We start from the raw sequence: 69,067 nt of genomic DNA on the forward strand, positions 1-69,067 counted from the left end.
TCGCGTGTCTGTGGTCCAGTATAGCAGAGAATCAGAGGCCCACTTCTATCTGAACACTTACACAACAAAGGAAGACGTTGTGGACACCGTAAGAGGCCTGAGGCACAAAGGAGGGAGACCCCTCAACACTGGGGCAGCTCTCCAGTATGTCAGGGACAATGTCTTTACTGCCTCCTCCGGAAGTCGGCGCACTGAAGGTGTTCCACAGATTCTGATACTGCTGAATGGTGGAAGGTCCTTTGACAATGTAGATACACCAGCGTCTGCACTCAAGGAGCTTGGTGTCTTGGTGTTTGGAATTGGAACAAGGAGCTCTGATAGCAGAGAATTACAAAAAATATCCCATGACCCCAGTTATGCTCTTTCCGTGTCTGAATTTACTGACCTCCCCAACGTCCAACAGCAGCTTCTTTCTGCTATGAGCACTGTCATTGTACAGGTCACAACCATGACACCAACAGTAAAACCAACAATTCTAGGTAAGATAAATATGGTTTTGATCAGTTCCATTTTCACTCTTACATCAGGATTTGAGTATTTGATAGCTTTGACATTTTAGGTAGATGCCTCCCGAGGCCTTTCATGTTGGATTTATTTTGTACCTCTGTAGGAATGTTCTCTATGATAGCACTCAGTCCAATGCACACATTGACACTTTCTTTGAATGGTTGTTTGAGATTAGGGAAAGGGATGACTGTCATGTGAAGGAAGCAGCTTTGATCTGTTTTTCCCTTACCTATGCATCATTTAATAAAACTCTTTTTTTTCTGAACATTCACATTCTCTAGTTGAGAGTCAGGCTCCCAGGAGGGATGTCGTGTTCTTGCTGGATGGATCTGATGGCACTAGGAGTGGATTCCCAGCAATGCGGGACTTTGTTCAAAGAGTAGTGGAGACACTCGGTGTGGATGAGAACAAAGATCGCGTGGCTGTGGTCCAGTACAGTAGAGATCCAGCCGCCCAATTCTATCTGAACACATACACAACAAAAGGAGAGATTCTCAACACTGTAAGAGGTCTGAGGCACAAAGGTGGGAGACCTCTCAACACTGGAGCAGCTCTCCAGTACGTGAGAGACAATGTCTTGACTGCCTCCTCCGGAAGTCGACGCACTGAAGGTGTTCCACAGTTACTGATCCTGCTGAGTGGTGGAAGGTCCTTTGACAATGTTGACACTCCAGCTTCTGCTCTGAAGGAGCTTGGGGTCTTGATCTTTGGAATTGGAACAAGGAGCTCTGATAGCAGAGAATTGCAGAGGATATCACATGATCCCAGTTACGCTCTGTCTGTCTCTGACTTCACTGACCTTCCAAACATCCAGCAGCAACTTCTGTCCTCCGTGGAGTCAGTTGTTATTGACGTTACGCCAGAATCGACAACAGATTTAGGTATGTGTCATCACTGTTAATTGAGAGTCACGAAGTGTTAGTAAAATGTCAGCTGAGTCTTAGAAACAACGGTATAATTTGACCACAAGCCCCACATTTCAACTGTCTGACTGACATAATCTATTTATTTTCTCAGTTGATCATGACACCTCCAGAAAGGATGTGGTATTCCTTGTGGATGGTTCTGATGGCACAAGGAATGGATTCCCAGCAATGCGTGATTTTGTTCAGAGAGTAGTGGGGAAACTCAATGTGGGAGGAGACAAAGACCGTGTTTCTGTTGTCCAGTACGGTAGAGATCAAGAAGTTCATTTCTATCTGAACACATACACCACAAAGGAGGACATTCTTAACACTGTGAGAAGTCTGAGGCACAGAGGAGGTAGACCCCTTAACACTGGGGCAGCCCTCCAATACGTAAGGGACAACGTCCTTACTGCCTCCTCTGGAAGCAGAAGCCAAGAGGGCGTCCCTCAGATGCTGATACTGCTGAGTGGGGGAAGGTCCAGTGATAACGTTGACATACCAGCTTCTGCCCTGAAAGACAGTGGGGTCTTGATCTTTGGCATTGGAACCAGAAATTCCAGCAGAGAGGTTCAAGGGATTGCCACTGATCCTAGTTTTTCCCAGTCTGTTTCTGAATTCACTGACCTCCCCAGCGTCCAGGAGCAGTTTTTCTCCACACTCATAACTGTACAAGTTGAGGCCACACCCAAAACCCCAACAGTCATAGGTAAGAACGGATGCGTTATCTAGGACAACTAAAACAACACACATATTTCAGTCTCAGGTTCATTGAAGCAATGTTAACATATTTTCTGTTTTGTTTCTGAAACTCTTAGTGGACCAAAGCATTGCCAGAAAGGATGTAGTATTCCTGCTGGATGGTTCTGATGGCACTAGGAATGGCTTTCCAGCAATGCGTGACTTTGTTCAAAGAGTGGTAGAGAAACTCACTGTGGAGGAGAACAGAGATCGCGTGTCTGTGGTCCAGTATAGCAGAGAATCAGAGGCCCACTTCTATCTGAACACTTACACAACAAAGGAAGACGTTGTGGACACCGTAAGAGGCCTGAGGCACAAAGGAGGGAGACCCCTCAACACTGGGGCAGCTCTCCAGTATGTCAGGGACAATGTCTTTACTGCCTCCTCCGGAAGTCGGCGCACTGAAGGTGTTCCACAGATTCTGATACTGCTGAATGGTGGAAGGTCCTTTGACAATGTAGATACACCAGCGTCTGCACTCAAGGAGCTTGGTGTCTTGGTGTTTGGAATTGGAACAAGGAGCTCTGATAGCAGAGAATTACAAAAAATATCCCATGACCCCAGTTATGCTCTTTCCGTGTCTGAATTTACTGACCTCCCCAACGTCCAACAGCAGCTTCTTTCTGCTATGAGCACTGTCATTGTACAGGTCACAACCATGACACCAACAGTAAAAACAACAATTCTAGGTAAGATAAATATGGTTTTGATCAGTTCCATTTTCACTCTTACATCAGGATTTGAGTATTTGATAGCTTTGACATTTTAGGTAGATGCCTCCCGAGGCCTTTCATGTTGGATTTATTTTGTACCTCTGTAGGAATGTTCTCTATGATAGCACTCAGTCCAATGCACACATTGACACTTTCTTTGAATGGTTGTTTGAGATTAGGGAAAGGGATGACTGTCATGTGAAGGAAGCAGCTTTGATCTGTTTTTCCCTTACCTATGCATCATTTAATAAAACTCTTTTTTCTGAACATTCACATTCTCTAGTTGAGAGTCAGGCTCCCAGGAGGGATGTCGTGTTCTTGCTGGATGGATCTGATGGCACTAGGAGTGGATTCCCAGCAATGCGGGACTTTGTTCAAAGAGTAGTGGAGACACTCGGTGTGGATGAGAACAAAGATCGCGTGGCTGTGGTCCAGTACAGTAGAGATCCAGCCGCCCAATTCTATCTGAACACATACACAACAAAAGGAGAGATTCTCAACACTGTAAGAGGTCTGAGGCACAAAGGTGGGAGACCTCTCAACACTGGAGCAGCTCTCCAGTACGTGAGAGACAATGTCTTGACTGCCTCCTCCGGAAGTCGACGCACTGAAGGTGTTCCACAGTTACTGATCCTGCTGAGTGGTGGAAGGTCCTTTGACAATGTTGACACTCCAGCTTCTGCTCTGAAGGAGCTTGGGGTCTTGATCTTTGGAATTGGAACAAGGAGCTCTGATAGCAGAGAATTGCAGAGGATATCACATGATCCCAGTTACGCTCTGTCTGTCTCTGACTTCACTGACCTTCCAAACATCCAGCAGCAACTTCTGTCCTCCGTGGAGTCAGTTGTTATTGACGTTACGCCAGAATCGACAACAGATTTAGGTATGTGTCATCACTGTTAATTGAGAGTCACGAAGTGTTAGTAAAATGTCAGCTGAGTCTTAGAAACAACGGTATAATTTGACCACAAGCCCCACATTTCAACTGTCTGACTGACATAATCTATTTATTTTCTCAGTTGATCATGACACCTCCAGAAAGGATGTGGTATTCCTTGTGGATGGTTCTGATGGCACAAGGAATGGATTCCCAGCAATGCGTGATTTTGTTCAGAGAGTAGTGGGGAAACTCAATGTGGGAGGAGACAAAGACCGTGTTTCTGTTGTCCAGTACGGTAGAGATCAAGAAGTTCATTTCTATCTGAACACATACACCACAAAGGAGGACATTCTTAACACTGTGAGAAGTCTGAGGCACAGAGGAGGTAGACCCCTTAACACTGGGGCAGCCCTCCAATACGTAAGGGACAACGTCCTTACTGCCTCCTCTGGAAGCAGAAGCCAAGAGGGCGTCCCTCAGATGCTGATACTGCTGAGTGGGGGAAGGTCCAGTGATAACGTTGACATACCAGCTTCTGCCCTGAAAGACAGTGGGGTCTTGATCTTTGGCATTGGAACCAGAAATTCCAGCAGAGAGGTTCAAGGGATTGCCACTGATCCTAGTTTTTCCCAGTCTGTTTCTGAATTCACTGACCTCCCCAGCGTCCAGGAGCAGTTTTTCTCCACACTCATAACTGTACAAGTTGAGGCCACACCCAAAACCCCAACAGTCATAGGTAAGAACGGATGCGTTATCTAGGACAACTAAAACAACACACATATTTCAGTCTCAGGTTCATTGAAGCAATGTTAACATATTTTCTGTTTTGTTTCTGAAACTCTTAGTGGACCAAAGCATTGCCAGAAAGGATGTAGTATTCCTGCTGGATGGTTCTGATGGCACTAGGAATGGCTTTCCAGCAATGCGTGACTTTGTTCAAAGAGTGGTAGAGAAACTCACTGTGGAGGAGAACAGAGATCGCGTGTCTGTGGTCCAGTATAGCAGAGAATCAGAGGCCCACTTCTATCTGAACACTTACACAACAAAGGAAGACGTTGTGGACACCGTAAGAGGCCTGAGGCACAAAGGAGGGAGACCCCTCAACACTGGGGCAGCTCTCCAGTATGTCAGGGACAATGTCTTTACTGCCTCCTCCGGAAGTCGGCGCACTGAAGGTGTTCCACAGATTCTGATACTGCTGAATGGTGGAAGGTCCTTTGACAATGTAGATACACCAGCGTCTGCACTCAAGGAGCTTGGTGTCTTGGTGTTTGGAATTGGAACAAGGAGCTCTGATAGCAGAGAATTACAAAAAATATCCCATGACCCCAGTTATGCTCTTTCCGTGTCTGAATTTACTGACCTCCCCAACGTCCAACAGCAGCTTCTTTCTGCTATGAGCACTGTCATTGTACAGGTCACAACCATGACACCAACAGTAAAACCAACAATTCTAGGTAAGATAAATATGGTTTTGATCAGTTCCATTTTCACTCTTACATCAGGATTTGAGTATTTGATAGCTTTGACATTTTAGGTAGATGCCTCCCGAGGCCTTTCATGTTGGATTTATTTTGTACCTCTGTAGGAATGTTCTCTATGATAGCACTCAGTCCAATGCACACATTGACACTTTCTTTGAATGGTTGTTTGAGATTAGGGAAAGGGATGACTGTCATGTGAAGGAAGCAGCTTTGATCTGTTTTTCCCTTACCTATGCATCATTTAATAAAACTCTTTTTTCTGAACATTCACATTCTCTAGTTGAGAGTCAGGCTCCCAGGAGGGATGTCGTGTTCTTGCTGGATGGATCTGATGGCACTAGGAGTGGATTCCCAGCAATGCGGGACTTTGTTCAAAGAGTAGTGGAGACACTCGGTGTGGATGAGAACAAAGATCGCGTGGCTGTGGTCCAGTACAGTAGAGATCCAGCCGCCCAATTCTATCTGAACACATACACAACAAAAGGAGAGATTCTCAACACTGTAAGAGGTCTGAGGCACAAAGGTGGGAGACCTCTCAACACTGGAGCAGCTCTCCAGTACGTGAGAGACAATGTCTTGACTGCCTCCTCCGGAAGTCGACGCACTGAAGGTGTTCCACAGTTACTGATCCTGCTGAGTGGTGGAAGGTCCTTTGACAATGTTGACACTCCAGCTTCTGCTCTGAAGGAGCTTGGGGTCTTGATCTTTGGAATTGGAACAAGGAGCTCTGATAGCAGAGAATTGCAGAGGATATCACATGATCCCAGTTACGCTCTGTCTGTCTCTGACTTCACTGACCTTCCAAACATCCAGCAGCAACTTCTGTCCTCCGTGGAGTCAGTTGTTATTGACGTTACGCCAGAATCGACAACAGATTTAGGTATGTGTCATCACTGTTAATTGAGAGTCACAAAGTGTTAGTAAAATGTCAGCTGAGTCTTAGAAACAACGGTATAATTTGACCACAAGCCCCACATTTCAACTGTCTGACTGACATAATCTATTTATTTTCTCAGTTGATCATGACACCTCCAGAAAGGATGTGGTATTCCTTGTGGATGGTTCTGATGGCACAAGGAATGGATTCCCAGCAATGCGTGATTTTGTTCAGAGAGTAGTGGGGAAACTCAATGTGGGAGGAGACAAAGACCGTGTTTCTGTTGTCCAGTACGGTAGAGATCAAGAAGTTCATTTCTATCTGAACACATACACCACAAAGGAGGACATTCTTAACACTGTGAGAAGTCTGAGGCACAGAGGAGGTAGACCCCTTAACACTGGGGCAGCCCTCCAATACGTAAGGGACAACGTCCTTACTGCCTCCTCTGGAAGCAGAAGCCAAGAGGGCGTCCCTCAGATGCTGATACTGCTGAGTGGGGGAAGGTCCAGTGATAACGTTGACATACCAGCTTCTGCCCTGAAAGACAGTGGGGTCTTGATCTTTGGCATTGGAACCAGAAATTCCAGCAGAGAGGTTCAAGGGATTGCCACTGATCCTAGTTTTTCCCAGTCTGTTTCTGAATTCACTGACCTCCCCAGCGTCCAGGAGCAGTTTTTCTCCACACTCATAACTGTACAAGTTGAGGCCACACCCAAAACCCCAACAGTCATAGGTAAGAACGGATGCGTTATCTAGGACAACTAAAACAACACACATATTTCAGTCTCAGGTTCATTGAAGCAATGTTAACATATTTTCTGTTTTGTTTCTGAAACTCTTAGTGGACCAAAGCATTGCCAGAAAGGATGTAGTATTCCTGCTGGATGGTTCTGATGGCACTAGGAATGGCTTTCCAGCAATGCGTGACTTTGTTCAAAGAGTGGTAGAGAAACTCACTGTGGAGGAGAACAGAGATCGCGTGTCTGTGGTCCAGTATAGCAGAGAATCAGAGGCCCACTTCTATCTGAACACTTACACAACAAAGGAAGACGTTGTGGACACCGTAAGAGGCCTGAGGCACAAAGGAGGGAGACCCCTCAACACTGGGGCAGCTCTCCAGTATGTCAGGGACAATGTCTTTACTGCCTCCTCCGGAAGTCGGCGCACTGAAGGTGTTCCACAGATTCTGATACTGCTGAATGGTGGAAGGTCCTTTGACAATGTAGATACACCAGCGTCTGCACTCAAGGAGCTTGGTGTCTTGGTGTTTGGAATTGGAACAAGGAGCTCTGATAGCAGAGAATTACAAAAAATATCCTATGACCCCAGTTATGCTCTTTCCGTGTCTGAATTTACTGACCTCCCCAACGTCCAACAGCAGCTTCTTTCTGCTATGAGCACTGTCATTGTACAGGTCACAACCATGACACCAACAGTAAAACCAACAATTCTAGGTAAGATAAATATGGTTTTGATCAGTTCCATTTTCACTCTTACATCAGGATTTGAGTATTTGATAGCTTTGACATTTTAGGTAGATGCCTCCCGAGGCCTTTCATGTTGGATTTATTTTGTACCTCTGTAGGAATGTTCTCTATGATAGCACTCAGTCCAATGCACACATTGACACTTTCTTTGAATGGTTGTTTGAGATTAGGGAAAGGGATGACTGTCATGTGAAGGAAGCAGCTTTGATCTGTTTTTCCCTTACCTATGCATCATTTAATAAAACTCTTTTTTCTGAACATTCACATTCTCTAGTTGAGAGTCAGGCTCCCAGGAGGGATGTCGTGTTCTTGCTGGATGGATCTGATGGCACTAGGAGTGGATTCCCAGCAATGCGGGACTTTGTTCAAAGAGTAGTGGAGACACTCGGTGTGGATGAGAACAAAGATCGCGTGGCTGTGGTCCAGTACAGTAGAGATCCAGCCGCCCAATTCTATCTGAACACATACACAACAAAAGGAGAGATTCTCAACACTGTAAGAGGTCTGAGGCACAAAGGTGGGAGACCTCTCAACACTGGAGCAGCTCTCCAGTACGTGAGAGACAATGTCTTGACTGCCTCCTCCGGAAGTCGACGCACTGAAGGTGTTCCACAGTTACTGATCCTGCTGAGTGGTGGAAGGTCCTTTGACAATGTTGACACTCCAGCTTCTGCTCTGAAGGAGCTTGGGGTCTTGATCTTTGGAATTGGAACAAGGAGCTCTGATAGCAGAGAATTGCAGAGGATATCACATGATCCCAGTTACGCTCTGTCTGTCTCTGACTTCACTGACCTTCCAAACATCCAGCAGCAACTTCTGTCCTCCGTGGAGTCAGTTGTTATTGACGTTACGCCAGAATCGACAACAGATTTAGGTATGTGTCATCACTGTTAATTGAGAGTCACGAAGTGTTAGTAAAATGTCAGCTGAGTCTTAGAAACAACGGTATAATTTGACCACAAGCCCCACATTTCAACTGTCTGACTGACATAATCTATTTATTTTCTCAGTTGATCATGACACCTCCAGAAAGGATGTGGTATTCCTTGTGGATGGTTCTGATGGCACAAGGAATGGATTCCCAGCAATGCGTGATTTTGTTCAGAGAGTAGTGGGGAAACTCAATGTGGGAGGAGACAAAGACCGTGTTTCTGTTGTCCAGTACGGTAGAGATCAAGAAGTTCATTTCTATCTGAACACATACACCACAAAGGAGGACATTCTTAACACTGTGAGAAGTCTGAGGCACAGAGGAGGTAGACCCCTTAACACTGGGGCAGCCCTCCAATACGTAAGGGACAACGTCCTTACTGCCTCCTCTGGAAGCAGAAGCCAAGAGGGCGTCCCTCAGATGCTGATACTGCTGAGTGGGGGAAGGTCCAGTGATAACGTTGACATACCAGCTTCTGCCCTGAAAGACAGTGGGGTCTTGATCTTTGGCATTGGAACCAGAAATTCCAGCAGAGAGGTTCAAGGGATTGCCACTGATCCTAGTTTTTCCCAGTCTGTTTCTGAATTCACTGACCTCCCCAGCGTCCAGGAGCAGTTTTTCTCCACACTCATAACTGTACAAGTTGAGGCCACACCCAAAACCCCAACAGTCATAGGTAAGAACGGATGCGTTATCTAGGACAACTAAAACAACACACATATTTCAGTCTCAGGTTCATTGAAGCAATGTTAACATATTTTCTGTTTTGTTTCTGAAACTCTTAGTGGACCAAAGCATTGCCAGAAAGGATGTAGTATTCCTGCTGGATGGTTCTGATGGCACTAGGAATGGCTTTCCAGCAATGCGTGACTTTGTTCAAAGAGTGGTAGAGAAACTCACTGTGGAGGAGAACAGAGATCGCGTGTCTGTGGTCCAGTATAGCAGAGAATCAGAGGCCCACTTCTATCTGAACACTTACACAACAAAGGAAGACGTTGTGGACACCGTAAGAGGCCTGAGGCACAAAGGAGGGAGACCCCTCAACACTGGGGCAGCTCTCCAGTATGTCAGGGACAATGTCTTTACTGCCTCCTCCGGAAGTCGGCGCACTGAAGGTGTTCCACAGATTCTGATACTGCTGAATGGTGGAAGGTCCTTTGACAATGTAGATACACCAGCGTCTGCACTCAAGGAGCTTGGTGTCTTGGTGTTTGGAATTGGAACAAGGAGCTCTGATAGCAGAGAATTACAAAAATATCCCATGACCCCAGTTATGCTCTTTCCGTGTCTGAATTTACTGACCTCCCCAACGTCCAACAGCAGCTTCTTTCTGCTATGAGCACTGTCATTGTACAGGTCACAACCATGACACCAACAGTAAAACCAACAATTCTAGGTAAGATAAATATGGTTTTGATCAGTTCCATTTTCACTCTTACATCAGGATTTGAGTATTTGATAGCTTTGACATTTTAGGTAGATGCCTCCCGAGGCCTTTCATGTTGGATTTATTTCGTACCTCTGTAGGAATGTTCTCTATGATAGCACTCAGTCCAATGCACACATTGACACTTTCTTTGAATGGTTGTTTGAGATTAGGGAAAGGGATGACTGTCATGTGAAGGAAGCAGCTTTGATCTGTTTTTCCCTTACCTATGCATCATTTAATAAAACTCTTTTTTCTGAACATTCACATTCTCTAGTTGAGAGTCAGGCTCCCAGGAGGGATGTCGTGTTCTTGCTGGATGGATCTGATGGCACTAGGAGTGGATTCCCAGCAATGCGGGACTTTGTTCAAAGAGTAGTGGAGACACTCGGTGTGGATGAGAACAAAGATCGCGTGGCTGTGGTCCAGTACAGTAGAGATCCAGCCGCCCAATTCTATCTGAACACATACACAACAAAAGGAGAGATTCTCAACACTGTAAGAGGTCTGAGGCACAAAGGTGGGAGACCTCTCAACACTGGAGCAGCTCTCCAGTACGTGAGAGACAATGTCTTGACTGCCTCCTCCGGAAGTCGACGCACTGAAGGTGTTCCACAGTTACTGATCCTGCTGAGTGGTGGAAGGTCCTTTGACAATGTTGACACTCCAGCTTCTGCTCTGAAGGAGCTTGGGGTCTTGATCTTTGGAATTGGAACAAGGAGCTCTGATAGCAGAGAATTGCAGAGGATATCACATGATCCCAGTTACGCTCTGTCTGTCTCTGACTTCACTGACCTTCCAAACATCCAGCAGCAACTTCTGTCCTCCGTGGAGTCAGTTGTTATTGACGTTACGCCAGAATCGACAACAGATTTAGGTATGTGTCATCACTGTTAATTGAGAGTCACGAAGTGTTAGTAAAATGTCAGCTGAGTCTTAGAAACAACGGTATAATTTGACCACAAGCCCCACATTTCAACTGTCTGACTGACATAATCTATTTATTTTCTCAGTTGATCATGACACCTCCAGAAAGGATGTGGTATTCCTTGTGGATGGTTCTGATGGCACAAGGAATGGATTCCCAGCAATGCGTGATTTTGTTCAGAGAGTAGTGGGGAAACTCAATGTGGGAGGAGACAAAGACCGTGTTTCTGTTGTCCAGTACGGTAGAGATCAAGAAGTTCATTTCTATCTGAACACATACACCACAAAGGAGGACATTCTTAACACTGTGAGAAGTCTGAGGCACAGAGGAGGTAGACCCCTTAACACTGGGGCAGCCCTCCAATACGTAAGGGACAACGTCCTTACTGCCTCCTCTGGAAGCAGAAGCCAAGAGGGCGTCCCTCAGATGCTGATACTGCTGAGTGGGGAAGGTCCAGTGATAACGTTGACATACCAGCTTCTGCCCTGAAAGACAGTGGGGTCTTGATCTTTGGCATTGGAACCAGAAATTCCAGCAGAGAGGTTCAAGGGATTGCCACTGATCCTAGTTTTTCCCAGTCTGTTTCTGAATTCACTGACCTCCCCAGCGTCCAGGAGCAGTTTTTCTCCACACTCATAACTGTACAAGTTGAGGCCACACCCAAAACCCCAACAGTCATAGGTAAGAACGGATGCGTTATCTAGGACAACTAAAACAACACACATATTTCAGTCTCAGGTTCATTGAAGCAATGTTAACATATTTTCTGTTTTGTTTCTGAAACTCTTAGTGGACCAAAGCATTGCCAGAAAGGATGTAGTATTCCTGCTGGATGGTTCTGATGGCACTAGGAATGGCTTTCCAGCAATGCGTGACTTTGTTCAAAGAGTGGTAGAGAAACTCACTGTGGAGGAGAACAGAGATCGCGTGTCTGTGGTCCAGTATAGCAGAGAATCAGAGGCCCACTTCTATCTGAACACTTACACAACAAAGGAAGACGTTGTGGACACCGTAAGAGGCCTGAGGCACAAAGGAGGGAGACCCCTCAACACTGGGGCAGCTCTCCAGTATGTCAGGGACAATGTCTTTACTGCCTCCTCCGGAAGTCGGCGCACTGAAGGTGTTCCACAGATTCTGATACTGCTGAATGGTGGAAGGTCCTTTGACAATGTAGATACACCAGCGTCTGCACTCAAGGAGCTTGGTGTCTTGGTGTTTGGAATTGGAACAAGGAGCTCTGATAGCAGAGAATTACAAAAAATATCCTATGACCCCAGTTATGCTCTTTCCGTGTCTGAATTTACTGACCTCCCCAACGTCCAACAGCAGCTTCTTTCTGCTATGAGCACTGTCATTGTACAGGTCACAACCATGACACCAACAGTAAAACCAACAATTCTAGGTAAGATAAATATGGTTTTGATCAGTTCCATTTTCACTCTTACATCAGAATTTGAGTATTTGATAGCTTTGACATTTTAGGTAGATGCCTCCCGAGGCCTTTCATGTTGGATTTATTTTGTACCTCTGTAGGAATGTTCTCTATGATAGCACTCAGTCCAATGCACACATTGACACTTTCTTTGAATGGTTGTTTGAGATTAGGGAAAGGGATGACTGTCATGTGAAGGAAGCAGCTTTGATCTGTTTTTCCCTTACCTATGCATCATTTAATAAAACTCTTTTTTCTGAACATTCACATTCTCTAGTTGAGAGTCAGGCTCCCAGGAGGGATGTCGTGTTCTTGCTGGATGGATCTGATGGCACTAGGAGTGGATTCCCAGCAATGCGGGACTTTGTTCAAAGAGTAGTGGAGACACTCGGTGTGGATGAGAACAAAGATCGCGTGGCTGTGGTCCAGTACAGTAGAGATCCAGCCGCCCAATTCTATCTGAACACATACACAACAAAAGGAGAGATTCTCAACACTGTAAGAGGTCTGAGGCACAAAGGTGGGAGACCTCTCAACACTGGAGCAGCTCTCCAGTACGTGAGAGACAATGTCTTGACTGCCTCCTCCGGAAGTCGACGCACTGAAGGTGTTCCACAGTTACTGATCCTGCTGAGTGGTGGAAGGTCCTTTGACAATGTTGACACTCCAGCTTCTGCTCTGAAGGAGCTTGGGGTCTTGATCTTTGGAATTGGAACAAGGAGCTCTGATAGCAGAGAATTGCAGAGGATATCACATGATCCCAGTTACGCTCTGTCTGTCTCTGACTTCACTGACCTTCCAAACATCCAGCAGCAACTTCTGTCCTCCGTGGAGTCAGTTGTTATTGACGTTACGCCAGAATCGACAACAGATTTAGGTATGTGTCATCACTGTTAATTGAGAGTCACGAAGTGTTAGTAAAATGTCAGCTGAGTCTTAGAAACAACGGTATAATTTGACCACAAGCCCCACATTTCAACTGTCTGACTGACATAATCTATTTATTTTCTCAGTTGATCATGACACCTCCAGAAAGGATGTGGTATTCCTTGTGGATGGTTCTGATGGCACAAGGAATGGATTCCCAGCAATGCGTGATTTTGTTCAGAGAGTAGTGGGGAAACTCAATGTGGGAGGAGACAAAGACCGTGTTTCTGTTGTCCAGTACGGTAGAGATCAAGAAGTTCATTTCTATCTGAACACATACACCACAAAGGAGGACATTCTTAACACTGTGAGAAGTCTGAGGCACAGAGGAGGTAGACCCCTTAACACTGGGGCAGCCCTCCAATACGTAAGGGACAACGTCCTTACTGCCTCCTCTGGAAGCAGAAGCCAAGAGGGCGTCCCTCAGATGCTGATACTGCTGAGTGGGGGAAGGTCCAGTGATAACGTTGACATACCAGCTTCTGCCCTGAAAGACAGTGGGGTCTTGATCTTTGGCATTGGAACCAGAAATTCCAGCAGAGAGGTTCAAGGGATTGCCACTGATCCTAGTTTTTCCCAGTCTGTTTCTGAATTCACTGACCTCCCCAGCGTCCAGGAGCAGTTTTTCTCCACACTCATAACTGTACAAGTTGAGGCCACACCCAAAACCCCAACAGTCATAGGTAAGAACGGATGCGTTATCTAGGACAACTAAAACAACACACATATTTCAGTCTCAGGTTCATTGAAGCAATGTTAACATATTTTCTGTTTTGTTTCTGAAACTCTTAGTGGACCAAAGCATTGCCAGAAAGGATGTAGTATTCCTGCTGGATGGTTCTGATGGCACTAGGAATGGCTTTCCAGCAATGCGTGACTTTGTTCAAAGAGTGGTAGAGAAACTCACTGTGGAGGAGAACAGAGATCGCGTGTCTGTGGTCCAGTATAGCAGAGAATCAGAGGCCCACTTCTATCTGAACACTTACACAACAAAGGAAGACGTTGTGGACACCGTAAGAGGCCTGAGGCACAAAGGAGGGAGACCCCTCAACACTGGGGCAGCTCTCCAGTATGTCAGGGACAATGTCTTTACTGCCTCCTCCGGAAGTCGGCGCACTGAAGGTGTTCCACAGATTCTGATACTGCTGAATGGTGGAAGGTCCTTTGACAATGTAGATACACCAGCGTCTGCACTCAAGGAGCTTGGTGTCTTGGTGTTTGGAATTGGAACAAGGAGCTCTGATAGCAGAGAATTACAAAAAATATCCTATGACCCCAGTTATGCTCTTTCCGTGTCTGAATTTACTGACCTCCCCAACGTCCAACAGCAGCTTCTTTCTGCTATGAGCACTGTCATTGTACAGGTCACAACCATGACACCAACAGTAAAACCAACAATTCTAGGTAAGATAAATATGGTTTTGATCAGTTCCATTTTCACTCTTACATCAGAATTTGAGTATTTGATAGCTTTGACATTTTAGGTAGATGCCTCCCGAGGCCTTTCATGTTGGATTTATTTCGTACCTCTGTAGGAATGTTCTCTATGATAGCACTCAGTCCAATGCACACATTGACACTTTCTTTGAATGGTTGTTTGAGATTAGGGAAAGGGATGACTGTCATGTGAAGGAAGCAGCTTTGATCTGTTTTTCCCTTACCTATGCATCATTTAATAAAACTCTTTTTTCTGAACATTCACATTCTCTAGTTGAGAGTCAGGCTCCCAGGAGGGATGTCGTGTTCTTGCTGGATGGATCTGATGGCACTAGGAGTGGATTCCCAGCAATGCGGGACTTTGTTCAAAGAGTAGTGGAGACACTCGGTGTGGATGAGAACAAAGATCGCGTGGCTGTGGTCCAGTACAGTAGAGATCCAGCCGCCCAATTCTATCTGAACACATACACAACAAAAGGAGAGATTCTCAACACTGTAAGAGGTCTGAGGCACAAAGGTGGGAGACCTCTCAACACTGGAGCAGCTCTCCAGTACGTGAGAGACAATGTCTTGACTGCCTCCTCCGGAAGTCGACGCACTGAAGGTGTTCCACAGTTACTGATCCTGCTGAGTGGTGGAAGGTCCTTTGACAATGTTGACACTCCAGCTTCTGCTCTGAAGGAGCTTGGGGTCTTGATCTTTGGAATTGGAACAAGGAGCTCTGATAGCAGAGAATTGCAGAGGATATCACATGATCCCAGTTACGCTCTGTCTGTCTCTGACTTCACTGACCTTCCAAACATCCAGCAGCAACTTCTGTCCTCCGTGGAGTCAGTTGTTATTGACGTTACGCCAGAATCGACAACAGATTTAGGTATGTGTCATCACTGTTAATTGAGAGTCACAAAGTGTTAGTAAAATGTCAGCTGAGTCTTAGAAACAACGGTATAATTTGACCACAAGCCCCACATTTCAACTGTCTGACTGACATAATCTATTTATTTTCTCAGTTGATCATGACACCTCCAGAAAGGATGTGGTATTCCTTGTGGATGGTTCTGATGGCACAAGGAATGGATTCCCAGCAATGCGTGATTTTGTTCAGAGAGTAGTGGGGAAACTCAATGTGGGAGGAGACAAAGACCGTGTTTCTGTTGTCCAGTACGGTAGAGATCAAGAAGTTCATTTCTATCTGAACACATACACCACAAAGGAGGACATTCTTAACACTGTGAGAAGTCTGAGGCACAGAGGAGGTAGACCCCTTAACACTGGGGCAGCCCTCCAATACGTAAGGGACAACGTCCTTACTGCCTCCTCTGGAAGCAGAAGCCAAGAGGGCGTCCCTCAGATGCTGATACTGCTGAGTGGGGAAGGTCCAGTGATAACGTTGACATACCAGCTTCTGCCCTGAAAGACAGTGGGGTCTTGATCTTTGGCATTGGAACCAGAAATTCCAGCAGAGAGGTTCAAGGGATTGCCACTGATCCTAGTTTTTCCCAGTCTGTTTCTGAATTCACTGACCTCCCCAGCGTCCAGGAGCAGTTTTTCTCCACACTCATAACTGTACAAGTTGAGGCCACACCCAAAACCCCAACAGTCATAGGTAAGAACGGATGCGTTATCTAGGACAACTAAAACAACACACATATTTCAGTCTCAGGTTCATTGAAGCAATGTTAACATATTTTCTGTTTTGTTTCTGAAACTCTTAGTGGACCAAAGCATTGCCAGAAAGGATGTAGTATTCCTGCTGGATGGTTCTGATGGCACTAGGAATGGCTTTCCAGCAATGCGTGACTTTGTTCAAAGAGTGGTAGAGAAACTCACTGTGGAGGAGAACAGAGATCGCGTGTCTGTGGTCCAGTATAGCAGAGAATCAGAGGCCCACTTCTATCTGAACACTTACACAACAAAGGAAGACGTTGTGGACACCGTAAGAGGCCTGAGGCACAAAGGAGGGAGACCCCTCAACACTGGGGCAGCTCTCCAGTATGTCAGGGACAATGTCTTTACTGCCTCCTCCGGAAGTCGGCGCACTGAAGGTGTTCCACAGATTCTGATACTGCTGAATGGTGGAAGGTCCTTTGACAATGTAGATACACCAGCGTCTGCACTCAAGGAGCTTGGTGTCTTGGTGTTTGGAATTGGAACAAGGAGCTCTGATAGCAGAGAATTACAAAAAATATCCTATGACCCCAGTTATGCTCTTTCCGTGTCTGAATTTACTGACCTCCCCAACGTCCAACAGCAGCTTCTTTCTGCTATGAGCACTGTCATTGTACAGGTCACAACCATGACACCAACAGTAAAACCAACAATTCTAGGTAAGATAAATATGGTTTTGATCAGTTCCATTTTCACTCTTACATCAGAATTTGAGTATTTGATAGCTTTGACATTTTAGGTAGATGCCTCCCGAGGCCTTTCATGTTGGATTTATTTTGTACCTCTGTAGGAATGTTCTCTATGATAGCACTCAGTCCAATGCACACATTGACACTTTCTTTGAATGGTTGTTTGAGATTAGGGAAAGGGATGACTGTCATGTGAAGGAAGCAGCTTTGATCTGTTTTTCCCTTACCTATGCATCATTTAATAAAACTCTTTTTTCTGAACATTCACATTCTCTAGTTGAGAGTCAGGCTCCCAGGAGGGATGTCGTGTTCTTGCTGGATGGATCTGATGGCACTAGGAGTGGATTCCCAGCAATGCGGGACTTTGTTCAAAGAGTAGTGGAGACACTCGGTGTGGATGAGAACAAAGATCGCGTGGCTGTGGTCCAGTACAGTAGAGATCCAGCCGCCCAATTCTATCTGAACACATACACAACAAAAGGAGAGATTCTCAACACTGTAAGAGGTCTGAGGCACAAAGGTGGGAGACCTCTCAACACTGGAGCAGCTCTCCAGTACGTGAGAGACAATGTCTTGACTGCCTCCTCCGGAAGTCGACGCACTGAAGGTGTTCCACAGTTACTGATCCTGCTGAGTGGTGGAAGGTCCTTTGACAATGTTGACACTCCAGCTTCTGCTCTGAAGGAGCTTGGGGTCTTGATCTTTGGAATTGGAACAAGGAGCTCTGATAGCAGAGAATTGCAGAGGATATCACATGATCCCAGTTACGCTCTGTCTGTCTCTGACTTCACTGACCTTCCAAACATCCAGCAGCAACTTCTGTCCTCCGTGGAGTCAGTTGTTATTGACGTTACGCCAGAATCGACAACAGATTTAGGTATGTGTCATCACTGTTAATTGAGAGTCACAAAGTGTTAGTAAAATGTCAGCTGAGTCTTAGAAACAACGGTATAATTTGACCACAAGCCCCACATTTCAACTGTCTGACTGACATAATCTATTTATTTTCTCAGTTGATCATGACACCTCCAGAAAGGATGTGGTATTCCTTGTGGATGGTTCTGATGGCACAAGGAATGGATTCCCAGCAATGCGTGATTTTGTTCAGAGAGTAGTGGGGAAACTCAATGTGGGAGGAGACAAAGACCGTGTTTCTGTTGTCCAGTACGGTAGAGATCAAGAAGTTCATTTCTATCTGAACACATACACCACAAAGGAGGACATTCTTAACACTGTGAGAAGTCTGAGGCACAGAGGAGGTAGACCCCTTAACACTGGGGCAGCCCTCCAATACGTAAGGGACAACGTCCTTACTGCCTCCTCTGGAAGCAGAAGCCAAGAGGGCGTCCCTCAGATGCTGATACTGCTGAGTGGGGGAAGGTCCAGTGATAACGTTGACATACCAGCTTCTGCCCTGAAAGACAGTGGGGTCTTGATCTTTGGCATTGGAACCAGAAATTCCAGCAGAGAGGTTCAAGGGATTGCCACTGATCCTAGTTTTTCCCAGTCTGTTTCTGAATTCACTGACCTCCCCAGCGTCCAGGAGCAGTTTTTCTCCACACTCATAACTGTACAAGTTGAGGCCACACCCAAAACCCCAACAGTCATAGGTAAGAACGGATGCGTTATCTAGGACAACTAAAACAACACACATATTTCAGTCTCAGGTTCATTGAAGCAATGTTAACATATTTTCTGTTTTGTTTCTGAAACTCTTAGTGGACCAAAGCATTGCCAGAAAGGATGTAGTATTCCTGCTGGATGGTTCTGATGGCACTAGGAATGGCTTTCCAGCAATGCGTGACTTTGTTCAAAGAGTGGTAGAGAAACTCACTGTGGAGGAGAACAGAGATCGCGTGTCTGTGGTCCAGTATAGCAGAGAATCAGAGGCCCACTTCTATCTGAACACTTACACAACAAAGGAAGACGTTGTGGACACCGTAAGAGGCCTGAGGCACAAAGGAGGGAGACCCCTCAACACTGGGGCAGCTCTCCAGTATGTCAGGGACAATGTCTTTACTGCCTCCTCCGGAAGTCGGCGCACTGAAGGTGTTCCACAGATTCTGATACTGCTGAATGGTGGAAGGTCCTTTGACAATGTAGATACACCAGCGTCTGCACTCAAGGAGCTTGGTGTCTTGGTGTTTGGAATTGGAACAAGGAGCTCTGATAGCAGAGAATTACAAAAAATATCCTATGACCCCAGTTATGCTCTTTCCGTGTCTGAATTTACTGACCTCCCCAACGTCCAACAGCAGCTTCTTTCTGCTATGAGCACTGTCATTGTACAGGTCACAACCATGACACCAACAGTAAAACCAACAATTCTAGGTAAGATAAATATGGTTTTGATCAGTTCCATTTTCACTCTTACATCAGAATTTGAGTATTTGATAGCTTTGACATTTTAGGTAGATGCCTCCCGAGGCCTTTCATGTTGGATTTATTTCGTACCTCTGTAGGAATGTTCTCTATGATAGCACTCAGTCCAATGCACACATTGACACTTTCTTTGAATGGTTGTTTGAGATTAGGGAAAGGGATGACTGTCATGTGAAGGAAGCAGCTTTGATCTGTTTTTCCCTTACCTATGCATCATTTAATAAAACTCTTTTTTTCTGAACATTCACATTTTCTAGTTGAGAGTCAGGCTCCCAGGAGGGATGTCGTGTTCTTGCTGGATGGATCTGATGGCACTAGGAGTGGATTCCCAGCAATGCGGGACTTTGTTCAAAGAGTAGTGGAGACACTCGGTGTGGATGAGAACAAAGATCGCGTGGCTGTGGTCCAGTACAGTAGAGATCCAGCCGCCCAATTCTATCTGAACACATACACAACAAAAGGAGAGATTCTCAACACTGTAAGAGGTCTGAGGCACAAAGGTGGGAGACCTCTCAACACTGGAGCAGCTCTCCAGTACGTGAGAGACAATGTCTTGACTGCCTCCTCCGGAAGTCGACGCACTGAAGGTGTTCCACAGTTACTGATCCTGCTGAGTGGTGGAAGGTCCTTTGACAATGTTGACACTCCAGCTTCTGCTCTGAAGGAGCTTGGGGTCTTGATCTTTGGAATTGGAACAAGGAGCTCTGATAGCAGAGAATTGCAGAGGATATCACATGATCCCAGTTACGCTCTGTCTGTCTCTGACTTCACTGACCTTCCAAACATCCAGCAGCAACTTCTGTCCTCCGTGGAGTCAGTTGTTATTGACGTTACGCCAGAATCGACAACAGATTTAGGTATGTGTCATCACTGTTAATTGAGAGTCACAAAGTGTTAGTAAAATGTCAGCTGAGTCTTAGAAACAACGGTATAATTTGACCACAAGCCCCACATTTCAACTGTCTGACTGACATAATCTATTTATTTTCTCAGTTGATCATGACACCTCCAGAAAGGATGTGGTATTCCTTGTGGATGGTTCTGATGGCACAAGGAATGGATTCCCAGCAATGCGTGATTTTGTTCAGAGAGTAGTGGGGAAACTCAATGTGGGAGGAGACAAAGACCGTGTTTCTGTTGTCCAGTACGGTAGAGATCAAGAAGTTCATTTCTATCTGAACACATACACCACAAAGGAGGACATTCTTAACACTGTGAGAAGTCTGAGGCACAGAGGAGGTAGACCCCTTAACACTGGGGCAGCCCTCCAATACGTAAGGGACAACGTCCTTACTGCCTCCTCTGGAAGCAGAAGCCAAGAGGGCGTCCCTCAGATGCTGATACTGCTGAGTGGGGGAAGGTCCAGTGATAACGTTGACATACCAGCTTCTGCCCTGAAAGACAGTGGGGTCTTGATCTTTGGCATTGGAACCAGAAATTCCAGCAGAGAGGTTCAAGGGATTGCCACTGATCCTAGTTTTTCCCAGTCTGTTTCTGAATTCACTGACCTCCCCAGCGTCCAGGAGCAGTTTTTCTCCACACTCATAACTGTACAAGTTGAGGCCACACCCAAAACCCCAACAGTCATAGGTAAGAACGGATGCGTTATCTAGGACAACTAAAACAACACACATATTTCAGTCTCAGGTTCATTGAAGCAATGTTAACATATTTTCTGTTTTGTTTCTGAAACTCTTAGTGGACCAAAGCATTGCCAGAAAGGATGTAGTATTCCTGCTGGATGGTTCTGATGGCACTAGGAATGGCTTTCCAGCAATGCGTGACTTTGTTCAAAGAGTGGTAGAGAAACTCACTGTGGAGGAGAACAGAGATCGCGTGTCTGTGGTCCAGTATAGCAGAGAATCAGAGGCCCACTTCTATCTGAACACTTACACAACAAAGGAAGACGTTGTGGACACCGTAAGAGGCCTGAGGCACAAAGGAGGAGACCCCTCAACACTGGGGCAGCTCTCCAGTATGTCAGGGACAATGTCTTTACTGCCTCCTCCGGAAGTCGGCGCACTGAAGGTGTTCCACAGATTCTGATACTGCTGAATGGTGGAAGGTCCTTTGACAATGTAGATACACCAGCGTCTGCACTCAAGGAGCTTGGTGTCTTGGTGTTTGGAATTGGAACAAGGAGCTCTGATAGCAGAGAATTACAAAAAATATCCTATGACCCCAGTTATGCTCTTTCCGTGTCTGAATTTACTGACCTCCCCAACGTCCAACAGCAGCTTCTTTCTGCTATGAGCACTGTCATTGTACAGGTCACAACCATGACACCAACAGTAAAACCAACAATTCTAGGTAAGATAAATATGGTTTTGATCAGTTCCATTTTCACTCTTACATCAGGATTTGAGTATTTGATAGCTTTGACATTTTAGGTAGATGCCTCCCGAGGCCTTTCATGTTGGATTTATTTCGTACCTCTGTAGGAATGTTCTCTATGATAGCACTCAGTCCAATGCACACATTGACACTTTCTTTGAATGGTTGTTTGAGATTAGGGAAAGGGATGACTGTCATGTGAAGGAAGCAGCTTTGTTCTGTTTTTCCCTTACCTATGCATCATTTAATAAAACTCTTTTTTCGGAACATTCACATTCTCTAGTTGAGAGTCAGGCTCCCAGGAGGGATGTCGTGTTCTTGCTGGATGGATCTGATGGCACTAGGAGTGGATTCCCAGCAATGCGAGACTTTGTTCAAAGAGTAGTGGAGACACTCGGTGTGGATGAGAACAAAGATCGCGTGGCTGTGGTCCAGTACAGTAGAGATCCAGCCGCCCAATTCTATCTGAACACATACACAACAAAAGGAGAGATTCTCAACACTGTAAGAGGTCTGAGACACAAAGGTGGGAGACCTCTCAACACTGGAGCAGCTCTGCAGTACGTGAGAGACAATGTCTTTACTGCCTCCTCCGGAAGTCGACGCACCGAAGGTGTTCCACAGTTACTGATCCTGCTGAGTGGTGGAAGGTCCTTTGACAATGTTGACACTCCAGCTTCTGCTCTGAAGGAGCTTGGGGTCTTGATCTTTGGAATTGGAACAAGGAGCTCTGATAGCAGAGAATTGCAGAGGATATCACATGATCCCAGTTACGCTCTATCTGTCTCTGACTTCACTGACCTTCCAAACATCCAGCAGCAACTTCTGTCCTCGGTGGAGACAGTTGTTATTGAGGTTACGCCAGAAACAACAACAGATTTAGGTATGTGACGTCACTGTTAATTAACTTCTTATGGGCAGGTGGGACGGTAGCGTTCAACCTGGCCAACATCCGGTGAAATTGCGGTGCGCGAAATCGAGAATTATAAATATTTAACTTTCATAAAATCACAAGCGTGATACATCAAAATAATGCTTAATCTCTTGTTAATCCAGCCGCTGTGTCAGATTTCAAACAGTATCTTCGGCGATAGCACACCATGTGGTTATCTGAGGACAACGCCCCGCATACAAAATGCATGAAAAACATATTTCAACCAGGCAGGTGCGCTACATATTTCAGAAATAGCAATATAATTAATGCCTTACTTCTTTTGTTGGAACTCCAAAAGATCCCAGATACATCACAAATGGTCCTTTTGTTTGATAATATCCTTCTTTTTATCCATAAATACTCAGTTTAGCTGGCTCTCCTCAGTCAATAATCCACCCAGTTTTCCTCCATAAAAATGCATACAAAATGAATCCAAAACGTTACTAATAAACTTTTCCAAACAAGTCAAACAATGTTTATAATCAAAACTTAGATACCCTAATCTGTAAATAAATGATACAATTTATGACGGAGAATCGTTATTGTCTTTACCGGGGATAAATACAAAAGAATGTTCGCTCTTCCACTCGCTTGGAAACACTTCAGCCAAAATTGGAGCCATTGCACTGAGAAAATACTAAAGGCTGATCCGGGAGTACCATGTAGAAGGGGCACAAGTAGTGAGCTAAAGGTGCCAGTGTCCGGCAAGAATGTCTTCAGATCAGGTTTATTGTAGATAACGATTCACCACACCACACCCCTCTGTATTGACAGTAGTCACAGTGGAAATAATCATATATAACAAAAGTGGTTCTACAAGGCATTTCTGGAATGGCAGTAAAGAGGCTAGATGGAATGTACATACACATACTGCACACGGACGTATGAAAGCTAGGGATAGCATATACCGGGTAGGATACAGTAATAACATAATATCTATGCATTGCTATAAACACGATAATGACCAGACAGTAATAACACAGTTAAATGACTAAACACAACAATGTAGTATACAGGTAAATAATGCACACAACAGAGAATGACCAATGATAAGCATAGGCCAGACCTACACCAATCTAATGACATAGAAAGTAGCTGGACTAGCAACTGAAATTTGATTGCAATGTCAAACATGGTATAGTTGCTGCACCACGAGGAAGGCACAGCCTGAATCAGGCTATAAATACAGTGCACATAGCATGAGACTAGACAAAAATTGGAAATGTCCATAAACATAACGATATGCATACACAGAAAATAAGGTATGTATGTGGTTCAGCGCATAAATGAGCTAGCATGACTGGCTTGCACCTAGGCTAGCTTGCTAGAATGGCTTGCACCTAGGCTAGCTTGCTAGAAGTAGCATGATGAAAATGGTAAAGGAATAATGAACCTTATAAACCTAGTAAATGACTCAACTACCTTAGCAACACCCAACGAAGCAATGATCTAAAGGAGCAATGACATGTACAGAACTTACACTTAGATGCAAGCACTAAACACAGGTCAAATGCAATACAGATGAACAGTCCAGCGATTCCATTCACTTCTGACCATGATATTACTCTGACAGCAGGAGCAGAGTTCATTGAGGTGTATGGAGAATGCCGTTCCACAGGGATGCTGGCCCATGTTGACTCCAATGCTTCCCACAGTTGTGTCATGTTGGCTGGATGTCCTTTGGGTGTAGGACCATTCTTGATACACAAAGGAAACTGTTGAGTGTAACCCAGTTGCAGTTCTTTACACAAACCGGTGCACCTGGCACCTACTACCATACCATGTTCAAAGGCACTTAAATATTTTGTGTTGCCCATTCACCCTCTGGGTCCTGTGCTTTGAATGAGTGCAACTTTTCTCCAATGATTAGTAGCGGTACTATACCCCAAAATGACGTCATCGTCAATGTTATATTTTCATTGGCTCGTGAGATTTAAACGATCCTACACGGACTTCCTCATTACTTACCCCAGTATATTTGGTACCAATGTTTTCGTCTTAAGAAGCGGAGAACAAATAACACATTTTCTAAAGATGTATGTGATTGTCTGGATTGGATAGAGCATATACCAAACGAACGGGCTGCTCACTACGCGTTGTTTGTTGTGGTGTAGTTCGTCTGTGTTTGACAGAGGGGGCCAACTCCACAGTGGGAGTTGTATAAAAATTGTGCAATTTGGTGATTTTCCTCCTGTTACTTATAACGTCATAATACAGTTGAACAGCATAAGACAAGTAATCCTTCAGAAACTGTCATGCCCCCTCAATTTGAAACAATATTTGAAACTGATTCAGAAGGTGAAAAGGTCAGTCCATTCACGTTTAAAAATATCAATAGATTTTTTATTTGATACTCGAAAGTTTTGTACAAATAATCATATTTTTTTGATGCATTTGAGCATGTGCTCTGCTAATTGACTACGTCTTACACAAATACTTTATATACCGGTCCAATATATTCTACAGTGTTGCAGTTGTCTGTGGAATAAGTGTTTACTACTCTATCCTTCATGGCCCTCTCCATATTGACTTTTAAACGGGCATAGCAAATATAGCCGAATAATCGCTCTAAGGTGGTCAGCTGAAGATGTTTTACATTTTTGCATGGGAAAATATTAAATCACCAATTACTGCACGTAGTGCCACTTTGTATTGAACAGGATAAGCATCATTTGAGAAAGGCCACCCGGCTCATGGGTGCACCTTTGAAGTATTAGCAGGGGCACAAAAATAATGCTTTAATAGCTAACACACAAGCTCAACCAAACGAAGTGCTGGTACAATACCATTTCTATTTCTTCAAATCCAGTGACACAAGAGACTAAAAACAAAGATTATGTGTGTTTACAGTTTTGATTGATTGATGTTAGCTAGCTGTGGGTTAAGAAGGAAAACTACAAGTTCTCTTACATGGGAGTTTTTCAAAGCAGCACTACAGACAGAGCACAATCGCTACCACCTGACACATGCTCAATTGTTGTATCGTTTGTTGAGATGAACACCCCAACAACATCTATTAGAAACAGTCTTTTGCACTTTCGAGAGTGACCGCTGGGGTGTTATTCATACTGTTGAACTTTTAACTGGGTTTCAGTAGTTTCACCACATGTGATTGTGCAATGCTGTAGTCTAGTTGAATATCATTTTTTTTAAATATTCTGCTGAAATGTTCATTACAAAAATGTATTCTCAATAATAATGATATATTATATTTAGTGTCCTCTATTTCCCTAATGGGTGGGCCACATTTGACATTGCAGCTCAACTTGTGTTGTCAACAAACACATTTGATGTGCCTGTCTTCTCTCACAGTCACCACAACCGTAGTATTCACTGGCGGAGAAAAGAGGGACGTGGTTTTCCTCATTGACGGCACAACAGCGGTGCGCAGCGAGTTCCCCGCCATCCGTGATATGATCGGGAGGGTCGTGGAAAAGCTGGACGTGGGTCTTGATCGGGTGAGGGTGTCAGTGGTGCAGTACAGCGACGGTGCCACGGTGGAGTTCCTCTTGAACGAGCACTCCACCAAAGACGAGGTCCGCCAGGCCACGAGGAAGCTTCAGAGCAGTGGTGGGAACCGTCGGAACACTGGCCGTGCCCTTGAATGGATCTCCAAGAACATCTACCAGAAATCAGCAGGTAGCCGCATTGAGGAGGGAGTTCCTCAGTTCGTCATTCTAGTCACAGGGGGAAAGTCCAACGATGACGTCTCTGGACCGGTTAATCAGCTGAAGACCAACCTGGTTGCCCCTTTAGCCATCGGCACAAAGAATGCCGACCCCAATGAACTGAGGCAGATCGCCCTAAAGCCAGAACTTGCCTACTCCATTAACAACTTCGGGCAGCTTCCAACAGTGGAGCAGCAGCTTATTGCTTCAGTCAACACCATGACCACCACTGACATCTCCGGCAGTTTTGTTCCCTCAGTTTTGGATATTGGTAAGACATACTAGATTATTTAACCCAACGTAATTCTAAATAGTGCTTACCAATCAAAAATATTTTTGAATATGATGGCAATTTATGTTATGTTTTGTATGATATTGGCTCAACTGTTATAATCCCCTTGTTGACTTTTTTAAAGATATTTTGCCAACAAGAAAAGTGAAACACCACCTGCTTTACTTTTCTTATGTCTTACTTCTCAGCTAACCTCAACATGGGGCGGAAAGATATCATCTTTCTCATCGATGGCTCGGACACCACAGGCTCCAATGGCATCGCCCACATCCGTGACTTCATCCTCAACATCGTTCAGCAACTAGATGTGCAACTTGACCAGGTCCGGGTCGCTGTCGTCCAATATTCCGACAAGGTCAAGACCGAGTTCTCTCTCAACACCCACAACAAAAAAACAGCTGTGCTCTCAGCCATCAAAGGACTACGCCAGCAGGGTGGAAGATCATCCGATCTTGCAAACGCCATCGAGTATGTGACCAGGAATGAGCTGAAAGCCTCGGCGGGTGTCCGGCTTGCGCAGGCCTCCCAGCATCTAGTGGTCCTTACCGGCGGAAGGTCCCCCACTGACGTGTCCGTGTACGGCCCTCTGCTTAAAGGCTCCCGGGTTAACTGCATCAGCATCGGGGCTGGTGGAGCAGACTCCAGGCAGCTCAACCAGATTGCCACCAGCTCTGCCGATGTTCTCCAGGTACCCGCTTTCCCCGGCTTGCCTGTCATTGAGGAGAGGTTTATTGCCAGGCTGAACGGAACAATGCCTGATGAGGCACCACCAGATTTTGTCGACCCAAGTAAGTGAAACCACGCAGAAATGCATTCTCACCTTATTCTGTATAAGAAATGTATTGATAAATACAAAATAAAATTGAAATAAATACTATAGATATGATTCAACATGGCACCTCTCTCCTTCCCTCTATCCCTCTCTCTCGCTCTCTCACTCACTCTCTCTGTTCTCTCTCTCTGCATCAGGCCTCCCTAAAGCCAAGGTTGCTGATATTGTATTCTTGGTGGACGGCTCCATCAACCTGGGCAAGGACAACTTCAAGGAGGTGATGGGGTTCATCCAGAACCTCATCGACCTCTTCTTCACTGAGCGTGACAACCTGCAGATTGGCTTGGCGAGCTACACCACCGACGTCACCGACGTGTTCTACCTCAACACCTACAAGAACAAGGACGACATAATCAATGCCATCAGCCGCACCGAGTACAAGGGAGGCCGCAGGATCAATACAGGCACCGCCATCCACCACGTACAGGAGAACCACTTCATCAAAGATAAAGGCAGCAGGAAGGATGAGGGAATCGCCCAGATCCTGATGATCATCACCGGCGGAAGTTCGGCCGACGACAGCAAGACCGCAGCTCTGGCGTTAAAGGCCACCGGCGTGCGCATCTACGCTGTCGGCGTGGGTGACATTGAGGATGAGTTGAACAACCTGGCGAGTGAGGCCTCCACAGTGGCCAGGGCAAGCACGTTTGTGGAGCTCTCTGAGCTCAATGAGCAAATCCTTGAGACATTGGATGACGAGGTGAAGGGGATCAAGCTCTGCACTGGCGTGAGCCAGGAGCCCTCAAAAAGTGAGAACCATTTTAATTTTTCTTCCTTAGTGTTGGTATCAGGGGGACATAATATGGCACATCTATTCCACTTCCTGATGATTGTTTTACTTACATTCACTTTCATATAGAACATTGATTTGAAAAGAAGAAATGACAAAAAAACATCTATATTAAAAGTTGTGTTACAGAGAAGCTCCAAACACCAACAACAAGCCAACCTCACCGTATCTCCTCTCTCTCTCTTTCAGCCTGCAGTCTGGAGGTGTTGGTAGGCTTTGATGTGTCCTCACCAAACATCTTCCAGGCCCAGAGGATCCTGGAGTCCAAGATGGGTGCCATCCTTCAAAGGATCACCAAGATGACGGGCATCAGTTGCTCGTCAGGCCAGATCCCATTGATCCAGGTGGGCATCCTGGCTATGGATGCCGCCTCAGAACCCGTCCACCTGGAGTTCACAGACAACTCCGACATGCTGTTCGAGGCATTCCGAGCACTGCGCACCCGCGGACCCTACATCCTCAACGCCAAGACCATTGCCGCATATGGGTCCAGGTTCAAAAGTCGAGCAGCAGATGCGGTCAAGGTGTGTCTGTTTGTCTCTTTTTATTTTTTACTTAATGTAATTATCTTCATAAACATGTAACTGTGTGAGAGCAGATTTGAAGTCTGCCATTTTAAGTTTGACTTGAGAGTAAAGCAAACAAATTTAAACAAATGCCATTCACGATTAATGAAATTAAATGATTGTTCACCCCCCGCACAGGTTGTGATACATCTGACTGATGGTCTGGATGGCCAGTATAATGAAATGAAGAGACAGGTTGAAGAACTTAAAATTTCAGGTGAGGAGAATTATTATGTCTGGATAATAAGCGGTTGAAACTGCATTAACTGAGAAACATCCTGGAGAAAGGGAATAGAATCTGTGTCTTATGTGTGTTGTGCCATGCTAGGTGTGAACAGCTTTATCCTGGTGGGTCTGGAGCGGGTACCCAGGTTTGAGGAGGCCGTGCTCCTGGAGTTTGGCCGCGGCTTCAGGTACACCAGACCCCTCAGAGTTAATGTCATGGACTTGGACTACGAGCTTCTGGAGGAACTGGTGAGTGGTGTCTAGGGTTGCAAAGCTACATGTTACCAGAATCTTCTGTAATTAACAGGTAATCTATGGCAATCTATGACACATTTTGTAATTTATACTTGAATAACTTTTAAAAATGTATTCATATATAATATTACCTGTTTTACATCTGTGTCCAAATAATACATTTGTTTCTGGTGGATAGACCATATGGTTCAAGAGAAAATAGCCTTATTAATGAAAAAAGCATCTAATCCAAAATCGAATGAAAAACTCTTCCAACTATTGTCTTTTTCACACTGCCATCAGTTTTGCCCCAACAAAGACCTATTGACATGGTATTATAAATTAAAGTGATTAAAGAAAAATATAAAGGATATTTCATGCTGATTCCCTCATATTAAACACCATTGGTATTCATTAAGTTGATGGTTTATATTTAGGATAATGTTTTACAGCATTGTCATTCTCTTCTTATTTTAAAATAATGGTAATAATTTTTTTGTTGATTTTTAAAATATATTTTACATGTGATAAGGCCACACTGAGGGCCAAAGATAATGACAGACACTTGTGATAAAATGAAGTAACCAAAAATGCCACTAGATGTATTTGATAAAATTCTATATCCTTGAAAGTGACCAAAAATCTGGTAGTTTACTGGTAAAATTTCAACCCTAGTGTTTGCAACCCTAGTGGTGTTACAGTCACTCACTACTGAAATGTTACCTGTTTTTGTACTTGTACCTATACTGTACCATACAGCCTCAACTGCCATGTAACCCAACTTTGCCACACAAACGCTTTGAGGAAAGAAAGGACAAAGCTATAGTATGACCACATTGAACATCTTAAAGGAAGATAATTTAAGTCCCAGTCAAGTCACAGAGATGCACATTTTGATTGAGTGGATAATCAACCAATTATCTTGGCTGTACACAATTGTTTTTGTTCCCGTCTTCAATTCCAACTTTGTAAACTTTGCAATTTGCAGGACAACATTGCTGAGAGGGAGTGTTGCGCGGTGCCATGCAAATGCACCGGCAGAAGGGGAGACAGAGGAGCAGTCGGACTTGGAGGACTGAAGGTTACTAATGTTCTTTATTATTATTACTTGAACTTAAGTATGCTAATATTAAGTGTATAAATGAAAAAATGGCTAGGAAAATGTTTCTGTAGACGATGAAAGGCCTTGTGCTTTACTATTGTGATGAGTTAGATATACAGTGTAGATTTATGCATAATATACTTCTTATCTTGCAGGGTGGTCCAGGCGGAGCAGGTGGAGCAGGACATCCCGGAGATGAGGGTGGATCCGTAAGTCAGATTTATGTTCATACTTTATCTGAAACCTTATTAATAACCCCACAAATACATGTTCAGCTTTCTTTCTCTCTTCTTTAGTAAGACTGTGCCCTCAGTCCACACTATACACCTGCTCTGAAGTTTAATAGTAATAATTCCAGATGCTCAAAGTGCAATCAAATCAAATTTTATTTGTTGCGTGCACAGGATACAACAGGCGTAAAACAGTACAGTGAAATGCTTCCTTACAAGCTCTTCCGCAACGATGCAGAGAATACTAGGTCACAAATGTGTAGGATGATGCACGGCAACCATCATCAATCTCAATGTTATTCGATACAGCGTACGTACGCTATGTTTTGTTACATGAAATCTCTTACTTCTCGTCCTGTGACAGGGAGACAGAGGTCCTCCTGGTGTCAACGGAACTCAAGGTTTCCAGGGATGTCCTGGACAGAGGGGCATCAAGGTAAGTACCCATTTAGCACCACTGTATCAATCATCAGGTTAATTGATGTGAAACCATAATGGAATGTAGTAGTTTTTCTGCATAAAATATTTAACAATAGATGTCTCTTTTTCTCTCTCTTGATCAGGGTGGTCGTGGGTACTCTGGAGAAAAGGTGAGTTTTTGAAATTGAGAAATTGCCTTCAGGAAGTATTCACACCCCTTGTCTTAAAAATAAATATAACAAATAAAACACTAATATATCTTGATTAAATAAGTATTCAATTACATGTTAGAATCATTTTTGGCAGTGATTACAGTCTTTCTGGGTAAGTCTCTAAGAGTTTTGCCACCTGGATTGTATAATATTTGCACCTTATTCTTTTTTATTATTCTTCAAGCTCTGTCAAGTTGGTTGTTGATCGATGCTATACAGACATTTCATGTCTTGCCATAGATTGGCAAGCCGATTTAAGTCAAATTTGTAACTAGGCCACTCAGGAACTTTCAATGTCATATTGGTAAGCAACTCCAGTGTATATTTGACCTTGTGTGTTTGATCATTGTCCTGCTGAAAGGTGAATTTGTCTCCCCGTGTCTGTTGGAAAGCAGACTGAACCAGGTTTTCCTCTACTGAGGGACCTTGCAGATAATTGTATATGTTGGGTACATAGATGAGGTAGTCAGTTATTGCACACAGAGTTAGTACATGTAACTTATTATGTGACTTGAGCACATAATAAGTTAAGCACATTTTTACTCCCGAACGTATTTATGCTTGCAATAACACATGGGTTGAAAACTAATAAAATGTTAATGTAATCTATTTTAAATTCTTGACGTAAAACAACAAAATGTTGAAGTCAAGGCATGTGAATACTTTCTGAAGGCACTGTATATTCAAATGATAATCGATACAGTATATTGATCACATAATACTGATGATTGTTTGAATGTTAATGATGAGTATCAACCCCCAACAACTCTTGTCTTCTATCAGGGTGAATTTGGAGATATTGGCCTGGATGGCATCAATGGAGAAGAGGTAAGAAAAACATAACTTTAAGATATTTTAAACTATGGCATGGACTGTCCTACCGAACTTCAAGGGAACAGTTACAGCTTTTAAAATCTTGGTCCCATGCCAGAAGGGCTTTTGAAATCCATTCTATAATCCACCATCTTACATAGCACAATGTACTGTAAATCCAACTTTGAGTGCTTTTGCTTGAAGTTGTTCCCACAAATCAGACCCACAGTAGTAGAGACTAATATGATGACTTATGATTAACGTTTAGACCACACTGTAATGTGTGGCTGACTGATTTATTGCCTTCCACTAGGGCAAGAGTGGAGTCGCTGGACCCCCAGGAGACAGAGGAAACCCTGGGAGAAGGGTGAGTCCTCGTATGGTCATTGCAACCTGACAAATATAATGTTTTGATACTTTTCCATGCATTCATTAATTTTCATGATTCTGATATGGTTATCACTCACAGATACTTCTGTGTTCTTTGTGTTCAGGGACCCAAAGGAACTAAAGGACATGCAGGAGACATTGGGGATACCGGAATCCGAGGAGATCCTGTGAGTATCCTCTGACCACTTTATTCCAGATCAGAGCTTGTTTTCTTTATGTAATGATTAAATTCAGGGCCAGGGATGGGTAAATTGATCCTGGTTCGATCATCATTTGGTATTACCTTATAATGATATCATGACAAGTAATGATTGGGATTCTTATGGTAAATATAACAGAGAAACAAACCAAACTAGTCAGCCAAGTATTTCTACCACATCATTAAGAGCCAAACGGATTCTGAATCTGATTCCATTTGCTTTATGTTTCCTAGGGAACCACAGGGCGAGATAACAACGTGGCTGGACCTAAAGGAGACCCAGGCGATGTCGGCCCAGTGGTAATGTCTTCCTGACTCTCTTCCTCTCACCAAGCTATAATGTGAACTGCTTTGGAGATTACAGTGTTTTGTATAGGAAATTAACTATCCAGTATCCAGGTATTCTTGATATTTGGAGTGCTTTTTTGCCATTGCACAGTGAGTACGAGTGAGCATGTTCATCACTCATTTCCTGTTTAAATAGTAACTTAAATAGTTTCTCTCACTGATGGACTTTGTCTTGAATCGTAGGGAGAGCCAGGGGACGATGGTAAGATGGGAGGCCCCGGTGAACCAGGCAGGACGGTAGGACCACTCTCTCTCCTCTTCTCTTTTACTAAAAGCTCTTGTCTGATATTTGGCTTAATGTTTAATAAAACACAATAGTTGGGTCGTTCCACCAATTTGGTGCCTTTTGAGTGTAACTTGGTAAAAAAACAAACATTTGATTTCACCTCATTTTGAATATTTTGTCATAAAGAACACATTTTAATAAAATTGAAGTTCTATCTCAAGAGGTAAAATAAATAAATGGCTATAGTAAGTGCCTATTAAGGGACAAATAAAGTAACAGGGTTGACTGTAACAGGGTTAACCGTCACAGGGTTGACAATTTATTCTTAAATCAGCCATGAATCCCCTTGTGACATTGGGAATGGATGCTTGTTGTGTGCAACAGGGAGTGGCAAACGCAAGCTTCACAAAATAATAACATTATTCAAACATTTCTAGCCCGCCAATATATGTGACCGACCGGCTCGATTCGGTCTTCTGTAGGAGAATTTGATTATTATTCTTTTTTTACGTTGGATAAAAGTAGAGGTGCAGAGCACTTGAATATTTTGGTATACCTACTGGGAGCTTTTCTTTGTCTACACCCATTCAGCATCATTCAGACCCTCTTAAGCCTTAGCCCCACCCATCTCTTTAAGGATTCCCATGTGAGGCCATGTGCTAAAAATAATGAATACGGTAGTGTACTAAACATCCTCAATATTTTAAGACTAAAAGTTGGTTTATACTACGTCTATTAACATCTTTGTTGACATTTGTTACAGGGACATCCAACATCAAACAAGTATGAACAAAAGTATAAACACAAAAACTACAGGCTGCATGACATCAGCAGCCTGGTAGTCCAAAATGACATAACTTGTGTATTTTAAAACCAATAAACCCATTTGTTTAAAAATGTATTTAGTATAGGTCAATCTAGCAAACCAGGCAACTAAAACCAACTTTCTGAACAATGTTTTGGTTAGTTTCTAGCTTGTTAGCTAGCTAGCTAGCTAATGTGAAGTTAGCTGGCTAGCCAGTTCAAATAATGACCATATCATATAGCTGACAAGTCTTAAATTCAGCTAATTTGTATGAATTATTACAGGAAAATAAACTCAGAACAAGATCATTGTTTACAAGTTAATGGCGAGCCAATTACAGAAAATAGCTTACGGTTGTGAGTGTGATGAAATAAAAGCTGAGCATTCTACCAGAGAATGTTTGAACTTGGACACTGTCTCGTTGGCCTAACGTTATATCTTAATTTGACTTTGGAGCAGGTCATATTGTTCTTCACATTACCGTCTCTGGTAAACACACACTATATAAAATAAAATAAAAGTGTATTTGTCAAATGCGCAGGATACAGAATGTGTAAATGGTATAGTGAAATGGTTATAGTGGAGTCTTTTGTTTAGACATGTAACTAACATGTAGCTAGCTAAACAATGAACCATAATCCCAACTACTAACATTACTACACTGCAAAAATCTGCAGGTAGCTAAACAAACTAGGTTCAATGTTAGCTAGCTAACTAACATTAGGCTATAACTAGCAATGCAAATGGCCCTGCGATATGAATAATATTACTACACAGATCATACACGTAACATTAGCTAGCAAGCCAGTCAGATAACATTCGCTAACAGTACGCTTTAAATTTCAATAAAAATGACTTCTGACAAAATTAGAAACGTATCATATCTGAAAATGTAGCTAGCTAGACTCTGTTACCTGTATACATGGATGAACGCTTCTCCCTCTCTGTCATGGATGCCATGGTTGCCCTTACTTTAAAGCTGTAATCTGGAGACAGGTGTTTTATACAACAGCCTTCTATGTGTTCTGTTTTTGACTCACTCCGCATATTTTCAATCAAACGCCTGAATTTTCTCCATCTCCTTAGCTTCCACCTGGCATTCCACTAATTTCAAAACTCGGTTATCCAGAAAGTGGAGAGCCTTAGCAAAATTTGTGCAGTCCCTGTGATATCTTTCAAAAAAGCTGCGATGAAAATGATTACCTACACATACTAAGCAGCTCATATTACAGACAAAAGCGTGCTACATGGCAGACCAATCCGAACTCATCTCTTGGCATATCCAGCCCAGCCATAGCCCAAAATAATAAAACCGGCTCACTTCACCTGCCGTACTGTATGATTTGATGTTCGGTGTTTCTTTCAAATAATTTTAAAAAAGAAACAGTTTCACCATATTAAAACTAGAGTTCAGTTCACATAACAGGGTTGGCCTTAAAACGAGTTACAGAATGAATCACTAATCACATTAAATAAATAATAATCTTCGAAATGACTTTGTCAAAGCAACAAAATAACTAGGGCTTTACAGTGATGGTGAAACTGGAGAGATTTTGTGATTAAGTGGGTTAAAATCTTCCTAGAAGTGACACAGGGTTGACGGAGGGAAATGTCAAAATGCTGAATTTGGCACTTTAGCAAGCCTTTATAAAAAATGGGATATATTGAATAATAAATTGGATATATAAATTGGACATATTTTATAATAAATTGGATATATTGAATAATCCATGAGATCTAAATGAAAGGGAACTTCATTTAATATAACAGGCTTTTAAAATTAAAATGTTCTACTTAAAATGTCAAAATGTACTCATTTTGTGGAACTACCCAGTTTACTTACCTCCACCACATTATGAGGTAACTCAGTAATAACAGTGGCTGTTTAATTTGTTTCTTTCCTGTTTGGATTATACTAGGGTTCTGATGGTAGAAGAGGCCCACCCGGACAAACTGTAAGTGAACCCTGAACCTGACCACTTGATGCGTTGCTTAAGAAAGCCTAATGTTTAACCAAGCTACATTACTGTATCTGCCATCAGGCAAACCAGCACCCTCAATCCCCATTACCCGTTGCTATCTGATGATGATCAAACTTAGCATATCAGGCTAGCAGCTGTCCTTACTTACATTGGGCTGACTTTCCTTAGTGTTAGCTACTCAATTATCTACAATAAACCCACTTCATCTAATTTCAACAAACTGATCATGTTTACTGAGCACCACTCTCTGTGGGGTCATAGGAAAGCGGATGTTTCTGGTTTTCAGGGATACAGTATTTTCAAAGGAATTTCCATTTCCCCTGAAAAACAGAAGTGAGGACCCCGCTTTTTAGGCTTTTTATGCCTGCTAAAAAGATGGTTACCTGAGAGGTCTAATCACACACTGAACTTAATTGAGACGAGACATGGGTTTCTCTTATGTTATAGGGAGACCCTGGCAAACCCGGAGGTAACGGTGTGCAGGGAGAGCCAGGTATCGGAGGATCCAGGGTAAGTGCATCCGTCCACTCTGTGTTTTTTGTTGTTGCTAGAACATTGTGTAGCTTAAGCTGTGCATGTATATCCTCCCATGCTAGATTTGATCAATTACTTTCATCACACTTTTATTGGTATCAGTCATTATGTGGGCTTTCATAGTAGCCATGTCTATACTGGAGCTAGGTAGCTGAACTAAGTCCAACAGGCAATTGTCCTTCAGATTCAAATCACACTCACTTTGTAACTAAACACAATTTTTTATCCATCAAATCCATTGATCACTTTGATTCAACAGGAGACCAGTTTCTGATTTAGATGCATGTGTGTGATGCTTTGTCCTATTTAGGGCCAAGCTGGACCAATTGGTGCACCTGGTACCAGAGGTGAGGACGGGAACCCTGGACCAAGGGTAAGGAAACTACCAAGGGTAAGGAAACTACCAGAGCCATTTTGAATATGACACACCTCTGATATTGGCATGTCAGGTTCTGCAGTATGTTAAGACCTTAGTCTCTACTGTGCATCAAAACATAACACTTCTAAAAGGAATGGTGCCGAAAACGTTGGTTCTAATTAATGTAGATTGTATATCTATCTACCCATTCATCTTTGACCTAATTGTTTCAAAATGTCCTCCCAAGTGGAGCAGCAGTCTAAGGCACTGCATCGCAGTACTTGAGGCATCACTACAGACCCAGGTTCAATCCCGGGTGTGTCGCAGCCGGCAGCGACCGGGAGACCCATGATGCGGCACACAATTGGACAAGTGGCGTCCGGGTTAGGGGAGGGTTTAGCCGGCTGGGATGTCCTTGTCCCATCGTGCTCTAGCGACTCATGTGTGTACAGTGTTTCCTATGACACATCGGTGCGGGTTAAGCGAGCAGTGTGTCAAGAAGCAGTGCAGCTTGGCAAGGTCGTGTTTTGGAGAACACATGGCTCTCGACCTTCGCCTCTCCCGAGTCCGTACGGGAGTTGCAGCGATGGAACAAGACTGAAACTACCAATTGGATACAACGAAATTGGGGAGAAAAAAGGAGTCAAAAAATATGTTTCAATGTGCCACAGAGTGATGAATTACCATAGGGTTTTAGTCCTCTTTGATATAAGAAGTTTGTATGTTGACACATTTTAATTTTGGACTTTGAGCTGTATTGCACATCACAATATGACTTGATGAAAAGGCATCTAATTGTGTATAATAGTAAACACAAACAACTTGCGGTCGGAAAGAAGCAACACATGTTCTCTAGGAAACGCAGACAAAATGAATACCTCCCAGCTGGCACACATTTCACATGTGCAGTGCATTTGGAAAGTATGCAGACCCCTTGATTTTTTTCACATTTTGTTACGTTACGGCCTTGATCTAAAAATGATTCAAACATTCTTTCCCTCATAAATCTACACACAATGCCCGTAATGACAAAGCAAAAACAGGCTGTTATAAATGTTTGCGCATTTATAAAAAAATGTATTCAGATCCTTTACTCAGTACTTTGTTGAAGCACCTTTGGCAGCGATTACAGCCTCAAGTCTTCTTGGGTATGACACTACAAGCTTGGCACACCTGTATTTGTCGAGTTTCTCTCATTCTTCTCTGCAGATCCTCTCAAGCTCTGTCAGGTGGGATGGGGAGCGTTACTGCACAGCTATTTTCAGGTCTCTCCAGAGATGTTAGATCGGATTCAAATCCAGGCTTTGGCTGGGCCCGTAAAGGACACTGAGACTTTTCCTGAAGCCGTTCCTGCATTGTCTTGGCTGTGTGTTTAGGGTCATTGTCCTGTTGACAACCTTCGTCCAAGTCTGAGCAGGTTTTGATCAAGGATCTTTCTATACTTTGCATCTTTGCCTCAATCCTAACTAGTCTCCCAGTTCATGCCACTAAATATCATCCCCACAGCAGGATGCTGCCACCACCATGCTTCACTGTAGGGATGCTGCCAGATTTCCTCCAGACGTGACACTAGGCATTCAGGCCAAAGAGTTCAATCAGAACAGAGAATCTTGTTCCTCATGGTCTGAGATTCTTTAGGTGCATTTTGGCACTCCAAGCGGTCTGTCATGTGCCTTTTACTAAGGAGTGGCTTACGTCTGGCCACTCTACCATGAAGGCCTGATTGGTGGAGTGCTGCAGAGATGGTTGTCCTTCTGGAAGTTTCTCCCATCTCCACAAATGAACTCTAGAGCTCTGTCAGTGACCATCAGGTTCTTGGTCTTGGTGGTTTCAAACTTCTTCCATTTAAGAATGATGGAAGGCCACTGTGTTCTTGGAGACCTTCAATGCTGCATACATTTTTTGGTTCCCTTACCCAGATATGTGTCTCAACACAATCTTGTCTTTGAGCTATATGGACAATTCCTTCAACCGCATAGCTTGGCTTTTGCTCTGGCATGCACTGTCAACTGTGAGACCTTATATAGACAGATGTGTGCCTTTCCAAAACATGTCTATTCAATTGAATTTACCACAGGTGGCCTCCAATCAAGTTGTATAAACATCTCAAGGATGGTCAATGGAAACAGGATGCACTTGAGCTCAATTTCGAGTCTCATAGCGAAGGGTCTGAATATGTGATATTTCATTTTTTTATTTTATTTAATACATTTCCTAAAATGTCTAAAAACCTCTTTTCACTTTGTCATTATGGGGTTTTGTGTGTAGATTGTTGAGACGTTTTTTTCCATTCAACTTTAGAATAACACTGTAACAAAGTCAAAGGGCTTGAATACTTTTTGAGGGCACTGTACGACAACAGGCATTGTTTCAGCATCGATGTAACTTCTTAGATGACTGTGTCATGGGTGTCAATGGTGATAAGATTTCCCTGATTTTTAAATGTTTTATTCCAGGGCCCAGGAGGAGCCCAGGGACCCCCCGGAAACAATGGCAGGAGAGGACCTCTCGGTCGCAAGGTACTGAACTTAACTGATCATCATTGGCATCGCTCTAGTCTAGCTAATGCTTCAGTCATCCCAGGCCTTTTTAAGGTTACAGTATAATCACATTGGCCTAAGCCTCCCACTCTCCTGTTACTGGACACACATACACAGCCTATTAGAGTCAACATAGAATGCTCCCTAACAAAACATCCAGGCCCGTGTGTCACATCTATTTCAAATAAAAGGGGTGAATGCATATAAATCTAGATGAAATCTCTGCACAACTCAGAAGGAATGTGCTCTCTCTCTCTTTCTCTCTCTTTCTCTGCCTCTCTCTTCCCTCTCTCCTCTCTCTTTCTTTTTATATCTCTCCCTGTGTACCATCTCTACTATCTCTCTCTCTCTCTGGCTGTATCTCTGCATCTTTCGTTATAGGGTGAGCCAGGAGAGCCCGGACCCAAAGGCATCGTGGGACCTCTGGGACCTCGTGGTGAACCTGTAAGTCAATACATCACATCCTGTCAGCTCAACACAACTGGAACCTAGGGAAGGTTAACCAACTGACTATTAATCAGATTGTAGATTACATGAGATCAACATACATTGAGATGGATACAATAAAATACACAAGTGTAATAAATCATATTGATGTTATTGCAGTTGGAATTATCTTCTTACACTTCTTATCCTATGAAATTGATACATTTATGAGATTAATTGTTTCATTTGAAGCCCAATGGAATGGTGTTCAAATGAATTTAGGCTTAGAGCAGTGTGACACTTTGATTTCCTCCAAATTCTCTACCTTTCTCCTGAAGTGTGCACTTGCACTCTCCCAACCATAGATTTAAGCATTGGATTGGTGTAAACAATAAGCATTGGCAGGAGGGAGTTTCCACCAATGGCAAAGGGATAGTTCCCCCAAATTCCAAATGTACAGTACTTTCTGAAAGTACTCAGACCCTTTGACTTTTCCCAAATTTTGTTACGATACAGCCTTATTCTGAAATGGATTACATTAGATTTTTTCCTCTTCAATCTACACACAATACCCCATAATGGCAAAGCAAAAACAGGTCTTTAGACATTTTTGCCAATGTAATAAAAATAAAAACTGAAATATCACATTTACATAAGTATTCAGACACTTTACTCAGTACTTTGTTGAAGCAACTTTGGCAGCGGTTACAGCATTGAGTCTTGGGTATGATGCTACAAGGTTGGCATACCTGTATTTGGCGACTTTCATTCTTCTCTGCAGATCCTCTCAAGCTCTGTCAGGTTGGATGCGGAAAACCACTGCACAGCTATTTTCAGGTCTCTCCAGAGATGTTAGATTGGGTTGAAGTCTGGGCTCTGGCTGGGCCACTAAAGGACATTCAGAGACTGGTGCCGAAGCCACCTCATGGCTGGGTTTTTGCTCTGACATGCACTGTCAACTGTGGGACCGTATATAGACAGGTGGATGGCCTTCCAAATCATGTCCAATCAATTGAATTTACCACAGGTGGACTCCAATCAAGTTGTAGAAAGATCTCAAGGATGATCAATGGAAACAGGATGCACCTGAGCTAAATTTCGAGTCTCATAGCAAAGGGTCTGAATACTTATGTAAAAAAGGAATTTCTGTTTTTTATAAATTTGCTTAAAATCTTTTTCGCTTTGTCATTATGGTGTATTTGGTAGATTGATGAGGAAATATTTGTATTTAAACCATTTTAGAATAAGGCTGTGATGTAACAAAATGTGGAAAAAGTCAAGGGGTCTGAATGCTTTCTGAATGCACTGTATATAACGGTTTTCTTACCCTATAAGCAGGTAAGACAGAAATCCATACTTTGGTTTCTTTTACCAGGCCAGATCAATGTTAAATCCATATGAGGATGTGTGTAAGTACACACTTCAGGAGACGGGTAGAGAATCTGGACTCAACCTTAGATGTGCTCCAGGCTCCTAGGCCTCCTGATGGTAATCTGGATTTCACAGTCATGGCCAGTTCAAGGAGCAGCAGGATTTATGTCTCTGAGCTCCTCTCACTCCTCAGAACCTAATACCAAACATTCTATCCCGCTTCATTGGCTTCTTACGTGATCTGTCCCCATTCTGTGAGTTAGTCCCTGGTACAAGTACAGGGCTCTCCAACCCTGTTCCTGGAGCGTTACCCTCCTGTAGGTTTTCTATCCAACCCTAGTTGTAACTAAACTGATTCAGCTTATCAACCAGCTAATTATTAGAATTAGGTACAGAATATTAGGGTTGGAGAGCCCTGTATTTGTTCATACTATCCTTGTGCTCTAATGATCAGTTTAGATAAGTGCATACAGTTTTCTCCTCAACCATTACCTCAGGCTGTATATTAGACCTGGGTTTAAAAAGTATTTGAAACTTGCAAAGTGTTTTCTTGTGCCTGCCTGGAGTGCCATATGGGCAGGGTAGGCACTTTTGGGACCATTTCATTACTTATGTTGCCCCAGGCAGGCTCAATCAAGCACAATGAATGTATTTGATGATTTTGAATACTATTTGAACCCAGGTCAGCTGCACTTACAGCGACATTGTTCGGTGTTAGTTTAACGCACATGGTACTTTTAACTATAAGATTGGGTCAGTAGACAATACTGTGCCATCTGTCAAATTGCAGTAAGCACAGTATCCTCTTCTTACAGGGCGAAGATGGTCGAGATGGATTTGGAATCGCAGGGCCCAAAGGAAGAAAGGTAAATAATCCAACCTTTGACAAAATGCGATTTGCAACTGTTTGTACTGTACGCACAATATATTCATCTGTTCAGTCCAAGCTGTCCAATCTGCACCAAAATAATTCATGTAATCATGTTGTATGTAATGTTGTCTGGAGCAGCCTACTACTTTTAAATATCCAACAAAATCAACCAGTCAATCAATCAATGTTCTATGTTATAATGAACTTGCATGATATCTGTATGCTCAAATGAACAGACAAGTGTCTTCCTTACAGGGTGATGAGGGCTTCCCAGGATTCCCAGGACCAAAGGTAATGTCAAGGACATAATCACTGTCACATTTCATTCAGTTAAACTCAAGAATTGTTCAAATTAAGAATAGAGCTCATTTTCACTCAAATAATCTCAGGTTGTAATATGACCTGTAATATGGGCTCTCTTGAATTAGTCACTTTTGACACAAGGGTTGTGTTCACTAGGGCACACCGTAGCAAAATGTTCTGCACTGGAAAATGATAACAATAATTTCTTATTAGACAGGTTCACATGGTGCCTTCCCGTTTCGAGCCATTTACTTCAGTTTCTTGCCAAATTAACATGACCAAGATTTCTGTCTTATTGTTCCCTGTGACGGTTCCCACACTGATGTTTCTGTCACCATACAGGGAGCGGCAGGTGATGGCGGAACCAATGGCGGACCAGGACCCATAGGAAACCGTGGCCAGAGGGTGAATGTTTTAGCTGGGGTGGGAGACTGGGATAAGGAGTGCTGTGTGCTCTGGGAATTTCTTAACTGCCATTATAGCTAAAACAACCACTGATATGTGTTTGTTTTACCTACCTTAGTTGACTGCACAGACTGTAAATTTCTCTGGATATCAGGGTAGAGTGTACAGTATGGATAAATTATGTGTATGTTTGGAAATTCATCATACACAATGATGTTTTAAATCTAACTTTTTATGCTGTTGTATTGCTCCTCTAGGGTGTTTCAGGAGAAATTGGTACTCCAGGACAGAAGGGAGAGGTTGGATACCCGGGACCTTATGTAAGCACTGACTTAACTGTACATCATGGATCCCTTTCCCCTTCCCAGATTAATCCTGGTCCTGGACTGAAAAGCACGTTCAATCGACATTCTCCATTTAGAATGATTTTTAGTCCAATACTAGGCTTAATCTGGGTCCAGGAAACCAGCCCCATGTGTTTACAACCCGGAGAGACCCTTTATAAATGTATTCTCTCCTTTGCTCTGTACAATAGTCCCTAACTGCATAAAGATGAATTCATAGTAATGACTAATAGTCTAAGACTAGTTAGTAGTCAAAAAAAAAAAAAAATTACATAAGTATTACGACCCTTTACTCAGTACTTTGTTGAATCCCCTTTGGCAGTGATTACAGCCTTGAGTCTTCTTTGGGTATGATGCTACAAGCTTGGCAAACCTGTATTTGGGGAGTTTCTGCCATTCTTCTCTGCAGATCCTTTCAAGCTCTGTCAGGTTGGATGGGGAGCATCGCTGCACAATTATTTTCAGGTCTCTCCAGAGATGTCCAATGGTGTTCAAGTCTGGGCTCTGGCTGGGCCACTCAAGGACATTCAGAGACTTGTCAAAATCAAATCAAATCAAAGTGTATTTGACACATGCACCGAATACAACGGATGTAGACCTTAAAGTGAAATGCTTACTTACAGGCCCTTAATCAACAATGCAGTTTTAAGAAAAGTGTTAAGAAAGTATTTACTAAAATAAACTGAAGCAATGTGCGATGACACAGGTTAGTCGAGCTAATTGAGGTAATATGTACATGTAGGTAGAGGTAAAGTGACTATGCCTATATAATAAACAGAGAGTAGCAACAGCGTAAAAATGGAGTCATTGCAAATAGTCTGGGTAGCCATTTGGTTAGCTGTTCTCAGGAGTCTTATGGCTTGGGGGTAGAAGCTGTTAAGAAGCCTTTTGGACCTAGACTTGGCGCTACGGTAACGCTTGCCGTGCGGTAGCAGAGAGAACAGTCTATGACTACTGTGGCTGGAGTATTTGGCATTTTCATGGCCTTCCTCTGACACCGCCTGGTATAGAGGTCCTGGATGGCAGGAAGCTTGGCCCCAGTTGCCATACCAGGCGGGGATGCAACCAGTCAGGATGCTCTTGATTGTGCAGCTGTAGAACTTTTTGAGGATATAGGGACCCATTCCAAATCTTTTCAGTCTCCTGAGGAGAAATAGGCATTGTCGTGCCCTCTTTGCGACTGTCTTGGTGTGTTTGAACCATGACAATTTGTTGGTGATGTGGACACCTAGGAACTTGAAGCTCTCAACCTGCTCCACTGCAGCCCTGTCGATGAGAATGGGGGGCATGCTCGGCCCAACTTTTCATGTAGTCCACGATCATCTCCTTTGTCTTGATCACATTGAGGGATAGGTTGCCCCTATAGCCTGTCTTATCGTTGTCGGTGATCAAGCCTACCACTGTTGTGTCGTCGGCAAACTTGATGATGGTGTTGAAGTCGTGCTTGGCCATGCAGTCATGGGTGAACAGGAAGTACAGGAGGGGACTCGTAGTCAACGAATAGCATTCTCACGTAGGTGTTCTTATTATCCAGGAAGGAAAGGGCAGTGTTGAGTGCAATATAGAATGTGTTATCTATGGATCTGTTGGGTCGGTATGCAAATTGGAGTGGGTCTATGGTTTCGGGGATAATGGTGTTGATGTGAGCCATGACCAGCCATGACCAGCACTTCATGACTACAGATGTGAGTGATACCGGTCGGTAGTCATTTAGGCAGGTTACCTTGGTGTTCTTGGGCACAGGGACTATGGTGGTCTGCTTGAAAACATGTTGGTATTACAGCCTCAGGAACAGGTTAAAAATATCAGTGAAGACACTTTCCAGTTGGTCAGCGCATGCTCGGAGTACACGTCCTGGTAATCAGTCTGGCCCTCCGGGCTTGTGAATGTTGACCTGTTTAAAGGTCTTACTCACATCAGCTACGGAGGGTGTGATCACACAGTCGTCTGAAACACCTGGTGCTTTCATGTATGCCTCAGTGTTGCTTGCCTTAATGCGAGCACAGAAGTCATTTAGCTTGTCTGGTAGGCTCGTGTCACTGGGCAGCTCATGGCTGTGCTTCCCTTTGTAGTCAGTAATAATATATATCCCTGCCACCTCTGACGAGTATCGGAGCCGGTGCAGTAGGATTCAATCTTAGTCCTGTATTGACACTTTGCTTGTTTGATGGTTCGTCGGAGAGCATAGCGGGATTTCTTATAAGCATCCGGGTTAGAATCCCGCTCCTTGAAAGCTGCAGCTCTACCCTTTAGCTCAGTGCGGATGTTGACTCTAATCAATGGTTTCTGGTTGGGGTATATACGTACAGTCATTGTGGGGACGACGTCATCGATGCACTTATTGATGAAGCCAGTGACTGATGTGGTGTACTCCTCAATGCCATCTGAAGAGTCCTGGAACATATTCCAGTCTGTGCTAGCAAAACAGTAGCTTAGCATCTGCGTCATCTTACCTCTTCCGTATTGACGAGTAACTGGTACTTCCTGCTTTAGTTTTTGCTTCTAAGCAGGAATCAGGAGGATAGAGTTACGGTCAGATTTGCCAAATGGAGGGCGAAGGAGAGCTTTGTACGCATCTCTGTGCGTGGAGTAAAGGTGCTCTAGAGTTTTTTTTCCCTCTGGTTGCACATTTAAAATGCTGGTAGAAATGAGGAAAAATGGAATTAAGTTTCCCTGCATTAAAGTCCCCGGCCACTAGGAGCGCCACCTCTGGATGAGCATTTTCTTGTTTGCTTATGGCCTTATACAGCTTGTTGAGTACGGGCTTAATGCCAACATTGGTTTGTGGTGGTAAATAGAAAGCTACAAAAATATAGATGATACTCTCTTGGTAAATAGTGTGGTCTTCAACTTATCATGAGATACTCACGCAAAACCTCAAGACTTCACTTGTATTAGATTTCGTGCATAGGCTGTTATTGACAAATAGACACAGACCGCCACCCCTTGTTTTACCGGACGCAGCTCTTCCATATTGCAGATCCACGGAAAATCCAGCCATCTTTATGCTGTCTATGTCGTTGTTCAGCCACGACTCAGTGAAACATAAGATATTACAGTTTTTAATTTCCTGTTGGTTGGATAGTCTTGATCGGAGCTCATATAGTTTATTATCCAATGATTGCACGTTGTCTAATAGGACTGATGGTAGAGGCGGGTTACCCGAAGCAACTCCTGTGTTGGGTGCTCTTGGCTGTGCGCTTAGGGTTGTTGTCCTGTTGGAAGGTGAACCTTCACCACAGTTTGAGGTCCTGAGTGCTTTGGAGCAGGTTTTCATCAAGGATCTCTCTGTACTTTGCTCCATTCATCTTTCCCTCAATCCTGACTAGTCTCCCAGTCCCTGCCACTGAAAAACATCCCCACAGCATGATGCTGCCACCACCATGCTTCACCATAGGGATGGTGCCAGGTTTCCTCCAGACGTGACGCTTGGCAATCAGGCCAAAGTGTTCAATCTTGGTTTCATCAGACCAGAGAATCTTGTTTTTCATGTTCTGAGAATCCTTAATGTGTCTAGCGGGCTGTCATGTGCCTTTTTACTGAGGAGTGGCTTCCGTCTGGCCACTCTACCATAAAGTTATGATTGGTGGAGAGCTGCAGAGATTGTTGTCCTTCTGGAAGGTTCTCCCATCTCCACAGAGGAACTCCAGAGCTCTGTCAGAGAGACCATTGGGTACTTAGTCACCTCTCTGACCAAAACCCTTCTCCCTCGATTGCTCAATTTGGCCGGGAGGCCAGCTCTAGGAAGAGTCTTGGTGGTTATAAACTTCTTCCATTTAAGAATGATGGAGGCCACTGTGCTCTTGGGGGCCTTCATTGCTGTAGAAAAGTTTTGTTACCCTTCTCCAGATCTGTGCCTCATACACAGTCCTGTCTCGGAGGTGTTGGACCTTATATGGACAGGTGTGTGCATTTCCAAATCATGTCCAATCAATTTAATTTACCACAGGTGGACTCCAATCAAGTTGTAGAAATATCTCAAGGATGATCAATGGAAACAGGATGCCCCTGAGCTCAATTTAAAGTCTCATAGCATAGGGTCTGAATACTTATGTAAATAAAATATTTCTGTTTTTAATACATTTGCAAGAATTTCTGAAAACCTGTTTTTGCTTTGTCATTATGGGGTATTTTGTTTCGATTGATGAGGATTTTTTTTCTTCATTTAATCCATTTTAGAATAAGGCTGTAATGTAACAAATGTGGAAAAGGGGAAGCAGTCTGAATACTTTCTGAATGCACTGTACAGCATGTCACATTGTACAATTATAGAATATGTATTGATTATAACGGCAACAGAATCCGTTCATTGTTTATGTAATTGACACAAAAAATGGTGTTGTTATCTAGAGTGGTGTCAGTCCTGAGAGTGTGTCCTGTTGCTTTGTTTCCTTCCAGCTGTGTCCGTCTGTTGTTCAACTCTGCTGTTTGTCTTCCCACAGGGCCAGAAAGGACCGAGAGGACCTGGCGTTGTGGTGGGAGTCCATTTATCAGACAGAAAATATTTTGTATAGGAAATTTGACCAAAAAAAGTTTACATGTGTGGAATATGTATAATTGTCTTAACATCAGTTTTAAATGGTTCCTTTTCTCTTCAGCAATGTGACTTGGTGAAGAAAATCAGAGACAACTGTCGTAAGTAAAAAACTGCTTACACTGATTAGTATGTAATATACCTTATTTAACTGATTCATTGGTGCCGAAAAGGGTTGCCAGGACCCCCCCTCCTTAATGTTGTGTAAACCCACCTTAGATGCACACTGCATAAACCACCTCCCTCTCCTGCTCTGGCACTCATATACTTGACATAGGAGTATTAATGCCCCAAAACCTGTTTTCTTTTTCGTTTTATTCTTAGCTTGCTGCTATGGTCAGCAGGAGTGCCCACTCTACCCTACCGAGCTGGCCTTCGCACTGGACACCTCCGAAAACGTGGGTAGGCCTGCCTTCAACAACATGCGTGACACCGTGCTCCGCCTGGTTGGCAACATCACCATTGCCGAGAGCAACTGCCCCCGCGGCGCCCGAGTGGCCCTCACCTTCTACAACAATGAAGTGACCACCGAAATCCGCTTTGCAGACGGGCTGAAGCGGCGTGCACTGGTGCAGCGTGTGGAGGGCCTCCAGGCATTACAGACGCGCAAACAGCGTAGCCTGGAGACGGCCATGAACTTCCTGGCGCAGAACACCTTCAAGAGGGTGCGCAGCGGCTTCCTCATGAGGAAGGTGGCCATCTTCTTTGTTAATGGGCCAGTGAAGGATCAGCGGGCGGTAAGCGCAGCCGCCCTACGTCTCTATGACTCCGGCATCGCCTCAGTGTTCCTGACCAATAAAGAAGATGGCCAGCTCACCAGAGCTCTGAAGGTAACATAAAGCGGGTTTAAGGAGCAGACAAGAGGCAGAAAAATAGGCTCTGTCACCAAAACACAGAGCATGTTTATAATTTTGGCTCTAATGTCTGCACCAGCATACTGTAGAATGAGGCAATGTATTCTGCATGCAATGTGGTAGTATAGATATTGAAATGTAGTTATTGTTCTGGTACCTGAAAGTAGTATACAACACTTAAAAATGAATTTACAGAGATTTGTTTTATTTATTTTACCTTTATTTAACCAGGCAAGTCAGTTAAGAACAAATTCTTATTTTCAATGACGGCCTAGGAACAGTGGGTTAACCTCTTGAAACTCCCCATCCCGGATCCGGGATTGTGACTAAGCCTCAGGCTCATTAGCATAACGCAACGTTAACGATTTCTGAAAATCGCAAATAAAATTAAAATAATGCGTTTGCTCTCAAGCTTAGCCTTTTCTTAACAACACTGTCATCTCAGATTTTCAAAATATGCTTTTGAACCATAGAAATTGACTAATTTGTGTAAGAGTATGCAAAGCTAGCATAGCATTTTGTGTAGCATGTAGCACGCAACATTTTCACAAAAGCCAGATAACCAAATAAATAAAATCATTTACCTTTGAAGAGCTTCTGATGTTTTCAATGAGGAGACTCCCAGCCACATACCAAATGCGCAGTGTTTCCTGAAAGCGTCTGTGTGTAGGAGAAATCGTTCCGTTTTCTACATTGCGCCTGGCTACCGAAACGAACCGAAAATGCAGTCACCTACAACTTGAAACTTTTTCCGGATTAACTACATAATATCGACCGAAACATGGCAAACGTTGTTTGGAATCAATCCTCAAGGTGTTTTTTCACATATCTCTTCATTGACATGCAGTTCGTGGAAGCTTGCTTCTCTCTCTGTGCCCCATGGAAAAATACTGGCAGGTGACTTTTGCGCACCAATTTCGGCGCAGGACACCGGGCGGACACGTGGTAAATGTGGTCTCTTATGGTCAATCTTCCAACGATCTGCCTACAAATACGTCACAATGCTGCAGACACCTTGGGGAAACGACAGAAAGGGCAGACTCATTCCTCTTGCGTTCACAGCCATATAAGGAGATCATGAAAGACAGAGCCTCAAAAATCCTTGTCATTTCCTGGATGCCAAGTCATCTTGGTTTTGCCTGAAGCTCACGTTAAAGGGCACGCACAGAGAAGATATTTGTATTTCTGGACACGTCAGAGTGTTTTCTTTCGAACAGTAGCAATTATATGCATAGTCGAGCATCTTTTTGTGACAAAATATCTTGTTTAAAACGGGAACGTTTTTCTTCCAAAAATGAAATAGCGCCACCATAAGTGTAAGAGGTTAACTGCCTGTTCAGGGGTAGAACATAGAACGACAGATTTGTACCTTGTCAGCTTGGGGGTTTGAACTCGCAACCTTCTGGTTACTAGTCCAACACTCGAACCACTAGGCTACCCTGCCTAGTGTCAGCTGACCTGAACATGTTTTTTTACATGTTGTTACCTCCTCTCTTTGTGTCAGATGAACAGCACTGGGTCAGCACTGGGTCAGGTGATTGTGCTGCCCAATCCCGGAAGTGCACAGTACATTTCAGCCATCCAAAAGGTCATGAACTGCCACATCTGCCTGGGTAAGAGCTTTTCTCATATCCTTAGAGACTAACTTCACACACATTCTGCAATTAACTTTTATTTGAATTTCTATGCAACAACCAATAAGTACATTGTGCATTCTTGTGTTCTACATTTTTTTATTGAACACTATTTATTTTTAATGGTGTTACGGATTTTCCCACACTTTCCTTCTGATCATAGTAGTTCTTTTGTAAGCTAATTGGATGCACATTGCCTGCCATTGACAGTTGTAGAAAAATTGCTTTCTAAACAAATCCAGTGGGACATAATGAAAACCATAACAAGCCAAAATGCCTGAGCCCATTTATGTGTTCCTTTGTTCTCCAGACTCCTGCGCCCCGGACCAAATGTGTGACTATGCCCCCCCTCAGCAGTCAAGAGACAGGAGGGCCTCCACCACTGATGTGGACATTGACATGGCCTTTGTCATGGATAGCTCCGAGACCACCTACCCCACCGTCTTCACTGAGATGAAACGCTACGTTGCACACATCGTAGAGCAGCTGGAAGTCTCGTCGGACCCCATGGCATCCATCCACCAAGCCCGCGTGGCTGTAATCCAGCATGCTCCCTACGAGTTCCTGCGCAACAGCAGCGGCTCACCCATCCTTGTGGATGTGGGCCTGACTGACCACCGCTCGGCCCAGGACATCCGCAACTTCCTACTTGAGAAGACGCCCCAACTGGAGGGTGGGCGGGCGCTGGCAGTGGCCATCGAGCACACGGTGGAGCAGGTGTTTGAGAAAGCACCACACCAGCGAGACCTCAAGGTTCTGATGTTGTTTGTGACAGGCCCTGTGGAGCAGGATGAGGAGCGGCTGGTTGCTGTGGCCACCGAGGCCAAGTGTAAGGGCTATTTCTTGGTCATTCTGGGTGTGGGCGAGAAGCTGGGTGCTGGGGACACGCGCGTGCTGACGCGCATGGCCAGTGAGCCATCCAACGTCTTCTACAAGAGGCTGACCAGCACCACGCACTTCTACGACATGCACATTCAGAACTTTGGCCGACTGCTGCCCAAGTATCTCAGCAGTGAGTGCATTATTTTACACTGTTGCTGTCTATTGAGTATCTGTTTGATTTATGTTAATCTTGTATTCACTGAAAACAGGTTTTTCATAGACAAAGCAATTTCAATAATAAGATTGAAATCACATACTTGTGGACACATTGACTGTCTTACATTGTCTCACATTGATTGTGGTTTTAATTGTGGAAACCACTTAGAAACATCATTAATGGCCTTTTTGTCAGTTTGATACTGTATGTGAATATTGTCCTTTTCCTCCTGTGTCTGCAGTTGAGAACGTTTTCTACATGTCCCCTGAAGTCTCCAAAAACTGTCACTGGTACCAGAGTGACCAGTCATTCCCCAAGTTCCCCTTCCCCAAGTCACACCACAGCCAAGAGTGAGTATTCAGATCATGTATATCACGTGTATAATTACTAAATTGTTTGTCATGTTTGTCATGTAAATCGCTATATAGATATCTTTATGTATTGGTAGAATCCTATATAACGTGTCAATAATCCACTCTGCGTAGGAAACATCAAAAACACAAAAACCACCAGGCAGTCCATCCAAGAAAGCACAACGGTACATTAAATACTAAATAAAATTGTAGGGTTTTCCACCAGTTCAATAAATCAACACCAGTCATGTTTTGTCTCCCGTGGTGGTTCAAAGACTCATCATTTGTGAACGTGTATGTTTTTATCTGTGTATGTTATGTGTGTGTGTTCTATGTCTGCGTGTGTCAATATGTTTTATCCCTAGACCAAGACTCAGACGAGTTGCACGTAGCCAATGTCACTTCCAGCAGCCTGACCCTGCGCTGGGCCAGCCCGGACCCCAAGTACATGGCCTACTTTAAGGTGGTGGTGACGCGCCTGCGTGACAACACACTGGTGTTGAGGAGAAATGTGACGGGCACGGAGCTCACTGTTGGCGGCCTGGAGAGCGCCCAGACCTACCACGCCGTGGTGACCATGCACACCGCCCAGGGCCACATCGCAGCCACCCACAAAGGCATTATTACCACCAGTAAGTCCATGATACACACCACAGCGATTGTCTGGTCTGCTTAGGTTTTCCCCGTTTTTCCCCTGCAATGGTAATGTCAACCTGATAATCATTGTTAATGACAGTTTTGCCTGAGCAATTGATAGAAATGTGTATACTGTACAGTAGGCCGATTTCGGCATAATAAAATATCTAAAGTATTGTTATTGTGATAATTAAATTGGTACTGTGTTTCATGTTGTGGAACATCCAAGCAATGATAAAGGTGGTTTTCCTGTTTCAGAAAACCATCTTTCTTTCTTTCATATATTTTATTGGAATGTTTTTTTTGTGCAAGGTAAAACAAAACATGCCACCTGGTGGCAGACTAGCCACAGAACATCCATAAATATCTGTATAACTGAATCCACTGACCATTATTATGTAATATCTGATTGGATAGAAGCAGCAGCAGAGCATAAGGTCACTGCCCCCATGGAGGTGACAGGTATCATGGCCACTACACCACTGGACAAACCAGAGATTGGTGAGTGACACCTGTCTCTCTCTCTGTGTGTGTGTGTGTGTGTGTGTGTGTGTGTGTGTGTGTGTGTGTGTGTGTGTGTGTGTGTGTGTGTGTGTGTGTGTGTGTGTGTGTGTGTGTGTGTGTGTGTGTGTGTCTGTGTGTGTGTGTGTTTTTTGTGGTTTTGCTATCCTTGTAGGGACCGAAGTCCTCATGGAACATGGAAACATGGAAAATTCAGACAAGTGGGGACATTTCGCTGGTCCCCACAAGGAAAAAAGGCTATTTTAGGCTTAAGGGTTAGGTTTAGGGTTAGAATTAGGGTTAGGGTTTAGGTTTAGGATTACGGGTTTGGGGCTAGGTTTTAGGGAAAATCAATTGTTTTGTCCCCACAAGGACAGTAGAACAAACGTGTGTGTATATGTGCGTGCGTGTGCGTGTGTGTGTGCAAGGGGTGGCGAGGGTTGGCATGTGTGAGCGAGGGTTGGAATGATTTCAAACCATGTTTTCTTCAAACAATTAGCAAATGTATTAGGCATTGAGGCTAATTTGAATTGGCCCACTAGGAACTTTCCATTTGAACTCAAAAAGAGCCAGCTTTTACTTTTGAGAAGCCGCCCCTTGGCTTGCCTGGTTCAGAGATTGCCTTTCATTCTAGCTAATGGTCTCTAATGGGATTCATTGTGTTTGCGTTTGCATTGGCAGCATTGTTGTTACTCCAATAAATCCAACAGTATGGTTCAGAATCACTCTTCAACAAACAAAAGCTTTTCACACATAATGCACAATGATTTTCAAGTTAAAAGCCCACTCGTAAATCATTTATTCAAATAAAAAAAACATGGGTGTAAATATCACAGAGTGGTCCTTTAATTAAAAAAGGTGCCTTTTTAATCTATATTCAGAAGGGGCCGACTGGCCATCATGCTAAATGGGCTGGCCAGTTTTTTTTTGCCCAGTTGGCTCATCTAACTTTTTAGCACAAAATGCTCCTCATCTGGTTAATAATGGGGGCCTCAAGGAACAATAAATCTGGTCACAGTCCGCCCTTGCTAGAAGAAACCAACCCTACCATTACACTTGTTTACACTGAGTTGCACTGGGATCGGAACGCAATCATGGTTACACTAAGACACTGTGTAATCATGATCGCTAGCAGTAGCCACAGCAGACATTTTGGAATGGCACGTCGCGTTGAACAAGAAAGGAGCTGATTGGCTGACACTGCCATTCCAAAATGGCTGCCGTGGCTACTGCTAGACAGCATGAGGACGAAAAGGGCAGTTTTCTGTAAAAAAAAAATAAACGAGCAGTATTTCTGCCCCTTAATAAACAACTGAACTGTTCACTGAAATACAATCTCTTAACTATTATTATAGCTCCTGTAGCTTTTACAGTGAGAGAGAGAAAAAGTCTTTGTGGAAAATAACTCCATTGATGAAGATTTATTGCTCACATGTTGAGCCTTGGAGTGAGGCCACTGCACGCTCTCCCTCATGGTAGAGAGCATACGGTGGGAATAGCTAAGAGATTAGTTAATCTTCTGAACCAGTGAATCAGGGAGTTTTTGAGGGGGGCTGCCTCTGAGATTCAGATAACTCTGAGAACTCACAAACACAACTACTATAGTTGTCATAGTGACTAATGATTTTTTTTAAATCATATACAGTTGAGGTCAGAAGTTTACATACGCCTAAACCAAATACATTTAAATTAAGATTTCACAATTCCTGCATTTAATCCGTGTAAAAAATCCCTTTTACGCAAGTTCGGATCACCACTTTATTTTATAATATTAGGGAATGATTTATTTCAGCTTTTATATATTTCATCACATTCCCAGTGGGTCAGAAGTTTACAAACACTCAATTAGTATTTGGTAGTGTTGCCTTTAAATGGTTTAATTTGGTCAAACGTTTCAGGTAGCCTTCCACAAAAACTTGGGTGAATATTGGCCCATTCCTCCTCCTGACAGAGCTGGTGTAACTGTGTCAGGTTTGTAGGCCTCCTTGCTCGCACACATTTTTTTTCAGTTCTGCCCACAAATTTTCTATGGGATTGAGGTCAGGCCATTGTGATGGCCACTCCAATACCTTGACTTTGTTGTCCTTAAGCCATTTTGCCACAACTTTGGAAGTATGCTTGGGGTCATTGTCCATTTGGAAGACCCAAATGGACAATGGAAGCTTGAAGCTTTAACTTCCTGACTGATGTCTTGAGATATTGCTTCAAGATATCCACATCATTTTCCTACCTCATGATGCCATCTATTTTGTGAAGTGCACCAGTTCCTCCTGCAGCAAAGCACCCCCACAACATGATGCTGCCACCCCCGTGCTTCACGGTTGGGATGGTGTTCTTTGACTTGCAAGCCTACCCCTTTTTCCTCCAAACATAACAACGGACATTATGGCAAAACAGTAAAAATTTTGTTTCATCAAACCAGAGGACATTTCTCCAAAAAGTACGATCTTTGTCCCCATGTGCAGTTGAAAACCGTAGTCTGGCTTTTTTTATGGTGGTTTTGAGGCAGTGGCTTCTTCCTTGCTGAGCGGCATTTCAGGTTATGTCGATATAGGACTCGTTTTACTGTGGACATAGGAACATTTGTACCTGTTTCCTCCAGCATCTTCACAGGGTCCTTTGCTATTGTTCTGGGATTGATTTGCACTTTTCGCACCAAAGTACGTTCATCTCTAGGAGACAGAACACGTCGCCTTCCTGAGCGGCATGACGGCTGCTTGGTCCCATGGTGTTTATACTTGCGTACTATTGTTTGTACAGATGAACGTGATACCTTCAGGCATTTGGAAATTGCTCCCAAGGATGAACCAGACATGTGGAGGTCTACAATGTTTTTCTGAGGTCTTGGCTGATTTCTTTTGATTTTCCCATGATGTCAAGCAAAGAGGCACTGAGTTTGAAGTTAGGCCTTGAAATACGTCCACGGGTACACTTCCAATTGACTCAGATTATGTCAATTAGCCTATCAGAAGCTTCTAAAGCCATGACATCATTTTCTGGAATTTTCCAAGCTGTTTGAAGGCACAGTCAACTTAGTATATTAAACTTCTGAACCACTGGAATTGTGATATAGTGAATTATAAGTGAAATAATCTGTCTGTAAACAATTGTTGTAAAAATTACTTGTGTAATGCACAAAGTAGATGTCCCAAACGACTTGCAAAAACTATAGTTTGTTAACAAGAAATTTGTGGAGTGGTTGAAAAACGAGTTTCAATGACTTCAACCTAAGTGTATGTAAACTTCCAACTTCAACTGTATGTTTTCATGATATACTTACAGTATACTTACAGTATATGTACATATTATATTTACAGTATATATGATATACATACAGATAACTGCCAAAATAAAGGAAACACTTGAGTAAATGAGGGTTCTGGTGGCTGTTATGGTGTCGGGGGCATATTCCTGGCATAGTTTAGATCCACTCAACCCCTTAGAGGGCAAGGTAAATGCCAATAAATACACAGCCATTCTGAGTAATCACCTTCAACCTATGGTGAATCATTTCTATTCTGATGGGAGTGGTCTCTTCCAGGATGCCAATGCCCGCTTCACAGGGCACGAGTGGTCACTGAATGGTTTGATGAGCATGAAAATGATGTAAACCAAATGCCATGGCCGTCTCAGTCACCAGATCAACCCAATTGAACACTTAGGCCTATGGGAGATTCTGGAGCGGCGCCGAAAACAGCATTTTCCACCACACAACCAAATTATTGCATTTCTTGTTGAAGAATGGTGTCGCATCCGTCCAATAGAGTTTCAGAATTTATGCCAAGGCGCATAGAAGCTGTTCTGGCAGCTCGTGGTGGCCCAATGCCTATTAAGAGACTTTATGTTGGTGTTTCCTTTATTTTGACAGTTACCTGTATATACATAATTGGTCTTGATTGAAGCCAGTCATATTATTGCAATACTATGCAATGATAATGCTATTTTAATAAGATATACTATTACTGTGTAACATGCAAAGCCGGAAGTACTTTGCAGTAGGGTGGCTTTGACGGGTGCGCTTGCGTCCAAGACTGTGGTTGAATTCATGTACTTTCTCAGCATTACCGAGAGGTACTTGTGGAGTTGGCCCACCGGGATTATGTACAGATGGTGGTTTCGCTGCAGAACATGGGGACCACACATCCACAGACCTACTCAATTACTAAAATGTACTAACATTAACATGTATTAACTCTGATAGCAACATGGTTTAGGGAGAAGCAGCTGATTTCATATCAACAATTCACCAATACAAACCTATGCTACTTTACAGTCTATGCCTGTTCTACACTCCTTGTTCAAAACGACTCACATTGATAGATGTACAGCTACTGTAATATGCAATAGTCCTATTAATAGATTTTTGCTCTGAGTTTTCACGAGTTTAATTTATCCGGCAATGAGATACATTTGATTACCTTATCAAATGTTCTGTTTTCACATTTCACTTCCAAGCCAGTGACAATACCATTACATATTCATTAAATACTGTTTAGTCATGGCAGACAACAAGCTGACACTATCACAAATATGCTTTCAGGTGGGTGTTGTTCATCTTAAGCATACTTATACAGCTCTCTCAACCCTCTCGTGACTGGTCTTGTTTTGCATGCTCTAGCTAACGAGCTCGCAGAGCCATGCTCTCTTAACTATAACCTTGGAATGGCGTGCAAAGACTTTCAGGCTAAGTGCTTCTTTGACAGAATGAACGGCATCTGGTATGGTGGTTGTGGTATGGTGGTTGTGAAGGCATTGTCAATAGGTTCGAGACTGAGGCCCAGTGCCTAAAACGCTGCTTGAGGTCAGGTGAGTGGTCCTTGTTGCCATGTTTTCCAAAAGCTTGCCGAGGATGTTTGCACCTGTCTGGTCTTGTTTGACTAACTAACTAAATAGCCAATCATAGACCGTCATTCGCTTGATAACAGTTGTCGTAAGAAGCCCTGATAGCTAATGTCATGATACAGGATGCAATTTAGGTTACCTGGTTAGCTAGCTGATAAGCTAACCATGTTAAGCATACATATTGTTACCTATCATGACTGTATATGGCATCTATTACATCACAGTATAAAAACAGCTCTATGACGGCGCATACAATTAAAGTGTTAAGGATGTTGTAGATCCGTTTGTAAAAGGTCGTTGCTTGAGTTTAGAAACTCTTTTTTTCTCCCCTGTTTGACAGCAGAGCCTCAGCAACAAGTGGAGCAGCAGCCCGAGACGGAGATCCTTCCAGCTATTGGTAAATTCCCCTATTGGTAACACATTCTATGAAGTGCAGTATACAGCATTATACAGGGCAGTGCACAGACCTTTTGGGGGGGCATGTGCTCAAACCAACAAAAAAAAAGGACCCACCGCCCACACACAAAAAAAGGTATTTATATAGCAATATAGCTGTTTCGTTGTTACCCATCTGCTTTTAGTCAGATACGTTTATTAGGACTTAACTAAGCATGGCAGGTTGCCAACAGTGGAACATAAATGGTTTTGCTTCCATATGGGTGGGTAAACAGAGGATAATGTACAGTAGTATACACCTTATCAGAGGTGGATGTTCCATCTGTCAATCCATCGCCTAAAATAACATTTCTCAGGGACAGACAATATTGCAAATATTCTGTATGTGTAAATAAATGCTCATTGGAGTTTTCCTTCAATCTTGTCCTGAGGGCAGCTCCGCCTCGAGAGCAGAAGGCATGGGATTGGTTGGATGAAAGCCGTGCAAACAGCGGGCGGCGCTCACAGCGACGAGTGAGAACAAAAGGAAAGAGAAGAAAAGGCTCCCTAGGTGGTAGGTTGGTGGTATAAAGGGGGCGTAACAAAGTTACTTTGTATATGATTTGCCATGTACAAAGTTGCTCTTTGGAATCTTACCATAACCCCTAACCTTCACCAATAACATGTATTTTCGAAACTTCACCCAACCCCTAACCCTAGCCAATTGGGATTACTTGTCACATTTCATGCCTAACCTTAACCAAACACATGTTTTTCTGCCGTTGAGGCAGACCTGCCCTCAGAGAAAGATACATTAAATGTTATTGTTTTCGTTTAAAAATCATGTCTGTCTTCTTTCCTGCTTTTCACTGACAGCACCTGTCAACCAAGGAGTCATTGCCGTAATAAAAACGTAGGAGGACATTGATTCATTGTCAACATATACCTCTACTGAGGAGATTCTGAGGAAAATCAACAAAAATGACCAAAGAGAAGCTATACCAAAGGAGAGGTGGCTGCACTGGATTCCACAAACAGGATTGGATCAAAATGAGTATTGAAGTAGTCTATATTACAAAAAGAAAGAAAGCAAATCAATTTGCTGCATGATTTTTCCTACTGGTGCTACATAGTGTTTTTGTGTGTTTTTTTTCTCTGGTTGAGTTGCGGAGAACATCCAGTGTTTGTAATGTAACATTTCTGGAACAGTTACAGAATATGTTTTTCATTAAAAAGTTAAACTCGTCATTTTATTAAGTACTGTGTATGAATATCTTGGGACATAGATTTATCAATAAATCCTTATTTACATATGCACATGCACATACACTCACAAGTCCACAGTGACTTTGAAAGAGTCATCATACGTTTGTATTACTTCACTATATCCCCCAACACAGACATTCACTCACCATGCTGATGTTTACACAAGTCCAAGCTGGCAGTGTGTATATAATGACAGTTAAACCAGTTTCTCAGCAAGGAAAGGAATTCATCATTTAATGTAAATTCACTTCTAGAACCACTGCCTCAAACACACATGTTCCAGTTTTTGAATATGGAATGTACTTATCAAGCTGTTAGTGTTTTTTGTTGTTGTCTTGTTTTACTTAACTTTGTGTTTCATCTGGGAACGGGGGGGAATAAACATTTATTAGACTTTCTAATAAACTTGAGCAGTGGATTTCTTCTTTTTGGTACATGACTCAGTTTGACTGGTCCCTGGAGACTGTGAAATGTTAGACTGACCAAAAAAGAGAGAGGCCAAAAGGACAATAAATGAAGACAGAACAGAGTGAAAGATCCTATGCGTGTGTGTGTGTGTGTGTGTGTGTGTGTGTGTGTGTGTGTGCGTGTGAGTGTGAGTGTGTACGCGTGCACGCGTGCGATACTGACGCAACATAGGATCGTTCTTTTTAGATAACTCATGAGAGGCGTGGGAAAAGGCCAAACAAAGCACTTACCATCAAACAGAAGTCATTTGAGGCAAGGGATTGATTACCTAACCACCATAGAAATCCAGATGATATACTCTAGGTGAAATAGACCTAGTAGGCACCATTTAAGTATTAGGTTCCACTGTTGAAGATGTAATTGCCATGGTATGATTGGCTTAACATTGTGCTCATTAAGTTGCTGCACTCATCTAAGTTGACAGGTTAATTGTGACAAGTGAAGGTATTTATCTGTGGTCTATCATTAATTGTTATCACAACATCAACCTGTCTATTTAAGGCTGGTACAGTAGACCATACTTTATACTTCTGAGGCTTAAAACGATGAGAGACACTGAGCCTTGCCTGTCCCAGGCAGAGATAACGCTGGCCAAATAGTTTACAGGTGAACCTCTGTAAATGAGAATGTGTTCTCAGTCAACTTACCTGGTAAAATAAGGGTTAAATAAAAATCTTTGTAACACTAAGACTGCACTTTCATGCTGGCTGCAATGAAATTCCAGCCCGTGTAGAAACGGGTCAAGTCCAAGGAGCTCAAACTGTTCTGGGGACTGTGAAGGAGGAAATGTGATTTATGAGATTGGGCTTAGTAGTGTTAGAGAAGGGGTCCAGTGATCCCCCAAACTCAGCATAGTAACTCCAGATGCTCTACCTCTGCAGTTGTTTTGATGGCCAAAATAGGATGGTTCCCTTCACAAAAATGTTCCTTAAAAATGCAAAAAAAAAAGCCCTGTCACAAATGAGACATTTAGATCAGGGAACGAGGGGAAAGGAATTCAACTCCCTAACCTCTTTTTAATGTTGATCACTATGGTAACTCAACAAGCAACAGTGTCACAACATTTTGACTGAACTTTCCGTGAATCTTTTTCGTGAAGTATTTATCAAAAGATTATTGGAAAGGGGAAGTCATTTTTCTGATTGGACCTTTCAAGACTGCCCATGTTTTATATATAAAAAAATGTGTCATTAGACTAAGTACGTTATCAAATAGTAGAATTATAGTACTGTAATTGTTATACTTATACATGTAATCTGGATAAGCTTATAAATATGTAATAGTGTACACTTTCTGAGTAAGCCCTGTTGGCCGTGTGGGACTTATTGTACAGTACTTCAAGGAAAATTACCTCATGGCTGTGATCTATTTGCTGATGAGGGAGTGTTGAGATATCCCATGCTAAGTGTTCAGAGGCTCAGAGCACTGTCACAGAGCACTTAATAAAATACATGCTTGGTGACTTTATGTAACCATTCACTTAGCATGCATTCACTAGTGAAAAGGTCTCCACTCAAATTAGCTGTTGGCAATTAGAAGTGAGACATGAGGTGTACTCACTAGGGACCAAAAGGAATCAAACAGGCTGGAACCGGGAGAGACTAATGTGAATTTGTCTGTTTGCAAAACATTTTGCTACAGTGTGCAGTAATGAATACACTCATGGCATTCCCACCAAGTCTCTTAGATTGCGCTGCTGGAGCTGTTTAAATGAGGAGTGTGGTGAACCATTATTTTATTCTTAAGAATGTTCAGGTTAGTTTTGTGAAACAAAACAAAAACTGTTAAACTGTTCTCAACAGCTGTGTGTTGCATGCGTAAGTCTAATGGCATGGAATCAAACACACACACACACACAAACCATTATGCATTTTGGCACATACAGACATACTGGATACAAGACTCATTCTGTTTTCCAGTTGGGTTTTGCTCACGCAAGCTTTTCATGCTTGCTCTGCAATCTCTGTTTGTAAAAGCATCCCCATCCCGAATAACCCATTTAGTGTCCACTGTTTGCATTGATCAATAGTTTAAGCTGTGATAAATAGCCAACATGTGTTCCAAGTGTCGCCTCTTATCGCTCATCCAAGAGAGGCTAACACAGCTTGACAAACACATGCACAGCGCAGTTATGTGAACTTGATAAGCAGCGTGTGGATTTCACAGTGACAGATGCATTGTTTTGTGTTGTTTTCCCCAACATATTTTCCTGTGCTGCCACAGCTGAGCCCAAGCTAGCTAGCTCTTCCATGGTTCTCCAAGAGGTGTGGCTTGTCCTGAGAGAAGAGAACTCTGGCAATGCAAACTGCTAAGTTGTCAGCCGTCCATGTAGAACAGAAACGAGGGTCACGCCAGACTGGCACCAACCGTGTCAGAGTTTCTGTGGGGCATGAGGAGTGACTAAGCGTTGTACTGCTGTGCATTCAGCGTGGGCCAAAGATTACATCCCTCTCCTTGTCACTATGCCACCACTGTCTACCGAATTAACTCCCTTCACTAAAAACATCCACCCTCAGCGCTATTAACTTCACTTTATCATGGTCGTGGTTTCCAGTTGACAATTGTTTATCATGGTCGTGATTTCCAGTTGACAGTTGTAAGTGACAGGGTTCACAGAGAACTGCGTTCAAAACCATAGAATTAGTCATTTTTTTCTGTCCACAAACATGGTCGCCTACTAGTTCTTCTTATTTCGACAGGCAGGTGTATGACTAACCTCAGTGTGGGGAGTTTGCATCATCATCCTGTCACAGAGTTCCGACAATTGGTCATTTCATTGCAATTCCAGCCATTATCAGTCATGGTAAATGCTGTGATGAATGTTCGTAGGGGACTAATGACACCAAGTAGGGTAACACTTTATTTGGATAGTCCATCTGTAGATTCGCTACAGCAGGGGTGTCAAAATCTTTTCATGGAGGGCATGGTGTCTGCTGTTTTTTTGTTGTTGTTTTTTTTTTTTCAATTTAGACCTAGGCAACCAGGTGAGGGGAGTTCTCTACTAATCAGTGACCTTAATTCATCAGTGGAATACAAGGGAGGAGCAAAAACCCCGCAGACACTCGGCCCTCCATGGAAAGAGTTTGACACATGCTCTACAGACAATCAGTAATAACATGTCAACAGCATGTCTTTAGCATTTCAGTGATATTTTAACAGTGTATCCCATCACTTGCACAAATGTCAAGCCCATTTATAGATGATCAACAAACAATCAGGAGACTATCAGCAGCATCTCAACTGAATATCAATTTAACATATCCAAATAAAGTGAAAAACAAGTTTTCCGCTTAGTTGACGGTCTACATACTATCTAGTTCACATTCAAATATGTATCAACTGAAGAGCATGTTCAGTGTATTCACTAACACCCCAGTAACCCTCTATAGATATGCATTGGGACTATCTAAATAAAGTGAAAGTCTCTTTAATTAAGGTAATATGCTCAACACATGCAAACATGCAACTGTTGTTGGGATGAATGAAATGACATTTTGACACTGGAGCACCTGGGAAAATAAATAAAGAGGGAAACCAACAATTACTATGCTTAAACTTGTCTTTCCTGTTGTTGATGAAGAAATGCATCAGAGGCATTCAAATCAATTGTTTAATTAACAGAAATCAAAATATTGTCTATCCACATTTTCTGCCTAATGGCTATTGGCTGCCAGAGCAAGTTGGGCAGTTGCCCAGGGAGAGAGTGAGTGAGAGATCAGCGCCAAGGTCGTTAATTTCAACCAACACAAAGTTTTAGTATACTGTAAATGTGCCCCTGAAAGTGTGTGCCTCCACCACACACTTTTCAGGTGCATATGTACAGCAGTGTTGCATGGTCATTTCACTGCCTTTTCACAAGCTATGGAAGGGGGTGAGAACCACGAGCCTCCTAGGTTTTGTATTAAACTCAATGTACCAGAGGAGGACGGAAACTAGCTATTCTCCGTCTACATGGTGCTACCCTACAGAGTGCTGTTGAGGCTACTGTAGACCTTCATTGCAAAACCGTGTGTTTAAATCAATTATTTGGTGGTGTGAATATATTTAGTATAGTTTTATCTGAAAAGGTTTACTTTTTTAACGTTTCACTATTTTAATTTTTCTGGAATTCACTGAGGAGGATGGTCCTCCCCACCTCTGAGGAGCCTCGCCACTGCTTCAGGTCTTGGACAAGTTTGCTCATCACATGCATGGATCACCAAACCATCTCTCTTGCACTGGGGTGCACAGATCCTTATGCTTCTGTTTGCCACAGAACGTTTTGTTGTTGTGCAGTAGGCTTGATTTCAAATCCAGTCAGTTATATTGGTAGACTGATCTCTGAGTATGATATCAAAGGGGGGTGAAATGTAACCGAGGTGGTTCAATGAACCACACTCTCTTGATGAAAGCCTTGCTGGAGACTTGAAGACTTGTCTTAGCTTCCTGAACTCATCCCCATGGGCTTAGCTTAGTGGGCTAACACATTCTTGTGACATGCAGGAGACCTGGTTCAAATCTGATTTGAACCCAGTCACAAGAGCAAGATTAAATAAGGAGTGGAAAGACTATCCTTAGGTCTATGACAGGGCTATTAAACTATATTCTTATAGGGGCCAAATTGTGGTTCCCTTTCAGTCTGTCACTTGGTATAACATACTATGGAGAGTCAACAACAAATCTTATTCACCTTATTCACCTGAAGCAAAATGAAATCACGCCCAACGGGTCATCAATTCTCAGCTCTTTAACTCGCCTGAAGGAAGAGCGTGTCATGCAACTTTTCAAGCACGCGAAGGCTCCGAGATTCGGCTCTGACTTAGGTGTCTGTTAGTGAGGAAAGAGTACTCATCCCCTTAGATGTTGCAAGTGTTGGATCTAACTACTTTCTGCTCTGCTTGTGTAGCTAATGCTTCCTTGCTTAGGAAGGATTTGTGTTTGCTTATGCTCCTGCTCTTTAAGCCAGTGCTGCCTTGCTTGAGGTTAACCAGCCGAGTTTGAGCCACCAACCGTGCCCTAGGGCATGTGTTTTCAGAATGAAAATTAAAGATACTCACAAGTGCTGTCCTGTATGCCTGCGGTGGGAACACGATCAGGAGGCCTTGGCTTGGAACAGTTCGTGTGACCATTGTCTCCGGCTGGGCTGACTTTGTGAGGAAGATTGAGGCGGCTGGCAAAGGGTATTCTGGTGAGGCATCCTTGGGAATGGGGTTGTCTGAGGCCGGTGGAAAGCAGCAGTGGTGGTCAGAGTTGAAAGGGGTGTAATGCCAGCCGAGTGAGTCTCATTCCGGTTTCTCTGCCAGTGTTTAGAGTCCGGATTCCAGGGATAATATACTATTGTAGTGGGGTAATAATGATCATATATGCATATTATACAGTATATACCTCATATGCGACTCATAATAAGACTAAGCAAATAATCAAATAAACATTTTAATAGGCTAAGATCAAGGAATGTTCACGAGGATTGAATATCAAATTAAGTATTATTCAATAACTGCAAAATGAACGGATTCACATACAAGGCCTAAAGCATTATTCTAGGCATATACTGTAGATCCTAAGGTTAACTTACAAGACAATGCATGAACAAAGAGATGCCCACTAAGCCAGAGGCCTAGAAAATGAGAATCATACCTCCTTCCTCCAGTGGACAGGATACAGGATAAGAGAGAGAATAACAGACCTCAATTCCATTTATACCATCTGAAGGTGTAACCTTCTCAACCCAAAACCAACAACCATTGAACAATCAAATGATACCAAGTTCACAGAGTAACCTGACCACCAAGGCCCAATCTCCACAGGGTGTCACAGCATCTAAAGGTGTGTGTTGGGGATGAAACCAATGTAAACCCCTTTGCACAGAGTAATTTAGAGTTCAGCCTTTACAGATAAAGTAACCACAGATATCATACATACATATAGATAGCTTCAGAGTCCTCTTTAGGGGACAACTTTCAGATAGAATAATACTATAATATCCATGTTCAGTATCTATCACACATTCAATAGCCAGTCCTCTGGATACTGCAACAGAGAAATACATTTTGGCCCCTCAGGGGGAAGGGCTGACCAGTCCTTGGGAATTGTCCTTTGTGCTTTCTTTGTGTTGCTGGACCACTTGCCATTCAACTCCAGGCGACAGAGAGCACATAAATTAAAGCCGAGCCTACTCTATCCCTGGTTGGCTTTAGAGGGTTTTCAGAGTGTGAATCGGATGACATCAGTCCAGGACAGTCTGAAGCCACAGCTTTGGGTTCGGGGAGGGGGAGAGTGAACCGTTGGTTGTTAATGTGCCTTTGTTGGAGCAATGTCATAGGGCGGCAGATCACTTGGGTTGGATTGCAGATTTCGCAGATGAGCTAAAGGTGACCTGGGATTTAAGTTTCAAGTTTTAATATCACGTGCACAAGTAAAGTGAAATGCCCTTTTTGCAAGCTCCAACCCCAATAATGCAATCAATATCAATGTAGCTCTAAAAATAACATGTGGTAGTAAAAAAAATAAGAAGAACATGAGAAACTAAGAAACTACAGTATATACAGGGTCAGTTCCAATACCATATTCACAATGTCTATGGATACTGGTGTGATAGAGGTGGACATGTACAGGGGTAAGGTGACCTGGCATCAGGATATACAGTTGAAGTCAGAAGTTTACATACACTTAGGTTGGAGTCATTGAGGTTAAAGGCACTGTCAATTTAGTGTATGCAAACGTCTGACCCATTGGAATTGTGATACAGTAAATTATAAGTGAAATAATCGGTCTGTAAACAATTGTTGGAAAAATGACTTGTATCATGCACAAAGTAGATGTCCTAACCGACTTGCCAAAACTATAGTTTATCAACAAGACATTTTTGGAGTGGTTAAAAAACAAGATTTAAATAGATTGGAAAATTCCAAAAAATGGAGTCACGGCTTTAGAGATAATTGACATCATTTGAGTCAATTGGAGGTGTACCTGTGGATGAATTTCAAGGCCTACCTTCAAACTCAGTGCCTTTTTGCTTGACATCATGGGTAAATCAAAAGAAATCAGCCAAGACCTCAGAAAAAAATGGTAGACCTCCACATGTCTGGTTCATCCTTGGGAGCAATTTCCAAACACCTGAAGGTACCACGTTCATCTGTACAAACAATAGTACACAAGTATAAACCCCATGGGACCACGCAGCCGTCATACCACTCAGGAAGGAGACGCGCTCTGTCTCCTATAGATGAACGTACTTTGGTGCGAAAAGTGCAAATCAATCCCAGAACAACAGCAAAGGACCTTGTGAATCAGCAAGGGTGGTTCGTCACTCCAGTGCCTTGCCGTTCACCTTTGCACCCCTGGGACAAACTACACTCAATCATAGGACCTACTGAAGAGATTAGTTTTCAGTAAAGACTTAAAGGTTGAGACCAAGTCTGCCACTGTCACATGGATTGGCAGATCATTCCATAAAATGTTTGCTGTTTAGGAGAAAGCCCTGCCTCCAGATGTTTCCTTAGAAATTCTAGGAACAAGGAGGCCTGCATCTTGTGACCATATCGTACGCGTTGGTATGTACGGCAGAACCAATTGGCGAGATAGGTAGGAGCAAGTCAATGTAGTGCTTTGTAGGTTAGCAGAAAAACCTTGAAGTCAGCCCTAGTCTCAATAGAGAGCAAGTGTAGGGAGGCTAGCACTGGGGTAATATGATACAATTTTGAGGTTCTAGTCAAGATTCTAGCAGCTGTATTTAGCATTAACTGAAGTTTATTTAGTGCTTTATCTGGGTAGCCGGAGAGTTGAGCATTGTAGTAATCTAGTCTTGAAGTGACAAAGGCATGGATTTTCTGCATCAAATATTCCAAGCATTTTCTGAATATTGCAATGTTACGAAGATGCAAAAAGGCTACTCTTGAAATATTTTTGATATGTTCGTTGAATGGAAGAGATCAGGGTACAGAGTAACGCCGAAGTCCTTCACAGTTTGATTTGTCAATGTTTCAAGGAATACAGGATAATGTGTTTCCATTGATCCGAGGTTCTGGCAGTTCTGTGCAGACTCAGGACAACTGAAACTTGGAAAAATAGCCATATTCAAGGAGGAATCTATAATTTGTTTTCTAATGATCATGATATTTTTGTCAAAGAAGTTAATGAATTCATCACTACTGAAGTGAAGGCCAACCTCACTTGGGGAATGCTGCTTTTTAGTTAGATTTGTGACAGAATCAAAAATAAATGTTCTATTGTTTTTATTCTCCTCAATCAGGTTGTAAAAATAGGCTCATCGGGCAGCAATGAGGTCTTTTTGAAACTGCAAGGTACTGTATTTCCAACCTAGTCAGATGACTTCCAATTTGGTAGAGCACCCTTTCCATTCCAATTTTAAACACATTTATTTCCATGAGGATCGGACCCTTTTTTTCAATTTTCACCTAAAATGAAATACCTAAATCGAACTGCCTGTAGCTCAGGATCCGAAGCAAGGATATGCATATTTTTGATACAATTTGAAAGGAAACACTGAAAACACTGTTTGTGGAAATGTGAAATTAATATAGGAGAATATAGCACATTAGGTCTAGTAAAAGATAATACAAACAAAAAACATGCGTTTTCAAAAAAATGAATTGTTCCATCATCTTTGAAATGCAAGAGAAAGGCCATAATATAATATTGCAGTTTATGCGCAATTTCAATTTTGGACACTTGTTGGCAGCAGTGTGTGAGCAAAATTTCAGATTGATCCAGTGAAGCACTGCAATACAACACAGTATTTTGTATGAAGCCTGCCCAAATGTGCCAAATTGGTCAATTGATACATTTTCAAGTACATAACTACAGAGAGCATACAAAAAATGATATGGTAATACAACATTTTTGTTTACACACTCCCAGGAATGTCAAACATGATGGATCAGTAGCTTATACACTAACTTTCACACATCTAGATAGCCGGGTGGGGTGGATGTGGAGCTAGAGACAGCAGGGTTTCAAACTGTAGAACCCAGTTCCTACTTTTGAATATAAAAACTATGCTACATTTTATCTCTGGGACCCTCAGGATGGCAAATCAGAGCAAGATTACTGAATGTAAGTACATGATTTACCTTCAAAGATGAATGTATCAAACCAGTTGCAGTGATAAAAGTGTTTTGTTGTTGTGCACTCTCCTCAAACCATAGCATGGTATATTGTACCTTTTATAGCTACTGCAAATTGGACATTGCTGATACATTAATAGGAATTAAAGCTTTCTCTCCATATAAGACATGTCCATATCCTAGAAAGTTTTCTGTTACTTACGACGTCATTCTAGTCACATTAGCGCACGTTAGCATCAACCGTCCTAGTATAGGGACAACGATCCCGTAGAGGTTAAATGTTGAAAGTGCGTGGGGACAGAGAGAAACAAAATGGTGCAGTTTGAGGC

General features: G+C 43.1%; 1 protein-coding gene across 1 annotated transcript; it reads left to right on the forward strand.

Annotated features, from left to right (window-relative positions):
• Positions 1 to 22,035: 22,035 nt before the first annotated feature.
• LOC135519899 (collagen alpha-3(VI) chain-like) lies at positions 22,036 to 59,615 on the forward strand. The gene is made up of 37 exons (XM_064945116.1): positions 22,036 to 22,634; positions 25,998 to 26,624; positions 26,834 to 27,433; positions 27,615 to 28,226; positions 28,457 to 28,791; positions 28,972 to 29,050; positions 29,162 to 29,307; positions 30,281 to 30,373; positions 30,550 to 30,603; positions 30,989 to 31,060; positions 31,188 to 31,214; positions 32,040 to 32,084; positions 32,383 to 32,436; positions 32,564 to 32,626; positions 32,893 to 32,958; positions 33,190 to 33,243; positions 35,957 to 35,992; positions 36,467 to 36,529; positions 36,864 to 36,926; positions 39,368 to 39,430; positions 39,833 to 39,895; positions 42,064 to 42,114; positions 42,375 to 42,410; positions 42,765 to 42,827; positions 43,085 to 43,147; positions 47,614 to 47,646; positions 47,770 to 47,806; positions 48,030 to 48,535; positions 50,064 to 50,172; positions 50,504 to 51,205; positions 51,474 to 51,582; positions 51,718 to 51,770; positions 51,951 to 52,217; positions 52,639 to 52,722; positions 57,905 to 57,961; positions 58,397 to 58,513; positions 58,816 to 59,615. The coding sequence occupies exons 1-37, from the start codon at positions 22,112 to 22,114 to the stop codon at positions 58,854 to 58,856; spliced, it is 6,066 nt and encodes a 2,021-aa protein (XP_064801188.1). The 5' UTR covers positions 22,036 to 22,111; the 3' UTR covers positions 58,857 to 59,615.
• The last annotated feature ends 9,452 nt before the right edge of the window (positions 59,616 to 69,067 follow it).

The sequence above is a fragment of the Oncorhynchus masou genome, chromosome 29, assembly GCF_036934945.1.
Source record: "Oncorhynchus masou masou isolate Uvic2021 chromosome 29, UVic_Omas_1.1, whole genome shotgun sequence".
Taxonomy (NCBI): domain Eukaryota; kingdom Metazoa; phylum Chordata; class Actinopteri; order Salmoniformes; family Salmonidae; genus Oncorhynchus; species Oncorhynchus masou.

Excerpts from the sequence above, each read along its gene's own strand:
- LOC135519899 (XM_064945116.1), top strand. The coding sequence starts at position 22,112 with ATGCGAGACTTTGTTCAAAGAGTAGTGGAGACACTCGGTGTGGATGAG. Across the intron at positions 32,437-32,563 it reads GAGGAAACCCTGGGAGAAGG|GGACCCAAAGGAACTAAAGG; the intron begins GTGAGTCCTCGT and ends CTTTGTGTTCAG. Across the intron at positions 36,927-39,367 it reads ACGGGAACCCTGGACCAAGG|GGCCCAGGAGGAGCCCAGGG; the intron begins GTAAGGAAACTA and ends GTTTTATTCCAG.